At 39.5% G+C, this 71,456-nt stretch overlaps 4 protein-coding genes across 12 annotated transcripts; all 4 read right to left on the bottom strand.

Moving 5' to 3' along the window:
• Positions 1-9,622: 9,622 nt before the first annotated feature.
• LOC137024028 (guanylate-binding protein 4-like) lies at positions 9,623-14,734 on the bottom strand. Its single transcript, XM_067391185.1, has 9 exons — positions 14,548-14,734; positions 14,313-14,440; positions 13,974-14,083; positions 13,534-13,724; positions 12,260-12,502; positions 11,880-12,160; positions 11,384-11,596; positions 11,188-11,290; positions 9,623-10,254 (listed from the first exon to the last, which is right to left on the bottom strand). Exons 1-9 carry the CDS (start codon positions 14,720-14,722, stop codon positions 9,812-9,814), a joined length of 1,887 nt encoding a protein of 628 aa, XP_067247286.1. The 5' UTR covers positions 14,723-14,734; the 3' UTR covers positions 9,623-9,811.
• Positions 14,735-22,330: 7,596 nt separating this feature from the next.
• On the bottom strand, positions 22,331-33,795 carry LOC137024824 (guanylate-binding protein 4-like). Of its 4 annotated transcripts, none has more exons than XM_067392715.1 (10): positions 33,644-33,795; positions 32,763-32,955; positions 32,262-32,389; positions 31,371-31,480; positions 27,695-27,882; positions 27,172-27,414; positions 26,405-26,685; positions 25,790-26,002; positions 25,229-25,331; positions 22,331-24,742 (listed from the first exon to the last, which is right to left on the bottom strand). In XM_067392715.1, the coding sequence occupies exons 2-10, from the start codon at positions 32,935-32,937 to the stop codon at positions 24,243-24,245; spliced, it is 1,941 nt and encodes a 646-aa protein (XP_067248816.1). In that variant the 5' UTR covers positions 32,938-32,955; positions 33,644-33,795; the 3' UTR covers positions 22,331-24,242. The 4 variants fall into 4 exon arrangements, with proteins under 4 accessions (XP_067248816.1, XP_067248817.1, XP_067248814.1 ...); XM_067392716.1 differs by lacking the exon at positions 33,644-33,795 and adding an exon at positions 33,076-33,635; XM_067392713.1 differs by lacking the exon at positions 33,644-33,795 and having other exon boundaries at positions 32,763-33,635.
• Positions 33,796-37,054: 3,259 nt separating this feature from the next.
• Positions 37,055-51,323, bottom strand: LOC137024823 (guanylate-binding protein 4-like). Of its 3 annotated transcripts, none has more exons than XM_067392711.1 (10): positions 51,204-51,323; positions 50,345-50,537; positions 50,112-50,239; positions 43,654-43,763; positions 41,014-41,204; positions 40,573-40,815; positions 40,190-40,470; positions 38,684-38,896; positions 38,479-38,581; positions 37,055-37,836 (listed from the first exon to the last, which is right to left on the bottom strand). In XM_067392711.1, exons 2-10 carry the CDS (start codon positions 50,517-50,519, stop codon positions 37,394-37,396), a joined length of 1,887 nt encoding a protein of 628 aa, XP_067248812.1. In that variant the 5' UTR covers positions 50,520-50,537; positions 51,204-51,323; the 3' UTR covers positions 37,055-37,393. The 3 variants fall into 3 exon arrangements, with proteins under 3 accessions (XP_067248812.1, XP_067248813.1, XP_067248811.1); XM_067392712.1 differs by having other exon boundaries at positions 50,345-50,576; positions 51,204-51,268; XM_067392710.1 differs by lacking the exon at positions 51,204-51,323 and adding an exon at positions 50,658-51,197.
• A 595-nt stretch (positions 51,324-51,918) lies between these two features.
• Positions 51,919-59,862, bottom strand: LOC137024027 (guanylate-binding protein 4-like). Of its 4 annotated transcripts, none has more exons than XM_067391181.1 (10): positions 59,733-59,862; positions 58,707-58,899; positions 58,447-58,574; positions 58,151-58,260; positions 55,848-56,035; positions 55,048-55,290; positions 54,533-54,813; positions 53,499-53,711; positions 53,292-53,394; positions 51,919-53,140 (listed from the first exon to the last, which is right to left on the bottom strand). In XM_067391181.1, the coding sequence occupies exons 2-10, from the start codon at positions 58,879-58,881 to the stop codon at positions 52,695-52,697; spliced, it is 1,887 nt and encodes a 628-aa protein (XP_067247282.1). In that variant the 5' UTR covers positions 58,882-58,899; positions 59,733-59,862; the 3' UTR covers positions 51,919-52,694. The 4 variants fall into 4 exon arrangements, with proteins under 4 accessions (XP_067247282.1, XP_067247284.1, XP_067247283.1 ...); XM_067391183.1 differs by having other exon boundaries at positions 58,707-58,938; positions 59,733-59,786; XM_067391182.1 differs by lacking the exon at positions 59,733-59,862 and having other exon boundaries at positions 58,707-59,649.
• Between the last annotated feature and the right edge of the window lie 11,594 nt (positions 59,863-71,456).

The following is a 71,456-nucleotide window of genomic DNA, read 5'->3' as shown; positions in this document are numbered from 1 at the left end:
AGGTGACGTCACGGACCAGGAAACTATAAAGCATGCCCGGATGCAGAGAACACTAGCTTCTGCTATCTTCAGCAAGCGCTCCATGTTATCCCGTGTGTCTTATTTAGTGTTTTTCTGTCTCATTATCATCCCTGATTTCACTCTTTGTCTGAGGACAAGAGTTTCAGCAACACTTGTGTATATTGTTACAGCTGTCTGTGCGTCTTATTTAGTGTTTGTCGTCTCTTTGTCTGAGGACAAGAGTTCCACAACACTATATATATACACAATAAAAAAGACACGATATATATATATATATATATATATATATATATATATATATATATATATATATATATATATATATACATATATATATATATATATTTATAATGGCGGAAGGCAAACGGTTCAGGAAGTGTGCGTCTCCCTGCACTCGGTTCATTCCTGACGGGAACACACACGATATGTGTGTAGTTTTCCTGGGGGTTGAGCATGCGCAGGCAGCTCTCGAGGGAGCTGTCTGCGTGCACTGTGAAAAGCTCACCCTTAGAGTGTTGAGATCTCGCCGGGCACTCTTTGACAAGAAAGAGGGTGCCTCGGTCGGTGTTCCCCGCGGATCGGGTCCCATTCGTGGGGTTCACAGATGGATCTGGCAGCGGGGGTTGAGACGGGCTCCGCCCTATCTCTCCCTTTAGCTGCCAGACCCAATGTCTCTCCTGCCGCGGTGGAAGCACGCCCAGCGGTTTCTTCCCCTCGGGGAGAGACATCGGCGCTTCATCTATCTTTATCTGAGGATGTTGATGTGATGAGCGTCGACGCAGGGGAAGAGGGGCCGCCATCCTCTTCCCCCGCATATGAGGAGCTCTTAGGGGTAGTGACCAGAGCTGTAGCCAAATTAAATATCAGTTGGCCTGAAACAGAGCGGGGAGACTTAAAACAGAAAAGCAAGCTTGATGAACGCTTTGTCCCCGCGCATTCATTACCCCAACGTCGGTGCTTACCGTTCTTCCCGGATCTACACACCGAGGTGTCTAGATCCTGGAATAGACCAGTACAACATCGAGTGTTCAGCCCCCAGACTTCAGTAACATCGTGGGGCTGAAACAGCATGGTTACGCGGCGATGCCCCGGGTTGAAGAGACGCTCGCGGGCTATCTCTCGCCTGAGCCGGCATCGTCCCTGAAAGCACCGACGCTGCCCACCAAGCCCCTTAAAACTACATCTAACTTGGTGGGCAAAGCTTATGCGGCGGCAGGTCAGGCAGCAGCGTGTCTCCATACTATGGCGCTGTTGCAGGCTTACCAAGCCGACCTGCTGGGGGAAATTGATACCAGCAGGGAGGCCACATTTGAGTGCATCCAGGAACTGCGCATGGCGACAGACCTGGCTCTCCGTGCCACTAAGGAGACGGCCAAAGACGTGGGCCGTTCTATGGCAGCCCTGGTGGCCACGGAGAGGCACTTGTGGCTGAACCTCTCTGACATAAGGGACAGAGACAAAGCTGCCCTTATGGATGCGCCGCTGTCTCCTGCGGGCCTCTTCGGCGACGCAGTTACAACTGTCGTCGAGAGGTTCCAGGAGACCAAGAAACAATCTGCGGCGTTTCAGAGGTTCTTCCCCCGCCGGTCTAAAGTCCCCGCCGAGACTGTTGAACGGGAGCAGTCTCGGCCCGCAACGAGCTCCTCAGCGCACCACAGAGCGCAACAGAAAATAAGTGTGGCCGCCCGTGCTCCCCCACGTAGATTCTGGGGACAGGGGCGAGCCGCACAACAGAAGCCTTCCCACGGCAAGACGGACCTGCGGGCCGTCATTGTGGCGTGGAAGGCTTCTAAAAAGCGGTCCTGATATCTGTGGGTCAGGACCCAGGAGGGCGGCCCCCGTCTGGAGGAAGCCTGGTGTTAACACATCTGACACCCGCTTCCCTCCAGCGCCCTCCGGGGACCTCGCCATATCTATCATCCAGTGTGCGTCAGGTCCCCACCGACCTTCCGAGGAAGGACGGTTGTCACTTGATTCGGCTGACCTCTGCCGGCGCGCCGTTTCAGAGCGCCGAGCCAAGTGCTCAAAAAACACCAGAGACCAGTCTCGAGAGGCTGGTTCCCTTAGTAGATTTTCTAGAAGAATGGAAAACTCTACCGAATATATCAAATTGGGTGCTGCTCATGATAGAAAAAGGTTACAAAATACAGTTCGGGTCTCGCCCGCCCAGATTCAACGGGGTCCTTCCCACAGTGGTGACCCCCGAACAGTCTCTGGTTATGGAACAAGAAGTCATGAAACTTTTGCAGAAAGGAGCTATAGAAAGGGTTCCTCCTCCCAGCGAGCTGTCAGGCTTTTACAGCCGTTACCTCATAGTTCCAAAGAAGGATGGAGGACTTTGTCCTATCATAGATTTACGGGTGCTAAATCGGTCTGTACAAAAACTAAAATTCAAGATGCTTACACTCAAACAGATCATTCCCCAAATCAGGTCCGAGGACTGGTTTGTGACGATAGACTTGAAAGATGCATACTTTCATGTGTCCATCCATCCTTCTCACTGGAAGTTCCTCAGGTTTGCTTTCGGGGGCGAAGCTTACCAATACAAGGTTCTTCCGTTTGGCCTATCATTATCACCCCGCACATTCACGAAGTGCGTGGATGCAGCCCTGGCTCCCTTGGCACGTCTGACTCCTGCCCGTGTGAGCTCTGTTCTGTCAATCGTAAAAGGGGTGAAGTTAGGCCAGTCTCTCACTGTGAAACAGTTTCAGAAACTGTTGGGTCTAATGGCAGCTGCGTCCAACATAATTCCTTTTGGCCTCCTGCACATAAGACCCCTACAGTGGTGGCTCAGGACCAGGGGCTTTTCCCCGAGGGGGAATCCTTTTCGAATGATCAAAGTCACACGGTGATGCCTTCGTGCTCTAACCGTGTGGAAAGACCCCTGGTTCCTGTCCCAGTGTCCCGCGTTGGGAGCCTCTGGTCGTCGCGCAATGCTTACAACAGACGCTTCCCTCACGGGCTGGGGAGCGATCATGAGCGGTCGCTCAGCTCAAGGTCTTTGGGAAGACCATCATCTCTCCTGGCATATAAATCGGCTGGAGATGACCGATTGCGGTTTTTCTAGCACTAAAACACTTTCTCCCAGACCTGAGGGACCACCATGTGCTGGTCCGCACAGACAATATGTCAAGTGGTCTCTTATATAAATCATCAGGGGGGTCTACGGTCTCGCCAACTAAATTACTTGGCCCGTCGGATCCTCCTGTGGTCTCAGGGGAAGCTGCTTTCGTTGAAGGCAGCTTATATCCCCGGGAGTCAGAATGTGGGGGCAGACGCCCTGTCGAGGCAGGGGCCGAGGCCCGGGGAGTGGAGACTCCATCCAGAAGTGGTGGATCTCATTTGGAAAAACTTCGGTCAGGCACAAGTAGACCTGTTTGCTTCGGGAGAGTCAACCCAGTGTCCGCTCTGGTACTCCCTCACACATCCAGCACCCCTGGGTCTGGATGCCATGGTACAGACGTGGCCGAGGCTACGTCTGTATGCTTTTCCCCCGTTCGCTCTGCTCCCACGAGTCCTGGAGAAAGTATGCCGGGAAGGGGTCAGCCTAACACTGGTGGCCCCGCACTGGCCGACCCGAATATGGTTCTCGGACTTGGTGTCCATGATAGACGGCTCTCCAATGGAGCTTTCCTTAAGGCCAGATCTCCTATCTCAGGCGGGCGGCACGATAATACATCCCCGCCCAGAACTATGGAAACTGTGGGCCTGGCCTCTGAGGGGGCCAGGTTCATAGAGGCTGGTCTCTCAACTGAGGTTGTTGAGACCATACTTAGCTCCAGGGCTCCCTCCACGAGGAAGCTTTATTCCTACAAATAGAATCTATTCTCTACTTGGTGTAGACAACATGAAATAGACCCTGTTCATGCTCCGATAAGCTCTGTGCTATGCTTTCTCCAAGAAAAATTCTTGGAAGGCCTGTCTTACTCAACCTTGAAGGTTTATGTTGCGGCTATATCAGCCTACCATGTTGAGGGGGATTCCTCGATGGGTCGAGACCCCCTCGTGTCACACTTCCTCCGTGGTACACTGAGGTTGAGGCCTCTAGTGCGCACAAGGACCCCGGCTTGGGACTTATCAGTGGTTCTACAAGGGTTAGCCGAGGCTCCCTTTGAACCACTGGAGGAGGTGTCTATAAAGTTTCTAACTTTAAAGACTATATTTTTGCTTGCTATTACTTCTCTGAGAAGAATTGTAGATCTTCAGGCCCATTCAGTGGCCCCCTCGCATGTGGAGTTCGCTCCTGGAATGGTGAGAGCATTTCTTCATGCTAGACCGGGCTATGTGCCAAAGGTCCCCACCAATGTCCCGGGTCCTATCGTGCTTCAAGCCTTCCATCCTCCTCCATTTACATCCTCGGATCAGGAAAAACTGAATCTGCTCTGCCCAGTTAGGGCTTTGGATGCATACGTCCACAGAGCTGCCCTGTGGCGGAAAACAGAGCAACTGTTAGTCTGTTACGGCTCCCCTAATAAAGGCGGACTGGCATCCAAGCAGAGAGTGAGTAAGTGGGTGGTCAAGGCCATCTCACTAGCATACAAAGCGGCCGGACAGGCCTCTCCATTTAATGTCCGTGCTCATTCCACAAGGGGTATGGCGGCGTCAAGAGCTTTGATGTCTGGCGTCCCTATGAGTGACGTTTGTGACGCAGCTGGATGGTCAAGCCAGCATACGTTTATCAGATATTATAACCTTGATGTGAGCTCCACTCCGGGCTCCTCCGTACTTTCGAGCTAACATGAACAAGCACTTGAAGTACGGCACAGTTGGGATTGCGTTCCCAATGCGTTTCACGCAGCGTCGATAGTTCCCACGAAAAGGAACGTCTCGGGTTACAGATGTAACCGTGGTTCCCTGAGTAAGGGAACGAGACGCTACGTCTCTTGCCGTACCCCTGCATGCTTGCGAGTGCTTGCTTCAGATTTACCACAGAAGCTAGTGTTCTCTGCATCCGGGCATGCTTTATAGTTTCCTGGTCCGTGACGTCACCCGTCTCTGACGTCTCGTTACACGATTGGTTGGATACAGGAGTGCTTCAATGACGATATCACGCAGAAGGTTCCCAATGCGTTTCACGCAGCGTCTCGTTCCCTTACTCAGGGAACCAGGGTTACATCTGTAACCCGAGACGTTTTATCGCCATATAAGGACCCATGTTTAATTATGCGCAAATAACCAGAACACTCATGACAATAACAACATCAACAAAGTTTCAATATAATGCAACAAACTTTTAAGAGGACGAGTGACAGACACAGGCTCAGTAACAGAAAGCACGGTTATTTTCAGCCGCGTAAAAGAAACATTGCAGCAATACGCAAGGCCTATTAAGTGACCGTGGAGCTAGCATCAACATCATCATAACACAACGGTTATGGAAATTAGAACGACAGTACATTGAATTAAATTGCAATGAAGTTACAAACGATCCACAACATTAAACAGAATAAGCTCCGGAATAGATAAAATAAATAAAAACGAGGATCAATCTGAAACTTTTCAAGTGCGGCAATAAAATTAGCCTACACACGATCCACAACATAATTAAGTAACAAAGAGCGTAGGCTCAAACATAAATTAAAAGAGGATCCATCTGGAACTTTTCAAGTGCAGTGCAAAAGTCGCTCTGCCTGCAGTGAGAAAGAGAGAGAGAGGGAGGGGGTGAGAGACGGGGAGGAGGATGTGTTAGCATTCTCAGTAAGCCTATATGTGTAACAATAATATCAAATACTTACCCATATTAATGTGACCGGTGGGCTTGCATCTTTGCACAAAGCTCTCCGAAGTTTGGTGCAATGGAAGACAGTTTAAGCCTCAATTCGTTCTCAACATCATCCAGTCTTTGCCGATGTTTAGTTTTAACTGCTGCCATAGCAGAGAAACCAGCCTCACAGAGATAAGTTGTGGCGAAGGGCATCAAAACTCTCAAGGCTTGCTTTGCCAAGAGAGTGTATGATGTCAGTGACTCGGTCAGGACAGCTGTGGGACGGGCAGGGAAACTTCAAATGGATTGCGAATCCAAGCGCGAGAATTGTCCATAGGTGGGAAGTGTTTCCGTAGATGCTCGGCGAGTTGGTTGAGGTGTTCAATTATGAGACTTTTTACATGCTCACCCAGGTCCTCGTCATTTTCCCCCAAGAACTTGTGAAGCGTAGGGAAACACAGGTGTGTGTTCCCACTCACACAACTCGCCCAGAACCGTAGCTTCTTTATCATGGCCTCAATCCTGTCTTGTGTATTGAACACAGTTACACTGACTCCCTGCAGACTTAGATTGAGATCATTCAGAGCTGAGAAGATGTCCACTAGATAGGCAAGCCTTTTCAGAAAATCTTCGTCATGCATACTGGAGGCCAAATGAAATGGTTTCTCCTCAAAAAACTGCTGCAATTCATGCCGGAGTTTAAAGAGCCTTGTCAGCACTTTGCCGCGGGACAGCCAACGCACCTCTGTGTGCAGCAGCAGTGATTTGTGTTCGCTGCCCATCTCATTACATAACAGTGTGAATATTCGTGAATTTAGCGGACGAACTTTAATGAAGTTCACCAGTTTGACTGCGTCGTTCAGCACTGCAAGTAGATCAGCTGGCATGTTTTTGGCTGCGAGGGCCTCTCTGTGAATACTGCAGTGTAACCAGCTGATGGATGGGCAGACTCTCCTAATATGAGCTATAAGCCCCGTGTTTCCCCGTCATTGATTTTGCCCCGTCTGTGCAAATTCCCACACAGCGCTCCCAGTCGATCCCATTGTTCCTCATAAAAACATAAATTAAATTGAAGATTTCCTGTCCTGTTGTTCGGGTAGCAAGGGGCCGACAGAACAAAAAATCTTCTTGTACCGTTCCTTCAAAAAGGTAACGGACATACAGAAGAAAATTGGCCAGATTTACAACATCTGTAGACTCGTCTACTTGCAGAGAGTAAAACTCACTTTTCTTCACACGGCTGATTAGTGTAGCCAGGATGTCTTCAGACATGGCATCAATGCAGCGCGACAGTGTTATTGGACACAGGAATCATGTCCAACTTTTTTGCCTCTTTCTCTCCAATCATACACTCCACCATCTCTTTGGCCGCTGGCAAACACACGTCTTCGGCAATTGTGTGCGGCAGCCCCTTTCTCCCTATTCTGTAACTGAGCAGATATGAAGCCCGTAATGCGTCTTTCGTAGACCCAACGCATGAATGAAACTGCATTTTTTTTTTGGCTTTTCTGCAACTCCTCCAACTTTGCTTTAAAAAATGTAAGGGGCTTTTGACTTAAATTGCCATGTTTCGTGTGCAGGTGACGACGGAGATAAGACGGCTTCAGACAGCTGTTTGCTAGAACTTCACTGCACAACACGCACTGAGGCTTTGGGTAATCTGTTTCGCTGATCCAAGTGAAGCGCAGACCCAGATAATTGACATCGTATTTCCTTCTTTTTTTTCCCGTCTGTTGTTCACCCGCATCACCTCTTTTTTGCCATCTCCTTCCCTCTTCTTCGGTATCCTCCGGCGCATCTTCTGACTCCCGCTCATTTTCTTTCTCTATTCTCTCCGTCTCTGTTGCCTCCAAATCCTCACTCTCTCTTGGTCCCTCTCCTCCTTCGTGACTAACAACTTTATCATAAGACGTCCCACTTGACAGTTTCCCTGATTTCAGCCAGTTAAGCATAGTTATATTATATATATGGAATGAATGAAATGAGCCTGCAGTGCATACAAGAAGAGCAGTGCGTAGAAGAAGACAGCAGCTGTCTTCTTCTACGTTTTTATCAAAAACTAATTAATTATAGTTTTTTATTGAAAATAAAAGCGATTACAAAGGAAATGTTTACTGTTCATGTTTTTTTATTGTATGGAAAAATTCCACTTAAAAAAACAGACCGCCATTACATTTTTCCTCTCACGCACCCCCTGGTGGCAGCTCGCGTACCCCTGAGGGTGCGCGCACTACACTTTGGGAATCCCTGCCCTATAGGAACACCCACCCCAAAACAAAAAGTTCAGAAGGCTGGTGGAGAGAAGGTGATCCAAGGGGAGGGATGGAGGCCCAGGTCTGTGAAGGGGAGCAGAGGTAGGCCTGGACTGTGGAGCAGTGATGAGCCTGGATCATGGGGTGAAGGACCACACCATGATGGTTGAGGTGGGGCTAGTGAAGATGGAAAACACCAAGGTGGTGCTAGTGGAACTGAAGACCACTACAGCAGATCAGACAATGCTGATAAACACCAGGATGGAGTTGATAGAGCAGAAGACAACCACGTTGGAGCAGGTGGAGGTGATGACTACCTCCTCAGTGAATTCATGGGCGTCCTCAGTGGATCAGGAGGCCCTGGAGGAGAAAGAACTTTGTGGCCATGGCATGGAGCACAGTGAGTTCATGAGCAGCCTGCGTGGCCGTGGCATGGGGCACAGTAAGTTCATGGGTGGCCACCATGGCATGAAGCACACTGAATTCATGGGTGGCCTCAGTGGATCAGGAGGCCCTGGAAGAGAAAGAACTTTGTGGCCATGGCATGGAGTGAGCTTATAAGCAGCCTGCGTGGCCGTGGCATAGAGCACAGTAAGTTCATGGGTGGTCTCTGTGGCATAGGGCACAGTATGTTCACAGGTGGCCTCCATTACACCCTCACTTAAAAAAATCTTCAGGGGAAACTTGAATGGCCATGATGTGAGGGGGCTCTGGTGTGGCGGCTGTGCTGGCTGGAGGCTGACATGAACAAAACCCAAACAACATGACAGACACACATATTGAGTATACAGGAAAAAAAACTGGTGATAGGTCTGAACCACTTCTATGGAGGTTAAAGCATGATGGTGCTCATTCCAGAAACCAAGAATGAAGAAAAACAGCTTGATTTTTTTTCTTTTGCATTCATTTCCTTGAACGCATGTCAACATGTTTGCATTTTGGTTCTCTACATGACAGAAGTTGTGCAGCAACATTCATGAGAAAGTTCATGGGGAAAAGAGTTTACTTTCGCTTTGGCCCTGTTTACTCCTGGTATTAAGATGCATTTTGGTCGATCAGATTACAGGTAGACAAGGCACATCATTTAGACATAATGTCTCTTTTATGCACTTTCAACCACTTCTGTCCTGATTTCTTCAAGGGGAGGGTCAATAGGTGGGTAAATGTATGGACTTTAATTTCAGATTTTTCAGATCTAAATTTCAGATATTTCAATCTAATGGACAAAATGAGTTCACACATTTTGCATATGAACACAACCAGAGAAGACGGAAAAACACATGGAGAACAGCAGCTTTTGTTTCTGCTCTGACAGCCGCAATACTATATAGAACACTGTGTGTTTTTGAAATCAGGAATGGTAAGAGAACATTGTACTTGGTACGTTTTTCTTCTTCAACCCAAACAAGTTTAAAACCCATCTGGCTAGTGCGCTAGGTCAGTAGGAGTGGGTGGTCTTTTGTGGCTTTTCATACGAATTTGAACACATGAGCATCTTTTTGTTTTTACAAATACCATCTGTTTATTTGATGCTTACATGGAATGCCAGATAAATTGTTGAGTTACTAATTCATCTTATTTCTCACTGTTTATAATTAATTAGCAATGTCAAATAAACTTAATTATGAGATAATTTACACTGGATACACAAAACATTTGTGAACTGAAACTTACATTTCCTAAACCATTATATATATATAAAAAAAAGTTCATGTGAAGATAGAATGAGATCAATTGTATTGTTTTATTGTAAGATTATACCTCTATATATAATGTGATTGCATTGTGCAATACAATCTTCTGATGAGTTTGATGATCACAGAATTAAAGCATTTCACAAGATACAACATCCACCTGAAGAGCTTTCATTCTTCTCCTGAATGGCCTGCATCTGTTCTCTGTGTTGCTGCATCATTATAGCCATAGATTCCTCATGTCTCCTGTTGGAGTTCTCTAACATCACTGCAAACTCTTTAGCTCTGTTACGCTCAGCTTCAGCATTCTGTCTCTTGAACTCTTCCATCTCCTGGCCCATCCTATCTGCTTTCTCCTTAAAGCCCTTCTCCAACAGAGCAGCCTGCTCCCTCAGTTTACTGTCCATGGCACGCTCAGCCTCCTCTCTCTGGAGCCTCAGCTCCTCATCCATCTTCTCCTTCATCTGTCTCATCCTCTCTTCATTACTCTGTTTCTCTGCTTCCATCTTCTCTTCGAGTTGTCGCTGCTTCTCCTCTTTAGCTTTGATTTCCTGCTGCAGGAGGGCTGCTTTCTCTATTTCCTCTGCTCATTCATTGACAAAAAGAAAAAAGGAAACATGCTTTATAAACACTCAATCTTTGAGATTAACAGTCTGTTTTCCTGTAAATACCGATTTTATAGACGATTCATTGTCCATTAAGGAAATACACTTCTTTTAAGAAGATTACCTTTTAAGAAAAATCTTTCCTCCCATATTTTACTAAAAGACTTTTAATCCAAGTTGTGCTCTTCAAAAACATCAATAACATATTAAATGTTACATTCGCTTATGTAGTTCTGGCCTTATATGTGTTAGAACTGAATTAGAAACACTAAAATAGAGCTAGAAGATTTTAAAATGTTGATCTTGATCACACTGATCTTGATTCATAATGATAATGGCATACATAGCCATCCTGGGCTGCAGTTGTTATTGCTAGGTGTAATTCTTGGACCCTTGAAACAGCTTGTAACAGCTAGTTTGGCTGTTACATCGTCTTGTCAGTTTCTCTGTGTCCTTCAGTGTCTCAGCAGCACTCTCACAAATACCTAAACCTTTGATCACCTCTTAAACACAAGGAACCTGGGAAGAATATACAAACTGGGAAATTGAGATTTAAATGCTTCACGCTGCATTCACACGGGGTGTCAGCATCAACGCTTGATGGAGGGCGAGTCTGAAGCTTGTGTTGACGGGGCCGTTATAGTGAAAACAGCCAATCACATTACTTTCCGGTGTTGCATGAATGCAATTGGCTAGCGACTGCTCTAGGGTGTTTGCATGAAGCAATTTGATTGGCTGACGCCTGCGTTGGTGCTTAAAATTGAGAAATCTACAACTTCTGCCACTTGCAATGCAGGTGAAACGACACGACGGAATCCACAATTCAATTCGGCAACGCTTGATGTCACCCATTCAAACTAAATGAGAAGCGTTAAGGCCGATGCCATGTGTGAATGCAGCATGACTCTCACCCTTAATCTTTTTTTCCTTCTCAGTCAATTTTTTGTCAGCCTGCAGAATTGCTTTAGAATCCACAGACTTCTGCTTCAGAAACTCCTCTAGGACCTCTTCAGCCTATTGACATACAGACATAATTATGATGACAATCATATTTCTGTAATGTGTACTATGTGTAAACAGGTGCATTTAGTGTAATATGGGCAAGACCTTGACTTCTTTATTGGCCTGGCTGTTATAATTCTTCACAATTTCCTCCAGATCCTTGCAGAAGAGATCATAGCCACCAGGTTTGGCATAGAAACCCTGCTTGAGATTTTCCGTCATTGTTGCAGAGAGGGATGACAAGAGATCCTCACATCGTCTCTTTGAAGCTTGCTCGTTTTGGCACAGATATCCATCAAAGAGTTTATTAATGTTTTCCTAAAAACATAATATATAGCCTGTAAGTAACAGTTCTCAGTTTTGTAATGCATTAGAGGAGATTTCAGCTATATACACTCTAACATCTCTTAACACCACTGAACCCCAGAACAGAGCAGCAACATAAATAATCACACTGATTACTGGGTTTTGAATATGTTTTCAGAACCAACAAAGAGCCAGAAGAGAGATTTAATTTTTCACTTGGTTGCCCAGTGTTACTGAGTCATCATTTCAAGGCATCATCCTAAATTAACTAATTCTGTGAAGAGATCCGGCCTACCTCTAGAGATTTCAGGTACTTCCCATCAGTGTCCCTGAAGGAACGCTTCATGAAGGTTTGTGTCGCCATGTTGCTGAGATGTTGGTGTTCTGAGGATACATCTTTCAGTTCCAGAGGGAAGGAGTCCTTCAGCTTCTCCATTCCACTCTGGTAAACCTCAAGCCCCTCCTTCACTGCAGACTCATTCTCAATCATTGCCATAGCAATCACAGCATTCTCCAGACACGGCACAGCCCCACTGGAGATGGTGTCCACGTATGTTTTCGCCAAGTGACCCAGAACTTCAGAGAAGGAAAGAATTCAAACATAATGGTACAGAAAAGGTATTGAAGAACTGTCTGTATGTACATGCAAATTCTTCAGATTTAATTTTGAATCACCTCTGCCAGTGACTGTGATTCCATCTTTCAGCTTCTTCACATGGCTCTTGTTAAAGACAAATGTGCAGAAACGATCTGTGACCTCCAGGAAGTCAGAGGAAAGGTCAGCAGGATCCAAGCTCTCCAAACGAGACACATTCTCTGGAGCAGTTGGGAATGGGAAAGTGAAGCACGTTCTGGAAGGAAAGAATTTTTGGATGCACTCCCTGGGCAAGTTGTACTCCATCACTTTTTTTGCTGTGCCTAAAACAAATGAGCACATGCTGTAGATCCTCTCAATTCAAATATTATATTATTAAACTATATCGTTGCTGCCCGATGAAACTCACGTATGTCCAAAACGGTTACTTTTCAGGAAGTGAAAAAAACACCGTATTTCAAAAGCAGTTGAATGTAGCGTTGTCATACTTGGTACGGCATCTTCACATGTAACCATATTCTTGCCAGTGTAATGATATAATCCACATTTGACCAAAATTGAGTTTAAATGGACATACATGCATATTTTACAATAACGGTGGTCGATACGCGTTCTTCCGATCATTAATTAGAATGGCCAAGTCGCGTTTCATATTGACAGATGAATACGCTCAGTTTATTAAATAGCCTACGTCTTAGTTTATTTAATATTAATTATAAATTTATTAAATGTATTTTGCAAACTATGAAGGGACAATGAATCAATACACTGACATGGTAATGCTAGACAGATACTTTGTTTGCACAGTCCTACCGTAATTTTGTCACTCCTAGACGTACGTCTGGCGTTAGGGGGAAAATGTTTACGTCGATAAAGGAAAGTCATTGTCTCACCAGGCTATGTTTATTTGGCAATGTAACCTCACAGTGTTATTCGGCTATCCAGTGCTGAGCTTCGATGAAAACTTCAGGAGACCGGCGAGATGCTTCCATAGGGTGGGAGATACGCGGTGTGATTGTCAGCTTTGACACCAAATGTATATACGTGAAATTCAGATGACATGATTTCACAACTTTTCATTGGCCATTTAGATATGTGAAGCATACTGTATACGGAAATGAACCTGGACATTCAATCCGTCGAAAAATCTCACAATATTTCAAAAGGGACATACGTGGTTTTCATTGGACAGCGACAATATGTATTACCTCAAAAAACTATGAATTTGAAGAGTAATATAAAAGATGTTGACAAACCTGTTGAGAAAAACTATTCACACAAACTCATTGTGATAGTGATTGTAAGGGCTCTTAAAATAATATATATATATATATATTTACTATTATTAAATTACCATGCTTCAGCTTTAGAGCAAACTCTAGGTACTCATCCTCTGTTGCATCTTTGCCATCAATCTTTCGCTCAAGAGTGAAGTCCCTCACAGCCCAGATGAAACTAGGGAAGAACTTCACAAACTCGCTTGAATCATCATCATCCTCATCAGATGATTTGACCTTAATGCACTCTGTTAGTTCAGTGACATATCTGAGAGTTTGTTCAGGTATGCCAAACATGTCAGGCATGTCAAGTGACTGTCAAACAACAACACATGATGCATTAACAAAACAAATGTGTCATTCCATGAAGTACTAATCCTAGCAATGAATGCACTTCCTCATGATAGACTACCAGCACAAGGCTACCAAGTTGTGATGTATTTGTACTCATTTGTGAAACTCTTTAGATAAAACCATCAGCTAAATGACATAAGTATCTATATTGTCAGAAGGATACTGCAGTTCCTCTACAGCCCTGTTGTCAATCGTCCCTCGACTGTTGTAGACCAGAGTGCTGCTCAGTAACACAGCCAGACAGAAGATGTTGGTGTCATGCTTTGAGTCTCCCTGAGAAAGAGAAAGACAATCATGGAGTTGGAAAAAATGAGATTAAAACTCTTTGAGATTAATCTCAAAGAAAGCTGCTCATTTTTAACAGCATTAAATCAGTGCAAGGTGCATGGTAGTTAGGAAAGTGCACTCACTGCCTTCTATTTACAACAAACTAGCAAGCTGTTAAGCTGTGATGTTTGATGCTATTTTTAGGTGTGTTTCAGTACTTTGGTTTTTATATCACCTTGTCCACATCTCCGAGTCCCTCTGTGTCCAGCAGCACCAGAGTGGTTCCTGCTTTAGTGGGGTGATCCACACACCACATCCAGATGCCCTTCGTCTTGGACTCAATGGTGCTGCCCAATGCAAACCCTGATAAAGCCACACACAAAACACAACACAATGATTATATTCACGTAACTGCATGATGTTTCTCATAAGCTTTTGAATGGTATCAGTGCTGTCTATAGGGGTCTAACCTGTTTGTTTTCCTGCGAGGCGATTCATCAGGTAGGACTTCCCGGTGCGGTAGAGACCCACCACGGCCACCACCACCACTGGCTGCTGGATCTGCTGCAGGATCTGTAGAGCTGACTGCTGCACACACAGCTTCCCATCTGACCCCGTGTCAATCAAGCATACTGGTTTGTCCATGATCACTGGAGAATAAAGCTGTCCAACAGATACACACATTTAAAATCCTTTAACTGCAGCGTAATAGAGGTAAAAAGTTAAGATGGGTTGAGAAATATTCCAGTAATTCTACAGTACACAAAAGAGACATTCACCAGATCAGCAGCTTTTCCTTTTTTGTTTGGGGAAGTTTTTGTAAAAATATTTCTCATATCACATTAGCACACACATACAAACGTGGATAGAGAAACAGAAAAAAGCCACAGATTATACAGATATATGGTGAACGTGATTTCACCAAGTACAACATGTTCCTGGATCAATATCTTTGTTGATCCTGGAACAATATTCCAATCAACCAATCAGATTTGATGGACAAGTATACCATTTTGGCTTACAACCTGGGTTATTTACTTCCACAACAGTGTTATTCAACTATCATTTCCCTCTGATTTTAGGGATAAGTTATGGGTAGGGTTAGTTTTAGGGGTTGGGAAAAGGTTAGGACTAAATTTTCGGATAGGAATGTTGTACCAGGATCAACAAAATATGTTGATCCAGAAACATGTCTTACTTGGCAAAATCACGGTGACCACAGACATATATAAAAATTCCAATAAAACCCACATCTATCAACACATACAGACATCCACACTCACAAAATGTACACATACACATTCACCACACATTACACAAGAACACTGAATGAGACACAAAAAAATCCTGTCAGGTTTGTTTGTGTTCATCTAACATATCAATTCAAACTCCTCTGGGGTAGTATTCACAAAACATTTTATCTTACCACTAAGAATTCTCCTTAATAGCAGTAAAAGTTCTTAGCTAAGAGTTTCCGCTTAAAACCTATAGAGAAATCTTAAACTAAGAGAAAGGGTGGTGTTGACCAGGTTGCCAGGATGATGTCAACACGCTTACTAACTATGGAAACAGTGATTGGCTGATGGGTCTGGATCTCTGTCAGTGATTTAAATCATAGAAATATTGTAGAATGAGGTATCATGTTGCCATATTCAAATAAAGACTTTTAAATGTTGGCTAAGTGTCTAATTAAACGAGTATGTTCAGGTAATTCCCAAATTCATTCAAATTCTCAAGGCAGGAACACACCAAGCTGACGCTGATGTACTAGTGGTGACGAAAGCAGACTGTGGGGTTGGCTCACGTCAGCAGCATCCAGGTCCAAAGTTGGCCTGACACACCAAAACGATGTTCGACAGATGACGGCCAAGTAGCAAGTCCGTTCTGCGCCTACGTAAGATTAAATGCAGACGAGTTCCGACACCAATTCAACATGTCGAATCAGGTGGAAAAAAAGCAGACGAAGACCAACTTCAGCCGATGGTGCGGAACACACTGAGAAAACTTAGTCGGTCGACAAACAAAAACTGCCCGACAGCCGAGTGTCGGCTTGGTGTGTTCCTGCCTTTACATGTTTGCATCTCGGGAGATGGCAGAATTCAAGTGACAAATGATTTTTTATAAACATTTCAGGAAGAGCATGTTCAAATAGTCTATCTAATCAGCACGAGAGGAGGTATATATACACAGCCGACTGCCTTGGATACCTCAACAGTTTTCTGCATCCCTCTGCCACCCCGATTCCTCACTCTTGGTTGGATCCTATTCCCAAGATACGGGGGACTACTCTAAGTTTGGGCTAAATTCCGAGCTCCGAGCCTTTGATCCCTTTTGGACAGCATGCCAAAAATGCTTATTTTAGTCTTACTCTGTTTGATCATTTGTAAGGATGAACTTGTGAAAACTACAATAATAGGACATTATTTTCTTATTTTTTTATTTCTTACTTATTTATTTTTGCCATTTTATTATGATAAGACAGTGAGTAGACAGGAAGTAAAGTGGAAGAGAGAAAGGGGGACAGGATTGGGAAAGGTCCACGAGCTGAAACTCTAAATTGGGTCACCCGAGCTGCCCACAAGTCTATCAGCACAGATGATAGGACATCATTTTTAACTTGACCACAATGTTTTATTAAATGCATATTGCCTGTAAATAAATTAACCTTTATATTATGCAATCACAGATTAAATTAAAAATATTTATTGCATTTATTAAGAAAAGGATCAGCACTCGAGGCTCTGTTTGCCTATTGCTTCAGTGGTGTACAGTGTCTTTGGGCAATTGCCAGCAACATCCATTGTAGGATTGTTTGTGATTTGGTCTTACTGACTTATTGACTACTCCTAATTTTCCACAGATGTAAGAGCTAATTTTAAGAAAAAAATGCTTTAAGAAATACTCTTAGAGTAAAAATATAGGACTCCTAAAATTAGGACTGACACGCCCATTATTATTATGATTTTCTACTAAATCGCCAAGTTAGGAGCTACTTTTAGCCTTAAGATGTTTTGTGAATATGGCCCCTGGTCTATAACCTTACTGGGTTTGTTGATTAACAAGGTCATTTGAAGCTGTAACAAGACATGACCCTAAAATTTATCAAAACATGTAAGAGTGTAGAGATCACACACACACACTCTCCAAATGCATAGTTTTTATGCTGAGCTAATGATATTTTATATCCGTTGTAATACCCATGGATGAAGGAAAGTCACTTACCTCTTTGCTTCACTTAGCCTCAGTAGTTCAGTCTGAGTTGTATACATGTTGTATCTTCCTGTCATTCTATCTGTATATCAGACACACCTTTAGGTCCGCCTTCTTTGGACTAATTAGTCTAGAGTAAGTTAGGGGATGTTCCTGTTCTCCCAGTATCTCTCTGGTTATTCTCTGTGGCTGACTTAAATCCACGTCATTGACTAAGCAAATAGCAATGTGCACTTTAACTCTTGGTTTCACTTTCAAAATCAGCAACTGCAGCAGATAAAAGACACTTGGAGTCTTCTCATAATGTGCATCCACGTTGTCATTGTTAATCTGAGGTGTTGTTTTTGTTGTTGTTGTTTTCCCTGATGAAATTCACTTGAAATTCCCAACAATATCTGACTTTCTCTTGGGTATCAGACACCATGAAAAGATTGTGGAAAATATGTTAACCTCTGACTCAATCAGATGTGAAGTAAAGGTCAATAGTTTAATGTCCAGGAAACTCTTTTGCTCAACTTTCCACCATAGAAATGTGTTCAATAAAACGATTGCATAAAGCCTTGATACAAAAAAAACAATCACTGCAAGATAAACAACAGCACATAACTTTGTGTATTCAACATACAAATTGAAAGGGTTTTGATTCTAAAGTCTCTGAAATAGCAAACTACTGATCAATTCTGAACTTACTTAAGCTGGACAATGACACCATTTTCTTCTAGAGCCAAAATTGTTTTCCTGTTATCATTGTAAAGCTGTATCGGGTAGGATTAAGGGATGTAGAATGTGTTCATGCAAAATAAGGCATTAATATTTGCTTTATATGTACTAATAAACAGCCAATATCCTAGTAATAATAAGCAACTGGCTAATAGTGAGAATTGAACCTACACAGCAAAAAATTATTCCGCATTTTAGTTTGTTCAATGTAATTTTGTAAGTTGATACAACTTGTTGATTGTTTATTGTTAGTTAGTAGGGTCAATGCACATTAATAAACTTTACAGTAAATGTGCCAGAATTAGCCCAAAGGGCTATTTTTCATCTGCAGACCCTTGACAGAATGTTAAAAAGTCACCCTAAAACAAAGATATAACATCATTAAACACATATACATCATAAAAAATAATAATAATAATAATAATATAAAGGAAGGAAGATAAACAAAAGAAAAGGGGGAGAGAGAGAGAGAGAATAAAGGAGAAAAAAAAGGAGAAGAGGAAAAAAAAAAAAAACTAATAAGAAAGATGGCAACAGGAGAAGGTGACATAGCCAAGAGCAATTTATACAAAAAAGTCTATTTTGTCAAAAATACAATACTAATGTTGACAATGCTGATTTGTCAGTAACCATTTTTTAAGATGAAACTGAAAAAAACCAAAAGTATGTAATTTTCTAATAGTTGATGGGATGGAGTTCCATTCCCTTGCAGCTCTAACTGAAAATACAGACTGACTGAATTTGCATCGTTTGAGAGGTATAATACAGTCCCCTCTTTCCCCTCCCCTTGTTGATCGATGTGTGGTTGTTCTAATATTCACAAACTGTTTTAATGGTGAAGTCAAACTGTGTATAGTCTTAAACAGTAAACAAATATGCACATATTTAATCAAGTTATCCCAGCTTAGCAAATTGTATTTTTTTAATATTAAACAATGATGAAAGTGAACTGATTTCTGATCAAGAGTTTTTAGTGTTTGTTTATGCAATGACTCCAGAGGTTTCAAAGTAGTTATACTAGCTTGTGACCAAGTGGTAAGACAATAAGTAATATGCGAAATGATCATAGAATGCACATACATCAGAGCAGACTCAGATGACATATAACAGCGAATAAATCTAAAATTTGATAGACTAAACCTGACCCGGTTGCATACCTTTTTAATTTGAGCCTTAAATGAAAGTTTGGAATCAATCAGAACACCAAGGTACTTATATTCGGATACAACTTGTAATCTTTCTCCTGATACAAAAACATCTGGTACTACTTTTGGTAAAGAACATACTCATTGTTTTAGACATATTTAACTGTAAACAGCATTGTTCTAGCCAAGATGTGACATGAACCAGTGATTCCGTAAGTTCATTTGCAACTTGTGACACACTACTTCCATGTATATAAATTACAGTGTCATCCGCATACATTTGAATATTAATGTTAGGACAGACGGACGGAAGATCATTGATGTACAACGTAAAAAGTAAAGGACCCAGAATAGATCCTTGTGGAACACCCGTGTATAGACTTAAAGGAGCTGACTTATAATTCTGTATACTAACATGCTGTGTTCGACCTGACAGATATGATTCAATCCAACTTGTTGAGAGAAGTTAAAATCTAATAATTTAGACAACAGAATTCTGTGGTTTACCGTGTCAAAGGCCTTCCTGAGGTCAAGAAATACAGCCCCCACAACCCCTCCTTTATCTAATAAAGACTTGACTTTTTCAGTGAAGTAGCAATTTGCCATCTCAGTTGAATAGTTTGCTCTGAAACCAAACTGCATTGGATGTAAAGCACAAGAATTATTCAAATGATTAGTGATTTGTGTAGCCACCAATTTCTCTGCAACCTTTGAAACTATGGGTAAAATACTAATAGGTCTATAATTATTCGCAGAATGAGGATCGACACTTTTGAATAAGGGCACAACAACAGATGACTTCCAAGCACGAGGAAACATCCCCTGAGAAACTGAAAGATTAATGATTTTAGTGATGGGATTAACTAATGACTCACAAAGCTCTTTAAGCATTACCACATCCATACCAAATATATCCTTTGCTCTGGATTGTTTAAGAGATGTAATTGTTCTTCTGACGTCTAATTCAGAGACTGGCCTTAAAGTAAGGGCTTGTTCCACTGTATTAACTGGATAGACTTCTGTATACTTGGGAGAAAAACTTTGTGCAATTGTGACTACCGAGTCAACAAAGTGATAATTTAGTGCTTCGGCTACAGCAGCTGGATTATCAGTCAGCTTCCCATCTACCATTAAATCAATTGATGACCTATCTTTTCTTTTGTTTCCTATTAAATAGTTCAACTGATTCCAGATCGTTTTAGAATTACCTCTTGCCTCTTCAATTATTCTAAGGAAAAAATCAGCCTTTGCTCTTCTCAGGGTCTTTACCACCTTATTCCGTAGCGTGACAAAATGTTGTCTATCATGACTTAACTTTGATCTATTTGCAGTTTTTAAGGCACGATCACGTTTTTTCATTAGTTCTAAAATATCTGAATTCATTCAGGGGACAGTATGTTTTTTATTTTTAGGATTAATTTTACAACTTTGAAATATTTGACTATCATCCTCCTGATCTTTTCCGGTTAATAAATCATCCCATTTAATCTGATGAACCGCCGTTCTAAAATCGTCTAATTTACGTTTTGGAATGCCATAAAAATCATACTTCCGTGAGAATGGATTGAATCTCTTACTAGATAATTTTCTGGCAACCAAAATCAAATTATGGTCAGAAAGGCCTGTTAACATGTTAAAAGTTTTTAAAATTCTCTCTGCTCGATTGCTAAAAATCAAATCAATTTGAGACCTTGTTGAATTAGTTATTCTTGTGGGCCCATTAATCATTTGCTTCAGATCGAAATGATCAGTTATCTGTTTGAGTTTCTTTCTAACCGTTTTATCATCCCAATTAATATTAAAGTCTCCCATAATAATGACTTCTTTGTTAAAATCATGTTTTAGTAATTGTTTCAGGTTTTCATAAAAACTGATTTTTGAAGATGGTGGACGATAAATTACAATTACTACAAAAGACATCTGTGATGATAATATAAGATTCAAACCAATACATTCCAAATATATGCCATTTGCCCAAGCGATTTCATTACACTGGATGCCAGTTTTCACATAAATCATGACTCCACCCCCTTTAGAACCAACTCTATCTTTCCTATATAGTTTAAAACCAGGCACTTCCAATGCCACAGATGGAGAATTCTCATTAAGCCATGTTTCAGATAAACAAATAAAATCTAAATTAGAATCTAATAAAAGATGATGAATTTGATCACTTTTTCATATAATGCTTCGTATATATAAATAACCACCTAAGAGACCCTTTGGCTTGAATTTAGGATCCCAAATTGTTCGTGATTGATTTACTGTTTGAAAGAACCCCCACTTCCTATTTTTTAAAATACCTTGATTTACAGATTTCCTTTTTACATTTTGCATAGACTTTGCAGACACTTGTGAAGTACCTAAATCCGAGTTCACAGAAATGAAACTGGTCGGTGACTTGATCGGCGCAGAAATCCCTTCATTCACCTTGTAGTTTCTTAATTTGTTCGTTCAACTTAATCCCTTCATTCAACTTGTAGTTTCTGAATTTGTTCGTTCAACTTAACATGTTAGGTTTTTACTATCTCAACTAGTCTGTAAGTTCACTGAACTAGAGTATGTGTCGCCTCAATTTAAAAACATATGCTGAACCATTAAGATATAAGTTCTCATTATTCATCGCGAGATCACGTGAAGCGTGAAAAAGGTCTTGTTCGTTCATCGGCATTGCTGGCATAGACTGGCAGCTGGAGAGTTTGTCGGCACGCGGCAGATTTATCTTCCATTTTCATCACCAACTCTGGTAAGTAAATATACGTTCATATTTGTGAATTTATTGAAAATAAAATCGTTTGTATGGAAAAATCTAATTATTTGGTTGAATGTGCTGTTGCAAGTTGAGAAAAAATTTTAGTCAAATGAACATAAATTTTAGTACAGATAACTTGAAAATTTAAGTTATCGTATTTCAACTAATCTTTACAAGTCCAGGTTAGTTGAAATAAGTTGTTGGGCCAACTATTTTAACTGTGTCAACAATTTTTTTTAAGTTGAACATACTTAGTGGATTAAGTCAATAAAACAACTGAGTCAAAGCAAAAAGATAACTAAAAAATATAAGTTGAGTGAACTAATTTTTTTTTACAGTGTAAACTAAAGTGTTTTGTTATAAAGGCTGCAATTCCAATCCAGAAGAGGATTGATTGTGATAGTTAATGACAGTGAGATGTGCATCAAACAGTATATGTTACGTATTTTATTTTACTGTCACTAAAAATTCAGTTGATAACAGCCAGGGCCTGATTCCATGCATAACTTTATTACAGTATAAACAGCATTACAGTATATACAGTGCTATATAAATGTGACATTACTTGCTTTATAGCTGAAACGTACTTTTAATAATTAGTGAACTTTTGCAACATTAACACTATTTAATTGCAGTGAAGCTGCTTTGAAGCAAACTGTATTGTTTTATATGACTTACTATTTAAATAAATGTGATTTGGCAGTGATCGCTTGCGGCAAATCATCCACACACCGAGACTCATGTCCTCTCCTCATACTCGTATTATTATTATACCCCCTTTTCAACATTACCAATGATCTGGGCCTCTGATTATTAGAAACATCATATTGCCTTACTTTGGTCAGTCTAATCCAATGTTTACAGAACATGAGGATCTAGGCAACATTCACTCATCTGCTGTCATTCACTGATCCAGGAACTGCAGTTGGCTGCAGCTTGCCAAGGCTTCAGAGACATTCAGCCTATGAAGTTTTCACTGCTAAATCAAATGTAGTTTAAATCAAATATTATACATATTTTTCAAAGATAAAAAAAAAAATAAAAACTGAATGCAATAATTGTGACAGTAATAATTTAGATGAATGGATGATCAGCTACAAAACATTACCATATTGAATTGACAAAATGCAGAACTTGAAAAAACAACAAAAAAAGTTTGTAGCTATGCAGGGGCAGATGGTGGCAATGGATGGCACCGGCCCCAACTGAAATCAGGTTGGCCACTCCCTACAGGATGTCTTGCAATTTACTTGTATTTGTGGCAGTCGGTTTCTAACTGTTTCTGCTGAAATTCACGATTTAAAGAACTTCTGAGAGTGCTCAAACGGTAGCAGTCAAAGCATTTGCTGATAAACTCTACACACTGCTTATAAACATGTTTAATGAATCCTAACAATCTAGCATACTCCCTCAAACTATAAGACAGACCACCATCTCACTAATATTGAAGAAAGGCAAGGATCCGCTTGTCTGTAGTAACTATCGCCCTATTTCTTTGTTATGTGCGGATGTTAAAATATTAGCTAAGAAGCTGGCAAGGCGTCTAGACCCTGATCAAACAGGGTTTGTCAAGGGAAGACACTCTTTCCATAACATCAGGCGTCTATTTGATGGATTGTATTTTCCTTCAACATCTACCACATCTGATTTTGATGGATGCAGAGAAGGCATTTGACTGTTTCGAGTGGCCTTATTTGTTCTTCACTTTAAAAAGATTTGGATTTGGCAGTAAATTTATTCCTGGATTAAACTTTTGTATGCTTCTCCTTTGGCTTGTGTCCGCTCCAACAATGACTATTCTGACTATTTTCCTCTTGGATGTGATACTCAGCAGAGCTGCCCACTCTCCTTTTACTGTTTGCCCTAGCACTTAAGTTCAGTCAGATGATGGGCATCAAAAGGGGAGGTTCTGTGTATAAGCTGTCTTTATATGCTGACGATCTTTTACTTTTTTCTCTGAACCGGACAGATCCATATTCATACCCCAAGTTTTAGTCTTATTAGAGGAATTTGGACATGTTTCAGGTTATAAACTGAACATTCATAAGCATGAACTAATGCTGTTGCCATTTCCTATCCTCTTTCAATACTGCCTTTTAAGACATCATTAGATCATTTTAATTACCTGGGCATCTGCATAACCAAGAACTATTCTAGTCATAGTCCATTTGATCGTTCATCTACTGGCATAACAATGTAATATATACATTTGAAATGTAACATTAGTTTCAAAGGTCACCTACTCATTTTAATTACTGCCTCAACACCAGCGTTTAAATATCCGGACTATAAAATTTTATCCTAACAATAGAAATAGCTAAAATTGCTTTTAACTGCATTAAGAGGGACGTGGACCTGAGAATAAAACACTGCTGAGACCGCCGATTATCAGACGCAAGATTACCATGGAGGAGTCTGACTTAGGCCTCGGCATGCTCATGATTGCTTTCATTTGCTCACTGTGTTGCCTCATCATCAGATTCATAGTCTCAGCATGTCTGTTGTTCATGTTTTCTATCATCTTTTTAAACATCCTGTCACTTTCCTTTTCTGCTTCTTTATTCTTTTTCCTAAAGTCCTCTATTTCTTTAGTCATCCTGTCTGCCTTCTCCTTAAAGCCCTTCTCCAACAGATCAGCCTGCTCCCTCAGTTTACTGTCCATGGCACGCTCAGCCTCCTCTCTCTGGAGCCTCAGCTCCTCATCCATCTTCTCCTTCATCTGTTTCATCCTCTCTTCATTACTCCGTCTCTCTGCTTCCATCTTCTCTTCGAGTTGCTGCTGCTTTTGTTCCTTGGCATTTTTTTCCTGAGCCAGGAGAACAGACTTCTCTCTTTCCTCTGGAAGAAGATGTTGAGGCAAATGAAATAAAGTTTAATGGAAAGTTTAAGAAAGTGTAACATTGTACCTAATTTTGCATTGTATTTCAAATCTTGACTTTTAAATTCCATGAATTGAAGGCATTGAGGCAATTCACTGATCAAATGATAAATGTACCGAGACTAATCAATCTTGAGTTGTTAATGTTAATTTTGTGCATTGTTAATCACAATTGATAACATTGGATGAAATAACAAATTAAATAATACAGTAGGCATTTGAAGTGGATCAAAAAAGGTCAAAGTTGTTCTAAGAACTAAGTCGTCCTAAGAAGAAAGTTGTAGGACAACTTTGATGAAAGGTTTTGATCCACTTCAAATGTTGACTACTATAGGTAGTTTGTTTGTTTCGTAGTTGAACATTGAATCTCTTTCTCTGCAAGTTGGCAACTACCACTAGATGGTGCTATTGTTGCTTCATCCAGGATGCAATGGGTGCACACTCACCCATAATCTTTTTCTCCTTCTCAGTCAGTTTCTTGTCAGCCTGCAGAATGGCGTTAGAATCCACAGACTTCTGCTTCAGGAACTCTTCAAGTGTTTCTTCTGCCTGAGAACAACATATGTAATCTGAAAAACTGCTACTACTACTACTACAACTAATATAATTAATGATGATTGTGAAGATATGAGTGTTGCTCAATTTGGTTTTACATCACAATCGACACATTTTTGTCAAATGCAATGTTTCAGCAGATCATGAAATTCATCAGGTAGTTCTAGACATTTTTGTCCAAAGCCAAAGTCCAGCATTGATGGAGTACAAGTGTCCATGTCCCAGCCACCGGAGACTCAGTGTCTTGAATAAGGATTTTTCAATATTTGGCCAGAAGAAATCAGGATTTAAACCAGGAACCTACTTGTTTCAAGTTGATTTCTCTACCTCTAATCCACTGTTTCCCACATTATATGAACACATATTATAGGAAAACATGACAAACATCTTACATTCTGAAAACATCTGAAACCTGTGATGTTGCAGTGATTGTGTCAAATGTTGATACTCACCTTAACTCCTTTATTGGCTTGGATTTTATATTCCTTTACAATGTCTTCAAGGTCCTGGGAGAAGAGATCATAACCACCAGGTACGGCATAAAATCCTTTCTTGAGTTTTTCTGTCATTGGTGCCGAAAGTGATGACAGGAGATTCTCACATCTTTTTTTTGAAGACTCCTCGTTTTGGCACAGGTATCCATCAAAGAGTTTATTAATGTCTTCCTGCAGCATCACACAAAATATCATAGAAAACGTTAAACACCATTTAGAGGCTTCAACTATTGAAAAAATAAATGTTTTATTATACAATGTTTATTTAAAAAAAAAAATCAGCTTTTGATTCAGATTCAGAGACATTTACTCAGGCCTCATTCACCATCATTTGTAAAAATGTGTTCTTAGAGAACAAATACTATAACATAGCACTATTCTTGTTTAGCAACAAGAAGTTGGTGTGCACTGTTTAGATAGATAGATAGATAGATAGATAGATAGATAGATAGATAGATAGATAGATAGATAGATAGATAGATAGATAGATAGATAGATAGATAGATTGATTGATTGATTGATTGATTGATTGATTGATTGATTGATTGATTGATTGATTTTACTGGGCATCACCTCAAGACATTTCATGAATGTCCCCTCACTGTCCTTAAAGGAACGCTTCATGAAGGTTTGTGTCACCATGTTGCTGAGATGTTGGTGTTCTGAGGACACATCCTTCAGTTCCAGAGGGAAGGAGTCCTTCAGCTTCTCCATTCCACTCTGGTAAACCTCAAGCCCCTCCTTCACTGCAGCCTCATTCTCAATCATTGCCATGGCAATCACAGCATTCTCCAGAAATGGAACTTCACCACTGGAGATTGTGTCCACGTATGTCTTCACCAGCTGACCCAGAACTTCAGAGAAGGAGAAGGGTCAGACACAAGGAAATTAACTTGGAGACTGTTAATTAATAACTTGCAGTCCAGAAAGTGTACTAAAAAATGTCATAGCTGAATTGATAGCTCAATTTATGCTATTTTAGTGGGACTAATTAGCATTTGCCACCTGTTCAGTGTTATTACATCACAAAGATGGAAGGATGTTTCAATTTAGAAATTAGTCTCTAGGTATGGGGCTTAACATCAGCATTATGGTGCAATGAGCACACAACCTAACAAACAGCAGCTTAAGTATTCGAACCAAAACATGGTTCCTCTGTTGACAGCAGTTTACTGCAGGGGAAATACACGTCTAGTTACTACTTCATAATAGCTGACAGCTGTGCCATATTCACTTGTGTAATTGAATATAGTAAATTAATCAAATATTTGCTTGGTGCTATATTAATGTTTATTTTGCGAATGTCACGTCACATCATTTCATATGTTCTATTGACTCACCTCTGCCTGTGACTGTGTGTCCATCCTTCAGCCTTTTCACTTCACTCCTGTCAAAGATGAACTTGCAGAAATGATCTGAGACATCCTGGAAATCTGGGGAAAGGTCAGCAGGATCCAAGCTCTCCAGACGAGACACATTCTCTGGGGTGGTTGGAAACGGGAAAGTAAAACACTTCCGGGATGGGAAATAATTTCGGATACATTCCCGTGGAAGGTTGAACTCTTTAACTGTTCTTGAAGAGCCTTTAAAAGATACGAAACACTACTTTGTCAAAGAGGTTAACAAAATACAGTGTAGCTTGTAAAGTGTAAAGTTGTAAAGTTTTCAGTATTTCTCAGGCTCAGTGATATTTCTAAAATTGTAAACATAGTAAGCAGCCAGCTGGTTATGATGGTGTAATAAAGCCCTCAGTATAATGCAAACTCTGATCTTCCAGTCAGGATTTATTTTGTGATATTGACTGGCTGTACATACTTTTCCCAATGATGGTCGGTTAATTTATAAGCTCAAATTAAATATTACCTGGTTTCAGCTTCAAGGCATATTCTAAGTATTGGTCCTTAGTCACGTATTTTCCATTGATTTTTTGTTCCAAGGTGAAGTCCCTCACAGCCCAGATGAAACTAGGGAAGAACTTCACAAACTCTGAGTCGTCTTCACCCTCATCAGATGATTTGACCTTTATATACTCAGTCAACTCTGTGACATATCTGGAGGGAGTTTAGGTTTGAAATCTTTTTATGTATTCTTTGACTCCTGGAAATCTTTGTGTGGTTGTTTGGTGGCACTGCCTCGCTCTCTGGGGTGGGCAAATTGTATAATAAGTGGCTACTGTACTTAAATTACCCAGATAGGACATACCACAACATATGCTCTGAGATACCCACTCTTACCTAAGTTCCTGTTGTTGAGGTAGGAGTTATGTGCTTCATTGTTTTAAGGGGACATGAGTTGCATTTTTTTTTTTTTAAATGCTCTCTGATGTCACCTTAAAATGTTAGTAGGAATTTTACATCAAAACAGTCATAATTTTTAAATAAAAATCAATTTTCTACACCATCTTTAACTCTCCAATGTAAACACACTGTTTAAAGGAACTCTTTACAGAACTCTGGGTCTCAGTCAGCAGCTTTCAGAAGATACATCCCTCTCTGGTACATGAGGTTTGAAGCAAAATAGAGGAAATACATTTCTCTCTCATTTTCTTTCTCCCCCACCTCACCCAACTTACACTGGGAATGGGGTCTGCCTTCATGGACCTGCATGATAGGCACAAAGTATGAACTAATGTTAGGGGCGGAATCACCCAAAACAAACAAATAATAATAAAAAAAACAGGTCTTAGGTAGAGTGTGAGCTGCTCTCCCTCAATTATATTGGGTTCTTTAAGTAGGGCCTAATCTCAACTGTGGCTCCCTTGGGTTTTAGAGTCTGGGTGATGAGCGTTACTGGGCACACTGCATCACACCCTGCTCTCTTTTTCCTCCCTTTTCTGAGTACGAGTTGGGATGTAGGCTCCCCCTTGAAGGAGCGGCAACACTGAAAGTTGTAGCCTGAAGGGCTGATTACTGAGGTTTTAACACCAAAGAACCTGACAAGTAAAGGTAGTTTGCCTAGTAGCATTCCTCCTTGTTATGTTGCACTCTATAACTTAGATGAGTGAATGGAATCTTTTATGGACCCTGGAGAAGTACCTTTGCTCAATCAGGGCGTGAGCGCTCTCCCCTAGTTGCTCTAGGGTATTTAAGCAGAGCTGAGGCCCCCCTTCAGTTTCCCTAAAGGTTGAGTTGAGTTTTGATGGCAAGAGTCTTCGGCAATTATATTATACCACTCTCATATTTGCATCCCTTCTGATGAAGTTGAGGATTGCATTCTTCCCCTGGAAGTAGTGGTAATATTGAAGGTCATTGTACTAGCTTTGTACCCAGCAACGTAAATATTATGCTCTGCTCTTGGGGCCTTATGAGGATGATGCCTGTCATGCAAGGGAGGGAGGAAGGTTGGAGAAAGGCCAGGACTTCCCTTGCTATAGAGTATAGATGCTTGGGTATATTCTCCAACTATTGAAGGATATTGTCTTAGGGAGTGGCACCACTATACAGTCTGTATCACATCACTTTGGATGTTCCCTTGGAGTTGACATGCTCTTACTCTGGCCAAGTAATTTGAGTCAATTTATGCTATGCCTATTATGTTTGTTCATATTCACAGCATCGAAGCAGCATCGAAGCAGTTCCACTTCGAAAGGGAACGTCTAGGTTGCAGCCCATTTTTTGTGTCCATGTGGGCGGTTCACGCACAACAGTGCATGTGTGAATGACTTGAGTGCTTGAAAACAAAGTCCACTAGATAGTGTGCATGCGCCAACGCGTCTTTCCGCACTCATGGCCAGAGGAGTATACTTTGAAAGGCTTGCGGAACCAACTATGCGTGAGACAGAGCAGAGCACGGAAAATGAAGTATACACGGGCATCTTGTTGCCATGCTTAGGGCTTGCCTGCACATCTCCTTTAGACAAAAAGAGTTGATGATGTGTATTACAGGCACCCTTTTATACTTACGGACACTCTGTGTGTGACATCACTGACTGCCATCTGCCAATGATTGATTGGCATGTGTTTACATGTGCTTTAAACACCAGTCACACTGATGGCGCCCCTCATAGTGTCAATATCAGACACAGTGTCTTGTTCCCCTTCTCAGGGAACCACTTCTCATACATAACCTAGACTTTTTCATGCTACTAAGAGAAGTGATAAAAGCTGTTTTTGGACTAATTTGGAAGTTGAGTTTTGAAACTTACATTATGTTTTTATAGTACAATGAACTTTTCAAGGAAATATCAAGGAACATTTTAAGATGAATCGCTTGTTTTACTCTTCCAGGGTTCCCGCGGGGTCTTAAAAAGTCTAAAATTCTGAACTTTAAATTTAAGGCCTTAAAATGTCTTAAAAACGGCCAGATTTTCATCCGTGGTCTTAAATTTCATTTAGTCAGGTCTAAAAAAAAATCCAACCTATTTCCAGAAACGCTACCTGCTGAAAGTTATTACAAAGTAGCAATAGCGAGTCATAGTTCTTTCTGGGGTATATTGGTGTTGGTATACGCGTTGATAAAACTACAAATCCCATGATAAATGCAATAACTTACCTGCTCGCGAGATACGTCTGCGTCTCCTCAGAGCTTGTTAAAGTTTGGCTACGTGTGGAAAATGGGAAAGGGTACTTTCAACGAGACATGGCTAGATCACAACGATTTCTGCTGTTGGTTACAAGCGGTGTGTAGTGTAGGCCTATGCGACCGTTATTTTATGGTTTCCATGGTGACGCGTCATTGCTTGTCACGTGACACACCGCAGCAGCAACAGCACTGAATGAATGATGATCTGCTTTTATGTCATTTTTCCTTTTTTATTCAGAATATTCACAAATGTGTTAGCTATGGCATGAAATATCTTATATTCCGTTTGTCAAATACATGCAAGTGTAAGTGTATTGTTGTTTAAACACCTTTATAACGATCGCGTTAGTTGAGCTGTATGCGCGATATAATTTTATGACACAAAATTTTGAAATGTAGGCTTAAATCAAACACATTTTAATTCAGATTCTGTATATATAATTAATTAATGCTTTTTCAATGACTGAATTCATTGAAATAAAATGATTTTTTCAGAATTTCTTTGATTTGAATATTTTTTGGTAATGCGTCGTGTAGGTCTTAAATTTCAATCTTTATGGTCTTAAAATGTCTTAAAAAGGTCTTAAATTTTACTTACTGAAACCTGCATGAACCCTGTCTTCATTTGTAAGTTACTTTGGCAAAAATGCAGCTAAAGGAATAACTTGCCGGGGCTTCTTTAGTCTTTAGATCCTGGCTCAAATTCATTGAATGTATATAAATAGTGGTTAAATTATCAAAGAATTAGCAGTAACAATAATGGAATTTTGACTTTCATGTTTTTTTCTTCCCAAAAATAATGCTATTTTGGACATTTTCAGGGAAAACAAATTCTGTTGTACTAATCCATGAAATATTCTATACTATGGATAAAAACCTTTCATCAAAGTTGTCCTAAAACCAAAAAGCAATACCCATTCTTGTCTTAGGAGAACTTTTTTTGATGCACTTCAAATGCTGACTACTATAATAACTCCAATAATAACAGTAAGTGTATAATGTGTGAATGAAAGGATACTGCAGTTCCTCTATGGCCCTGTTGTCGATCGTCCCGCGGCTGTTCAGCACTAGAGTGCTACTCAGAAGGACGGCCAAAGAGAAGATCTTTGTATCATGCTTTGGGTCCCCCTGAGACAGATTGGATACAATCATTTGACAAAGAATGACATTGCAAGATTGTTATCATACATAACCCCCTGACAGCATAGTGGATCTGTGCACACCCTGGTGGTAAAAATGTGTCATAAACTTGTTAGTGATGTCTGGTTTGTGAGCAAATTGTTCTTTTGAACTGGCTGAACCTAAATCATACTGAATCGTTTGAAACATTTTGTGTCCTGAATCAGCACTGATACACAAGCCACTCAATCAATGAACTGGTTTCTCAAATGTGTCCAGCACCCCAACTTAAAATGAGCAATATTGTTGATGTGAAGAACTAGCAGCAATGAAACTGACTGTGTTGTCTGCGTTGTCAACTAGCATGTGTGGACATGCACCTACGTCCAAGGAAATAACTGTCTATGAGCAATAGTCTATATTTGTCATTCAAAAAGGGAACCAAAACTAGGACTGCAGATATAAAAACAGTAAACAAATGGAGGTTGGCCGCTTGCCATTTTGAATATCAATCATGCTAATCTTTTTCTTCATGGGGCACAGCGACTCATGTTATGAAAATATTCATGCACTGGAATGTTCTGCTAAGAAGGTGTAAAATTAGAAAAGCCTTTCTTTTTTTTTGAATTTCCATTTTGTTTATCAAATAGTGCTTATTTTTTTAAATGATGTAATTTTTAAATGAATTTGAAAAAAATAATATGCACACATCCAGAAACACTGGGCAGATGCTCAATCAGATAAAGCATGTATGCTTTCTCATACTATATCATATAGGCTGTTACGTCACCTTGTCCACGTCTCCGAGTCCCTCAGTGTCCAGCAGCACCAGAGTGGTTCCTGCTTTAGTGGGGTGATCCACACACCACATCCAGATGCCCTTCGTCTTGGACTCAACAGTGCTGCCCAATGCAAACCCTAAAAGAGAGAAAGAGCTAAGAAACATGGAACACCGATCAACAAAATATTTTGTTTACCTCCTTGTCAAATTGAATAGTGCCTTATTTAGTTTGTGTTGACTTGTGTGCTTCATTTCATATTGAATAACGGAATGAGAGAAAGTCACAAACATCTGTGAAATGGTTTGAGAGTTACAGTTTTCTGACAAATTTCCACCAGGATCTGGAGTTGTTAGATTTTGACAACAACAGTGTCTTCTGACAGACTGACAACACAGATGTCATGATAACATGTTTATTAAGATCTACCACATGGTTCCACATTCAAAACAGCAATAACTGTCATTCGGTTGCTCTTTGGATGCTATCAGTGCTGTCTATGGGGGTCTAACCTGTTTGTTTTCCTGCGAGGCGATTCATCAGGTAGGACTTCCCGGTGCGGTAGAGACCCACAACGGCCACCACCACCACTGGCTGCTGGATCTGCTGCAGGATCTGTAGAGCTGACTGCTGCACACACAGCTTCCCATCTGACCCCGTGTCAATCAAGCACACTGGTTTGTCCATGATCACTGGAGAATACAGCTGTCCAACAGATACACACATTTAAAATCCTTTAAGTTACTGCAGTGTACTCGGGGTAAAAAGTTAAGATGGGTTAGGAAATATTCCAGTAATTCTACAGTAATCAATAGAGTCATTCACCAGATGAGCAGTGTTTCCTTTTTTTGTTTGGGGAAGTTTCAGTAAAAGAGTTTCTTATGTCACAACACACATAAACACGTGGATAGAGAAACAGAAAAAGCCACAGACTTATAAACACACATAAACTTTCCAATATAAACCCACATCTTTCAACACATACAGACATCCACACTCACATAATGCACACATACACACATTCACCACACATTACACAAGAAAACACTGAATGAGACACAAAAATCCTGTCAGGTTTGTTTGTGCGCAGCTACTATACCAGCCTCAATTCATAGTCCACCTTACTGGATTTAGTTGATGAACAAAGCAAGACATGGACCTAAAGTTTATCAAAACGTGACAGGGTGTAGAGATCTCACACACACACACACACACACACACACACACACACACACACACACACACACACACACACACACACACATTATTAAATGGCTTATGGTGACTCTGCATGTGTATTAGCTTTTACTGAGCCAATAATATTTTCTATCCACTAATCCTAACCCCGCCCATAAACATCCTCATAAACCATGAATGAAGGAATGTCACTTACCTTTTTGCTTTACTTAACTTCAGTAGCTCAGTCTGAGTTTTATACAAGTTTTAGCTTCCTGTCATTCTATCTGTATATCTTAGACACTCCTTTAGGTCCACCCTCTTTAGGCTAAATGGTCTAGAGTAAGTTAGGGAATATCCCTGGTCTCTCAGTAACTCTGGATATTCCCTGTGGCTGACTTACATCCCCTTTTATTGACTGAGCAAATAGCAATGTGCAGTTTGACTCTTGGATTCACTTTCAAAATAAGCACCTGCAGGGTGTGTTAGCAGATACAAGACACTCTGAGTCATTGTTAATCTGTGTTGGGTTTTTGTTCGTGATTACATTTACAGGAGAAAGTCAGACATTGTTGGGAATTTCCAGAGTATCAGACATCATGAAAAGACTGGGGAAAATATTTACAGTTTACCTGTAACTCAGACTGTGTCTGCTTGTTTCTTGTCTTTGGAATTGTACATGAGACTTGATTGCTAATGATTAATAAGACGTTGTGTATTATCATGTATTATTTTCTTTTTTAACAACCTCCTCATTTATCATTTCTTATCAAAACTGCTTGTTCATTTTTACACATATATTCCTTTGGTGAGAACAATCTCTCTTTTACCTACTGTTTACTCATATTCAGGTTTTTGGGATATGCATGTATACATTGTGATAGAAATTTTCTTGATAAAGATTAAATGCTTTTTTAGAGTGTGCAAAAGTGGAAGAGTGTTTTAGAGAAGATGGGAATTTTGTGATTTACTCAGTTCCTGTTTTTGAAAGCAAGTGTTATGTTGCAATGAGAGATGCAATGTCTGTAAAGATCAAAAGGGTGTTTTAAAATAACAGCCTTGAAATGTGCAGACATGGATCTTCAGATCAAAGACCGTGTTCCTTTTCACTACTATCTATATGCATAACATGCAGACTATGTTTTCATGTTATCAGTCTAGACTTACAAAAATGCTTTGCACAGTAGAACTAACAGCCATATGATTAGCTTAGATCATCACAAACCAATCAACAGATCAGTTTAACCAATCACAGTAAAAAATTTTGTTTGTTTTTTAAACTCAACAGCAATATGAATATGTGTGTATTTTTCTTTCAGGAAGGATATTACCCTGAAGTATTTTGTGATTGTATTTGGGAAGGGATTTGCCCTGAAGTATTGTATTGACAACTGGAAGGTGTCAGAATTGTCTGTAGTGGAAAAGTCAGATTAAGTAGGTTGTATTGGTATTGAGAATAGCCATGACTTCTGCTGTAGATAAACTTATATGTTCACCCTTTTCTTACTGACACTGTAACAAAACAAACTATGAAGTTGAAACTAAACAATGGCCTGGCACATTGAAAACAGAAGCATGGAAACAATATAACAGCAACTTACTTCAATACACAACAAAGTAACATGGTAAACAAAAGGACTTAAATACAAGACTATAGGGATCACATAGAAAAAACAACCAATGAAAACATGACACACGAAACAAGGGAAGCATATGATCAGATCACATGAGGGGCAAGGGAATCACATGACAAACAAGGAACTAAGACTGTGAGCATGAATACAAAATAAACACATGAACAAAACCCAAACAACGTTACATATTCCCCCTCTAAAGGGCGGCTACTGGACTGTTAAACAAGGGCAGGCCTGGACTGTGGAGCAGTGGCTGAGACCGTGAGACATGGAGTAGTGTCGGGCCTGGACCATGGAGCAGTGGCTGAGACCGTGAGATGTGGAGCATTGGCTGAGACCATGAGACATGGAGCAGTGGTGGGCCTGGATCATGGGGTGAAGGACCGCAATAGGATGGATCAGGTGGTTGTAAACCACCAAGACGACTCTGGTGGAACTTGAGACTACCACTACCATGGCCTCCGTGTCATGGGGCACAGCGAGTTCATGGGTGGCCTAGCCATCACCATAGCCATTACCGATGCCTCTGGAAGAAGCTGTAGCGGTCGCGTCGCCTTGGGGAAAGATGGTGAAGATGACACCAGATGGTGCCTGTGGCTTAACATTAACTGCCATTAAACATAGTCTCAGAGACTACACCCCCCCCCCCCCCCCACACCCCCATAAAAAAGGGGAAAACTTGAACGGCCATGATGTAAGGGGACTTTGGGTTGGCAGCCATGACGGCAATGATGGTTGGAAGCTCTGGCAAGGCGGCCATGACGGCTGGAGACTCTGGCGTCCAAACCAAACTTGGGTCTTCAGCCAACAAAGTTTAAATCCCATCTGTCTAGAGCGCTCTTCACAGACATCCCAAGTCTCCCGGAAGTTCCGGTACTCTCCCGCATATTGATAGCGGCTCCCTGATGCCCGCAAATTAGTTAAAATCTCCCGGAATCTAGAGCGAGCAAGCAAGAGCGCGCATGCGAGACAGAGACTGTGTTTCAAACCGTGTAGCGCGCACGGCAGAGAGGGAGAGGGAGCGAGAGACCTTGCGTGTGTGTGCTAGTGTGCGTGTGTGCGAAGCGCATGTAAGACAGAGAGCATCCTGATTGGCCTGTTTCGGCAAATCAACCAATCAATTGTCAGTGTGGGCGGGCTTTTATCTCTTCTCCCGAACCAAATTAATCAGTTATGTCTATCTAGAAACAGGAGCACCATGGCAGAGGGAGAGTGCCACAAAAAAAAGTATAAGACACATTTTACGGCAGACTACACGAAAGTGTACCCCTGTCTTATAAGAGTCAAACATAATGTCAGTCTTGCTCGCTGCACTATTTGTAACAGCAACGGGATACCTCCCTGAAATTACTTTTTGCAGGTTGGGATGTCTGTTTTCACATAATGTTTACGCGTTATGTCAGTAGGTGGAGAGCAGGTGGTCTTTTGTGTCTGTTTAAACACATTCGACCACATAAGCGTCTTACACTATGAAAGAAATCTGGTAAAATGTGTTTTCGAATACCTCTGGAAGTGGTTTAAAGTGGACAAGCTAAACGTGTTTAAGACCACTTTACAGCTGTTTTTGGTCTACTTTGCCGTCTACTTGTGATCCAATCAGTCAAAATGCATCTTAATACCAGGTGTAAACAGGGATTTATTTACACCCACCAATGCAGTCACACAATTCTAGATTCTCTTTTCATTTAAGTCTCTCTCATTAATCTTCTCTTTAAATATCTTGAGCCTGAAGGGCTTATAGAGTTTGACACTAGCAAGCCTTACATTGCATATTGTAAAAATCTCCTTTAATGTCATCATTTTTATCATTTAGTAGAGCAAACAGATGGCACAATTTCATTAAAGAAAAATGGTGAAAACCCTAAATGTGTAATTACCTCATTTTTTGTCTCAGTTTCTTGCCTGAATATTGATAGTACTCAAATTATTAACCACCCCTCTGCCACACACACACACACACACACACACACACACACACACACACACACACACACACACACACAGGTTTTGTTTTTACTAATACCATCTGTTTATTTGATGATTACATGGAATGACATAGAAATAGTTGAATCACTAATCAACCTTATTTGTCACTTTTTAAAATGAAATACTAATGTCAAATAAACGTAATTATGATACATCATAGATCATTTAAACTAGACACACAAAATATGCTTGGGAAGTGAAATTTAAATTTCCTAATCCATCATATCAAATATCACTGAAGTTGAAGTGAAGTGAAGATAGAATGAGATCAAATGTATTGTTTTATTGTAAAGTTATACCTCTATATATTCCTCTGATGAGTTTGATGATCACAGAATTAAAGCATTTCACAAAATACAACATCCGCCTGAAGAGCGTGCATTCATCCGCTGAATGGCCTGCATCTGTTCTTTGTGTTGCTGCATCATCATAGCCATAGAGTCCTCATGTCTCTTGTTTGAGTTCTCTAACATCTCTGCAAACTCTCTAGCTCTGTTACTCTCGGCTTCAGCATTCTGTCTCTTGAACTCTTCCATCTCCTGGGTCATCCTATCTGCCTTATCCTTAAAGCCCTTCTCCAACAGAGCAGCCTGCTCCCTCAGTTTACTGTCCATGGCACGCTCAGCCTCCTCTCTCTGGAGCCTCAGCTCCTCATCCATCTTCTCCTTCATCTGTCTCATCCTCTCTTCATTACTCTGTTTCTCTGCTTCCATCTTCTCTTCGAGTTGTCGCTGCTTCTCCTCTTTAGCTTTGATTTCCTGCTGCAGGAGGGCTGCTTTCTCTATTTCCTCTGATCATTCATTGACAAAAATAGAAAGAAGAAAACTGATTTTACATGTCATTCATTGTCCTTTAAGGCAATATACTTCTGTGAATGCTTATAAATATACTTATACACCTTTTAAGAAGAACACTTCCTTCCATTTTCAACTTCCAATATTTTACTGAGAGTTTATTTTCATCTAAGTTGCATTTTTTCAAAAACATCAATAGCATTTTGATTTTTTCATCAAAAACATTGACATTTGTGTTCCAGAGGTGAACTGATAATGTCTTGATCAAGTCTTATGGGTTTGTAACGTCCTGAGTAATTAATGACAGAATTTTCATTTTTTGGTGAACTAACCCTTTAAAAAACCCTTTAAAATGGAGCCAGAAGAGTTCAAAGTACTGATCTTGATCACATTGATCTTGATTCATAATGATAATGGCATACACAGCCACCCTGGACTATAATTGTTATTGCAGGGTGCAATTCTTGGAACCTTGAAACAGCTTGTACTAAAATAATTTGGCTGTTACATCTTCTTTTCCATTCAGTGTCTCAGCAGTACTCTCACAAGTACCTAAACCTTTGAGCACCTCTTACACAAGGAACCTGGTAAGAATATACAAACAAGGAAATTGGGATTTAAATGCTTAAGGCTCTCACCCTTAATCTTCTTTTCCTTCTCAGTCAGTTTTTTGTCAGCCTGCAGAATTGCTTTAGAATCCACAGACTTCTGCTTCAGAAACTCCTCTAGGACCTCTTCAGCCTATTGACATACGGAAAAAAAACTGATAACTGTGATGTTGATCAGATTTCTGTAGTGTGCAGTGTGTATAAAGATGTGTAATAAGTATAATATGAGCAAGACCTTGACTTCTTTATTGGCCTGGCTGTTGTAATTCTTCACAATGTCCTCCAGATCCTTGCAGAAGAGATCATAGCCACCAGGTTTAGCATAGGAACCCTGCTTGAGATTTTCCATCATTGGTGCAGAGAGGGATGACAAGAGATCCTCACATCGTCTCTTTGAAGCTTGCTCGTTTTGGCACAGATATCCATCAAAGAGTTTATTAATGTTTTCCTAAAAACACAACATGTAGCATGCAAGTAACAGTTAGTGTATAATGCATCAGAGGACATTTCATCTATGTACACTCTGACATCTCTTCTCACCACAGAAGCAGCAAAATAATAACACTGATTAGCTTGCAATATGTTTTTGGTCCTGAAAACATTGCAATTTAATTTAAATTTTGAGATAATCTGCCCAGTATAAGTGAGTAAAGTGTTCCCTTTCGAGGGAACTCATGCTGTGTCTGAGAATTTGAGGCTATGGGAATGTCTCTGCATGATTGTGTCGTGAAGCACATGCAAGAGAGACCCATTGGTAACCTGTTTTCTTTGTGGTGCTTTGGGGATGATGCCTGAACTTCTCACGAGGGCGCCGGTTTGGGACTTGACCATGGTATTGGAAGACTATCCTTGGCTCCCTTTGAGCCTATTGAGGAGGTCCCAGTTAAGTTTGTGACTCTAAAACCTTTCTTTTTTTCCTCGCTATTACGTCTCTCAAAAGAATAGAAAACTTGCGAGCCCTGTCAGTTTCCTCGTCATGTTTGAAATTTGCACCAGGCCTGATGAAAGCTTTTTCATACCCTAGTTATGTTCCTATGGTCACCCACTAATGTGGCAAGATCTATTGTACTGCAGGCATTTTGTCCTCCCCCTTTTCAAACTTCAGACCAGGAGAAAATGAATCTACTTTGCTCAGTTAGAGCAATAGACGCTTATGTCCACAGAGTCCACAGTAAATCTGATTAGCTGTTTGTGTGTTTTAGGTCACCTTGGAAGGGGTCCCCAGGATCTAAACAGAGGAGAGCAAGTGGATATTTGAGACTATCTCTCTTGCATATCAGCTTTCACATATGGTTGTCCGGGTCCACTTGACTAGGAGTATGGCTGCTTCAAAAGCTGTTTTATTGGGAGTTTCCCTTCCAAGATGTATGTGATGTGGAGGGCTAGTGCTCTCAGCACACATTTGTTAGATTTTATTAACCTAGATTTGGGCTCTATGGAAACATACCCATGCCGCCGTACTAACAAGGGCCTGTCTTGTGTATATGTTTGGATGTCTGTGATTGACTTGTTTCAGCCTATTAGAAGCCAACTCTGTTTGGTCTTGGTATGCTTTATAGTTTCCTGGTCATGACATCACCCGCCTATGTCATGCCATTGGACTGATTTCACACGTTCTTCCCACATCTTCCAATTCTCAGGCGCAGCATCTCATTCCCTTGTCAGGGAAGCATGGTTACAGTTGTAATCTGAGTCATTCACCGCATCATCCTACATGAACTGAAACTGAGATCCAACCTACCTCTAGAGATTTCAGGTACTTCCCATCAGTGTCCCTGAAGGAACGCTTCATGAAGGTTTGTGTCGCCATGTTGCTGAGATGTTGGTGTTCTGAGGATACATCTTTCAGTTCCAGAGGGAAGGAGTCCTTCAGCTTCTCCATTCCACTCTGGTAAACCTCAAGCCCCTCTTTTACTGCAGACTCATTCTCAATCATTGCCATAGCAATCACAGCATTCTCCAGACACGGCACAGCCCCACTGGAGATGGTGTCCACGTATGTTTTCGCCAAGTGACCCAGAACTTCAGAGAAGGAAAGAAGTCAAACATAATGGTACAGAAAAGGTATTGAACAACAGTCATATGTATGTACATGCAAACTCTTCAGATTGAATTTTGAATCACCTCTGCCAGTGACTGTGATTCCATCTTTCAGCTTCTTCACATGGCTCTTGTTAGAGACAAACTTGCAGAATCGATCTGTGACCTCCAGGAAGTCAGAGGAAAGGTCAGCAGGATCCAAACTCTCCAAACGAGACACATTCTCTGGAGCGGTTGGGAATGGGAAAGTGAAGCACGTTCTGGAAGGGAAGAATTTTTGGATGCACTCCCTGGGCAAGTTGTACTCCATCACTTTTTTTGATGTGCCTAAAACAAATGAGGGCATGCTGTAGATTCTCTCAATTCAAATATTATTGAACCATAAGTATTATCTCAATAAATTATGAATTTTAAAAGAGACAAACCTGTTGACAAAAACTAGTCACAAAAAAGTGATAGCGATTGTAAGGGCTCCTAAAATAATAATTTTACTAAAATAATGTTTTTTTACTATTATAAAATTACCAGGTTTCAGCTTCAGAGCAAACTCTAGGTACTCATCCTCTGTTGCATCTTTGCCATCAATCTTTCGCTCAAGAGTGAAGTCCCTCACAGCCCAGATGAAACTAGGGAAGAACTTCACAAATTCGCTTGAATCGTCGGCATCCTCATCTGATGATTTGACCTTAATGCACTCTGTTAGTTCAGTGACATATCTGAGAGTTTGTTCAGGTATGCCAAACATGTCAGGCTTGTCAAGTGACTGTCAAACAACAGCACATGATGCATTGTCTAACAAAACAAAACTGTCATTCCATGAAGTACTAAGCAAATTATCAACACCAGTGCTAAATTCTTTTCAGTATCACCAAGCCAAGCAATAAAGGAAGCAGATAGCTGTAGATAAGTGGGTGTAGATGTAGGCAAGTAGATGTACTTTCCTTTTTGTGCCTTTCTCAATAAATAAATAAATAAATTTGCTCTTCTTACACTTTCTCATAATACACTGTACCCACACATGGCATTAAAGGGGACTTTTCTTTTTGAAGAAAATGCTCCCTCAACTCTACCAAAATTCGTTTATGTCTGCGTGAATCATTTCACACCGGACTTTGTGAATGAATGTCAATACAAAGGGAACAATACAAAACAGAGATTGTGCTAAAAATGTGTTACTCAAGGATAGATCAGTACAAACTGTTTGTGATCCAGCTTACAGTCTCCAGAGTGATACTGGATATGGCAGTAATGAAGGTGAGAGCACTTTATTACAGTTCATCTGAGTTAATTTACAGATATAAAGTTTACCAGTTTATTAAGATTAAGATTCTTACTCTAGTTTTTAAGGCTCGTCATGGTTTAGCACCTTCCTATCTCTGTGAAATGATTATCCCCTATCACGGGGCGAACTGGCCATCTGGCATACCGGGCACTTTCCCGGTGGGCCGACGTGCTTTTTGGGGCCGACGGTCGCCGACCGCAAAAAAAAAAAACTTCTCTCGGCCCATGAAAGTGGTAGGCCTAGATCGGCGGCCCAATGCTTTTTCAATTGACACTGGGCTGCTGGCCAAAAACACTTTAGTCAAAAATATCACATAGGCTAGTTTTTTTTTTCCTTCTGACAGACTCGGCTCATGAAACATATAGCTCAGCGGCCCATTGGTTGTTTTCTTGATTGACACTGGACTGGCCCAATCATATCTTTGAACAGCACCATCTATAGGATTTCTGCCTGCACGCAGTTTCAGTGTGATCATGGAGAAGAAACACAAAGGAGGTGCAGAGAAGCTGCATGAGAGAAAAAAACGCTGCCAAATGTGTCAAATTGACACAAATGTTTTCGGCAGTAGCAGCAGGGGTGTAAACCGTGGGGGGGACAAGGGGGTCAGGAATAAAAAATATAATTAATAACCACGCAATACAAACGCAAACGGGCGTTTTAAGTTTAGAAACATTTTGAGTCACCCCTCCCTTGCCTCACAGTGGTTTGGTCCACCGCGCACGTCACACTCGCTTGTGTGTAGATTCTGTAGAAGTCCGGCGGCGCCGGCGGGAGAGAATAGTTCTACAGACAGATGAGTTCCAGTAAGTCGGCTGTCAAGGCTATTTTATTCAAAAACATCGGATGAAGTGATTATTTTCTCTTTAATGCTGACGGTGCTGAGTAATTAGTCATAACAACAACAACAACAAAAAAAGATGATAACTGATAATTTTTTCCCGTGAGTCCACTATTTTAGCGATTATAATGTTACCTACCTAGCTTGTTTACATAGCTTGTTGGATATATGTCACCCACACCAACAACAATTAACATTGTGATAAGAATATGTAAACTGTAATAAGGCTAATAGATTTACTGTTGTGTGTTGGGTTATGCTCAGTGTGTATTCATCGTATTTTGGTGACTTGGTTGTAAACAACTTACAAAAAAATAAATAAAATAAATAAATAAAATAAATTTTATATATATATATATATATATATATATATATATATATATATATATATATATATATATATATATATATATATGTATATATATATAAGCAGAAGGACGGGTGGTATTTGTGATTTTATGTGGTGGTGGGCCGGTCTGGGCCAAAATGCCAGGGCCGATTTTTGGTCCCAGTCCATCCCTATCCCCTATGTCCCTGCCCGTATTCTGAGATCGAGCACTGAAAACTTGCTTGCAGTACCCAAGTTCCGTCTATCTAGTGTGGGTGGTAGGGCTTTCAGCATATCAGCTTCTAAGCTCTGGAACAAGCTACCACAAGACCTTTGTGATATCTCTTCTCTTCAGACCTTTAAAACTGTCCTCAAAACACACTTATTCACCTTATGTTTTGTTAATTGATTGTCTGTCTCAACTTTCCAGCACTATGCTTGTTCTTTGTAAGTTTAATGTAGATTAACCTTCTTTGTCTGTTCTATCTGGTTGATTACATGTTGTATACTGACTGTATACTTATATGTATTCATATTATATAGCAACTTACTGTAAAGCATCCTTGGGTTCCTGAAAGGCGCTAAATAAATAAAACATATTATTATTATTATTATTATTGAAATGATCTCTGGGGTATTTTGAGCTAAAACTTCACATTTTGGATACAAACCATCAGCTAAATGACAAGATAGGTATCTAGATTGTCAGAAGGATACTGCAGTTCCTCTACAGCTCTGTTGTCAATCGTCCCTCGACTGTTGTAGACCAGAGTGCTGCTCAGTAACACAGCCAGACAGAAGATGTTGGTGTCATGCTTTGAGTCTCCCTGAGAAAGAGAAAGACAATCAAGGAGTTAGAAAAATTGGAGATTAACCTCAAAGAAAGCTGCTCTATATTAACAAAATTAAATCTGTGCAAATTGGTCTTTAAGTAAATGTGTTGCGTCAATCTATTTTTTGAGAATGTGCCTCCTATTTACAACAAACTAGCAAGCTATTAATTGAATACATGTGTTCATTCTCGGTCCGTGTACGTTTTGATAGTTTGTTTTCCAATTTGAAATTAAATACGCAGAAACGAGAAAACGGTCGTTTCCCGTTTTTTCGTTTGTTAAAAAAAACGGGAAAACGATATTTTGAATCGATTTTCGTTTTTTCGGGTCACGGAGAGAAAACGGAAACACGACTTCAAAACTCGTTTTCCACATGTGGGCGGTCATTACACGCCCCTTTCAGCCGATTGGTCAATCAAATCTGAGCCATTGACGTCATCTTCAGTTCGTTCAACAAAATAACAGTCCTCTGCCGCTATATCAGTAGATGACATAAATCGGCTTTCTTCTGTGCAACCTAACGCGTATTTCACAGAAATATGTTTGCACAGATAAAAAAAGTTTAAAAAACCTACAGTAAATTTAATTAAGTCTGTTTTTAAGCTGGCATTGTGTTTTTAAAATGTAAAATGTAAATGCCTCTACATCTGTTACCAAGCGCATGACATCCTTTGGGCTACTACCACCGATCAATAGGCTATACATAATGATAGACTATTCTCTATTATAGATCAGTGGCTACCGCACTCATTTTTTTTTCTTATTTTAATGTTTTGTTTACATTTTATACATTTAAATTCAATCATTTAGCAGACGCATTCCTTGCAGTAGACTATGCAGTCATATTAGAAAATAGGCTATCCACTAGGTGGCAACACCTAATAACGTTATCACCATCGGGGGGCTTTTTAGTTTTCCTTAGCTTATAAATGGCCATACAGATTTTATCTCTTAAATTAAACACTTTTATGAACACAGTGAACATTATTATATGTCACAGTTTACTTGCTATCCTCACTTTTTCTGTATTTCCTTCGCTTTTGAATGAATTATAGCTATAAATGGCCCTGAACATTTTACTTTCAATTTCGATTTAACGGCTATTGGCGATTCTGCGTCAATTGCTTTAGTGGACAACAGCAAAACAAAAACTCTCGTATATTAAACATTTTTTTTAACTTTTATTATCTATGTAATTATTTTATTATCTTTTATCATCTTTGTAATTATTTTATTTTGTAAATATTCGTGGCTTAAACAGCGGGAAAATTTACTGTATGCAGTTCTGGATGTTTTGAAAAACTTAAACTAAACGAAAATTATTGTTGCCTTGTCAATATAATTTCTGTTTTCCCCCTGACTTTCAACTGGTGAGATCATCGTTTCATTAACCGACAAGATTATATTAAATTGTAATTAAACGAAAATAGAATTGATAAATGTCTGTGAATCATTAAACAAATTCCAGGGGTTTAGTTTTAGCCTACATGAACAAATAGCAGAATAAACAACAGAACATGAGGATTCATCATCATCACGCACCTGCAGCGCTTCTGTGAACGGAGAACAAAGGATTCAATTATATAAAAGGAATAAATAGCCTATGTCTATGCGCGAAATTTATTTCACTTAAGTAATTAACATATTACCAAAATGAAAGGGGAAAAAATGCGACAATATGAGTGTCGGTTCATTTTTGAGAAGTTCACAGAAAGGAAACAGAAACGGCAGAACATTTCTTTGTTTATTTTACGAGCAATGTTTTGTTTTTATTGTGAGCGTACAAAATAATAGGCCTATTTAACCCTTCACAGATTCTAATGGTGTTACATATATTTGACCATAAATGTCTGAGTATTTTAAGTTGTTTCCGCTTTTATAAGAAAATTCAAGTGAACGCGTCGGCGCCTCGCGCTCACACAACATCAGTTTTAGTAACTTGACATCACAGCCTGTTAACTGTCAAAATAACATACATTCAACCAAACATATAAAAAGTTATACTTCTCATTTTAAGTAGTCTGTGTAGGCTACAATAAAAGCGTTTAAATAATAAATATAGTTTAGCCTCCAAATCGTGAATGTTGAAACATTTGGATTTGTGTCAAATTAGAGAGGTAGTTATAACGCCGGTTTCTGTTTCAGTTCAGCTTTAAATTAATTCGTTTTGGCTTAACATTTATATATTATTTTTGTCATAGCTAAAATAGCTATGTAGCTGTAATTTTGATCTTTAATGTTTGATCTTTACAGGCTATTCCCTCAATCTTTTAACCAAAGGGTTATTAACATTAGCCTATATTCAGCAGGCAATATTAGGCTATATAAAATAAATAAAGAAAGAAAGATGAGCTATTGTTCGTTTTTCAAAATTGCTTACACTACTTATTTATTGTGATTTATTCTATTTATTCAAAATAGAATAAAATAAAAACTGTAGTTTTTTTAATCTGTGCTTTTCATCCGCTCCTCTGTGTGGGTAGCGCAGTTTCACCATGCATATTAAACTACAAACAGCATTACAACAGTCTGTGTGCTGATGAACATTTCTGAAATAAATATTTCTGTGAAATACGCGTTAGGTTGCACAGAAGAAAGCCGATTTATATCATCTACTGATATAGCGGCAGAGGACTGTTATTTTGTTGAACGAACTGAAGATGACGTCAATGGCTCAGATTTGATTGACCAATCGGCTGAAAGGGGCGTGTAATGACCGCCCACATGTGGAAAACGAGTTTTGAAGTCGTGTTTCTGTTTTCTATCCGTGACCCGAAAAAAACGAAAATCGAGTCAAAATCTCGTTTTCCCGGTTTTTTTAACAAACGAAAAAACGGGAAACGACCGTTTTCTCGTTTCTGCGTATTTCATTTCAAATTGGAAAACAAACTATCAAAACGTACACGGACCATTCTCAATGATATTCTATCTGAATAAGGATATCTGCTCTAAAAGTGAGAGTATTCTTGGACCCTTAAAACTGCTTGTGACATTTGATATTAGTTCTGGTAATAGAGATTGGCATGCTAATGGATATGGCAACGTTAATGTATTTGGTCTTGGCGGAACAGATCTGCTATGCTGCTGCAGAGCTAGTACCAAGACTTGCTACTGCCAATACATTCAGAGACATTGCTGTGAGCATGTAAGACATGCTGCTGCTGCACTAGTGATGTGTCGTTCTTGAACGATTCGTTCATTTTGAACGAATCTTTAATGTGACTCGGGAAGAACGATTGTGTCGGGGGGTGATTCGTTCAGTCGCGCATGTGCAATATTCTACAGGTTCTGTGCTAGTAGTAGTTCACCTGATGATTCAATTGATTAGTTCATTTTATGAGTCTTTCAGGTTTTTGAGTCGTTCCTTAATCACGTGACAGACCCATACGCTATGCTGTGTGACCCAAGCACATTATATTTATTAGTAAATAATGTTAACTCTCCAGTTTTGTTTGAGTTTGTGTTACAACTGTTAAAGCTGAAGTTATCATAACCTTGATGTCTTTAACATTAATAATTCAAATTCAAAATGTTATTTGCTTTTAATTTATGTCATTATGTCCTTTTTGAGCAATCTTCTTATACATATATTAGACTAATATGTCAAGTCTGCCTAGGAAAAGCAATTATTATAACAGCAAACTCAAAATTGGAGTAAAAATGAACAAACTAGGCTATAAATACTTTGTATTGTAGGCTTGGATTATTATATTATTATATAGCCTAGTGTTTATTTACAGATAGACAGTCAAAAAGATAAATTAATCAATACTTTATTTATAACAGGGCTTTATTTATTTATAATAACACACCACAGATCCTCAAGAAACAGTAACAAAAACAGTGACAGAAATGTCAGAAATAGCGTATGGGTCTGTCACGTGTTTAAGGAACGACTCAAAACCCGAAAGACTCATGAAATGAACTAATCAATTCTCTTTCCGGCTCAGAATACATTGGTTTAGTGTATGGGTCTGTTACGTGATTAAGGAACGACTCAAAAACCCGAAAGACTCATAAAAAGAACTAATCAATTCTCTTACCGGCTCAGACTGCATTGGTTTAGCATGGGACTGCCTGTCACGTCATTAAGGAATGACTTAAACCCGAAGACTTGTCAGACAAGAGGTGAGGTGAGCTTAATCAGCTTGTCATAAACTGAAGACCCAGGTAATGAATTAATCATTTCTGAATCTTATAGCATTGTAGTTTTGTATTGTTTGTAGTGGGATCAACGTTTGCATAAGTAGTAGATGTGTTGGGGAAGTAGCACGTAACATTTTAATTACATTTTGCTAAAATGAACGAAATGACTCGAAAAAAGATTCGTTCATTTTGTTGAACTAGACTCAAAAGTCCGAGTCGGTAAAATGATCCGAACTTCCCATCACTATGCTGCACATGTAACATGCATGAATTAACCCTCCAACAAAGCAGGAACCTTTTCTCTTGTTCCTGCCTTGTTCAACACTAAACAGATCATTTTTTGGTTGAAAGAGCTGAAAGAAGACTATTGTTATACATTTGTAAAGCAACTTTTCACCCTACACAGTTGCACAGGGTAATGAGAGAACTAGACAGTTCAAGTACTATAACTGTGATGTTGAGTGAGAAAACAAACTGCTGTATCGGCAGAAATGCATATCTGCACAATGATTACAGAAGACAGGAAGAGATAGGAAAAACACCCCCTACCTTACCACCTGAGCAAGTATCATCAATAAGTTATTTCATAATGATTGCATAACCCTTATACTATTATTTGATAAAAAGCCATTAGGAGTAATAATGAATGACATAGCTTGATTGGACGCTGCAATAACATGTTAGTGTCATTATTTTTCTATGCAGCTAAACAACATGTAATCTCATTGAATGTGAATGCTTATTTACTTTAAAGGAACACTTCACTTTTTTTTGAAAATAGGCTCATTTTCCAACTCCCCTAGAGTTAAACAGTTGAGTTTTACCGTTTTCAAATCCATTCAGCCGATCTCCGGGTCTGGCGGTACCACTTTAAGCATAGCTTAGCATAGTTCATTGAATCTGATTAGACCGTTAGCATCTCGCTCAAAAATGACCGAAGAGTTTTGATATTTTTCCTATTTAAAACTTGACTCTTCTGTAGTTACTTCATGTACCGTGGGTGCAGCAGGAACAATGATATTACGCACCATCTCTCACAAACGTCTCCATGGTTGCAAGGCACGTTCCCTGTGCAAGCAGGGGGTCACAGGCGCTGTGTAATATCAATGCTCCTGCTGCACCCACGGTACGGCAGCAAAGTTCCTTTATTATTACGCCAGAATGAGAGTATAGTTCCTAGCCATATCGGCCTAGAAAATCACAACTTTCCATTTTGTTTATCATAGTACACGATGTAACTACAGAAGAGTCAAGTTTTAAATAGGAAAAATATCAAAACTCTTTGGTCATTTTTTAACGAGATGCTAATGGTCTAATCAGATTCAATGAACTATGCTAAGCTATGCTAAATGTGGTACCGCCAGACCCGGAGATCGGCTGAATGGATTCGAAAACGGTAAAACTCAACTGTTTAACTCTAGGGGAGTTGCAAAATGAGCCTATTTTTTTAAAAAGTGGAGTGTTACTTTAACCTTCTCATCCATTGCTTAGACAGTGTATACTCAAAGAGATATTAACAATACGCAATTTTTATGCTTCATAGACATAAATGCATAACACTCCAGCTTATGTTTAGTAATCACTCCACAAGACTATGAACAAAGCAATTTTATTTGTGCCTTCTTGCTTGAAACTATGCTCTGTTGTTTGTCAATGTGTGCACACAAAATGCAGCAAAATTTCCCACATGATGTTAATTGTGTGATTAATGTGTGTACATGTCTATAATGCACTTCGATAATGTGACTAAAATAGGTATACTCCACATCTTAATTTAATTTGTGTTTACTTCGAGTATTACTTTAGCCGGATTAAAGTAATCAGAAATGGCTGTTTACATGGTAGTTTCTTAATCAGAGTACTGTCTTAATTGGGTTATTATCAGAATATTGTTGTCTATGTATACATACTGAGTGATTTACAGGTGCAGCTGTTGAAATGTTGACTTGACATTTCTAACATAAAACTTGTTTAAAACTTGTAAAGATTGCTCCATTTAGGAATAAACAGATCACACAATATGTGTAATAAAACATCAATCACTTAGACATTGATTCCAGATATGTTCTGCAACAACAGCAATGTAGATAATGACGTGATCACTACCAAATGAGTTAAAGACCTATCAGCTTGCGCCGTTTAGAGTTTCATGCCAGAACTAGGTGATTGTTTTTCAGTACTTGGTTTTTACATCACCTTGTCCACATCTCCGAGTCCCTCAGTGTCCAGCAGCACCAGAGTGGTTCCTGCTTTAGTGGGGTGATCCACACACCACATCCAGATGCCCTTCGTCTTGGACTCAATGGTCCTGCCCAATGCAAACCCTGATAAAGCCACACAATGACACACAAAAAATGACTTATATGCATGTAACTGCATGTTTCTCATAAGCTTTTGGATGGTATCAGCGCTGCATGTGCGGGTCTAACCTGTTTGTTGTCCTGCGAGGCGATTCATCAGGTAGGACTTCCCGGTGCGGTAGAGACCCACCACGGCCACCACCACCACTGGCTGCTGGATCTGCTGCAGGATCTGTAGAGCTGACTGCTGCACACACAGCTTCCCATCTGACCCCGTGTCAATCAAGCACACTGGTTTGTCCATGATCACTGGAGAATAAAGCTGTCCAACAGATACGCACCTTTAAAATCCTTTAAGTAACTGCAGCGTAATGGAGGTAAAAAGTTAAAATGGGTTGAGAAATATTCCAGTAATTCTACAGTAATCAATAGAGACATTCACCAGATCAGCAGTGTTTCCTTTTTATGTTTGGGGAAGTTTCAGTAAAAGTGTTTCTTATGTCACAACACACACAAACACGTGGATAGAGAAACAGAAAAAGCCACAGACTTATAAACATACATAAAAAATCCAATAAATCTATCAACACATACAGACATCCACACTCACATAATGCACACATACACACATTCACCACACATTACACAAGAACAATGAATGAGACGGAAAAATCCTGTCAGGTTTGTTTGTGTCCTCAATTCAAACTTCTCTGGTCTATAAACTTACTGGATTTAGTTGATGAACAAAGTAAGACATGGACCTAAAGTTTACCAAAACGTGACAGGGTGTAGATCTCTCTCACACACACACACACACACACACACAAACATTATTAAATGGCTTATGGTGACTCTGCATGTGTATTAGCTTTTACTGAGCCAATAATATTTTCTATCCACTAATCCTAACCTCACCCATAAACATCCTCATAAACCGTGATTAAGTTTTAATACACATATAAACCATGAATGAAGGAATGTCACTTACCTTTTTGCTTTACTTAACTTCAGTAGCTCAGTCTGAGTTTTATACAAGATGAAGCTTCCTGACATTCAGTCTGTATATCATAGACACTCCTTTAGCTCCGCCCTCTTTAGGCTAAATGGTCTAGAGTAAGTTAGGGGATGTCCCTGTTCTCTCAGTAACTCTGGATATTCCCTGTGGCTGACTTACATCCCCTTTTATTGACTGAGCAAATAGCAATGTGCAGTTTAACTCTTGGTTTCACTTTCAAAATAAGCACCTGCAGGGCGTGTTAGCAGATACAAGACACTCTGAGTCATTGTTAATCTGTGTTGTTTTTTTTTCCCTGATTAAAGTCACAGGAAATTCCCAACAATGTCTGACTTTCACATGGGTTTCAGACATCATGAAAAGACTGGGGAAAATCTGTGACTCAATCAGTAGTGTGATGCTAACAATGCAAAGGTCAAGAATTCAATGTCCAGGAACTTTCAACCATAAAAATGTGTTGAACTGCATAAAGCCTTTACACAAATAACAAAGCTTGTAAGATAAACAACACAACAATGAAAGTTTCTGGTTTAGTTTAGTTTTGTTAGTGTGTGCTCCTCCTATGGGCAGTGGGGGAAGTTTTGTTATAAAGGCTGCAATTCCAATCCAGAAGAGGATTGATTGTGATCGTAAATGACTGTGAGATGTTCATCAGGCACTATCAGCACCACTGTAAAGTAGATCATCTTCAGAATATGTATTTTATTTTACTATCACAAAAAAATTCAGTTGATAACATCCAGGGCTTTTGGGATACCATACAGTATTACAATATATACAGCGCCATATAAATACACATGACTTTACTTGCTTTTAGCTGAACTTTTTTTTCATAATTGCTGAACTTTTGCTACATTGACATTTTATTACTGTGAAGCTGCTTTGAAACAAACTGTATTGTGTAAAGCACTAAATCAATGTGATTTGGCAGTGATCACTTATAAACATCATGTTGCCTTACATTGGTTAGTCTAATCCAGTGTTTACAGAACATGAAGATCTAGGAAACATTCACTCGTCTGTTTTCTTTCACCGATCCAGGAAGCAGATTTGTTACAGCTGGTTTCACATGCTCATTTCAATGAGGATCTGAGACATTCAGCCTATGAAATTTTCACGGCTAAATAAAATCTAGATTAAATCAAATCTTATACTGTACATCTGATATTTATTAAAGCTAAAAAAAAAAGAAAGAAATAATTTAGACAGTTGTTGCAATGTTATTTCTGTCAGATATGTTCCTGTCAGATTATAAATTCTAAAATCAGCCCATGTAATTTAGATAAATGGGTGATCAAACATTACTGAATTGACAAAATGACTAGAAACAACTGTGATATAACATGAAAAATATATGTAGCTATGATTTCAAAACAACAAAAAGTCACGTCAAATGCAGTGAGATTACAGTAATTATTAATCCAGAAATCTGTAAATGCAGTGAACTACATCTTTCAACACATTTCACTGTATAGAACAGCCGGATCGAGATCGAGGTGCGGGTCTGCTATTGATTGCTTGCATCTGCTGTATGTGTTGCTGCCTCAGCACTTCCATGTTCTGTTCATTTCTCCGCTGCTGATCTGCTATCATTTGTCCATACTTTCTTGACATTGTCTCCTCTACATCTGCATTCTTTCTCTTCAACTCGTCTATCTCCCAGGCCATCCTGTCAGCTTTCTCCTGAAAGCCCTTCTCCATCAGGGCAGCCTGCTCCCTCATCTTACTCTCCATTGCACGCTTTGTCTCCTGTTGTTGGCGGGACATCTCCTCTTCCATCACTTCTATGACCTGTCTCACCCTCTCTTCATTATTCTGTTGTTCAGTCTCCATCTTCTCCTCCAGTTGACGCTGCCTCTCTTCCTGAGCTATAATTTCCTGTTCCAGAAGGACTGCCCTCTCTCTCTCCTCTGGTAAGCCATAAAAGAAGTGGTTGAAGAAAACAGTTGAATAAAAGATGCAAAAGAGACAAGAGTCCAATCAAGGAGACAAATCTAAGATAGACTCTACAGTGTCATCCCATGTGTTTAAAAATGAATACACTGAAAACAAAGGTTTTACCACAAATCCTCCTTTCATTTTCAGTTAGTTTATCATCAGCCTGCAGAATGGCTGTGGTCACTGCAACCTTCTCCTGTAGAAACTTCTCCAACACCTCAGCAATCTATGAGGAAATGCAAGTAAAGGGTCAACATGATGTTAAAAGTTGAATATATGATTGTCATAATTAGTATTGTTCTATATAATGTAATGTATATAATTTATGACCTTGACTTCTTTGCAGGCCAGTGTATTGTACTGAATCACAATGTCCTCCAGGTCCTGGCAGAAGAGATCGTAACCACCAGCTCTGGCATAAAATCCTCCATTGATTCTTTCTGTCATTGGGTCAGAGAGAACTGACATAAGACTTTCACATTTTGCCTCAGAAGCCTTCTCATTGTCCCAGAGATACGCATCAAACTGACGACTGATGGCTTCCTAAAACAGCACACAGAAAATCAGGAAGGATGCTTAATGCTCATTGTTTGAGTTCTTTTGCACTTTATCTTTCATCTTATCATTTAGCGTTTATCCAAGTCTTATTTACCTACCAGTGGTGGCGGCTACCATGCAAGGTGTCCTATCCTAACCACTGGGAACAAGTAGGGGTTCAGTGTCTTGCCTAAGGTTACTTGACATATATAGCCAGGATGCACTAGGGCTTGAACTGGGAAACTTTTGATTTTTAATTTCACTACCCCCTGAGCCAGTTTTCCAGGTTAAAAACCTGGAACCTTGCTTCCAGTTAATTACATGTTGTCACATTACTGTCGAGTCCAGGCACTGCACAATATTTTGTAATCCTCAACAGCATGTTTATTGCTTGGTAGCTTGATCTGGTTTAGCACCACATAGGCCTATGTTACTTAGGCTAACTATCCTATTGCATGTCATACACGAATAGGTGAGCGGGGCTCAACAGGCAGTTATGAAGTAGGCTTTGATCTTCTTCTGCAGAGGCAGTGCTTGCTGCCCTTTGACGCACTTTGTAAATCCTGTTGTTTGCTGGGTGTGGTGTCAATTAAAGTTTTTATTTGACTAACAAGGAAGTTTTTAGCTCTAAAACTTACAGGATATTCTTATAATATGATGACCTCTTATATGTAAAATGCTCAAGGAAAATTTGATTTCTCAGTTCATCACTCCTTTAAACTGACTTTGAACTACCTGTGCATTTAACGGTTTTATTGCACACCTTCCAGCCAATCAGAATAGAGTATTCAGACCATGGTATAATTTGATAGGCAACTCCCACCTACCTCTAAAGATGTCAGGTACTTCCCATCATGATCCCTAAAGGAGCGTTTCATGAAGGTTTGTGTTGCCATGAGGGTGAAACACTGGTGTTCAGAGGTGATTTCATTTAGTTCCAGGGGAAAGGAGTTCTTGAGCTTCTCCATTCCACTCTGGTAAACCTCAAGCCCCTCCTGCAATGCAGCTTCATTCTCAATCATTGACATGGCGATCACAGCATTCTCCAGACACGGCACAGCCCCACTGGAGATGGTGTCCACATATGTTTTTGCAAGATGACCCAAAACTTTATGAAGGCACAGGGTTAAAATACAAGGAAGGTGAGAAAAAAAGGTAAGAATAAATGGATGCTAGCTGCTTACAGAGTAGCAAATGGCAGGTGATATGTTTAACAAAGAGGATTCATTTCTAAATCTGTTTTTGATTTTTCAAGCACCATGTCATGAAGATGTCATGAAGACCCCACTGCCCACTTAAAAAAAACTGACAGTCCAAAACATTAAGAGACTTAACGTTTTACCTCTGCCAGTGACAGTATATCCATCTTTCAGATTTTTCACTTGGCTCTGGTCAAAGATAAACTGGCAGAAACGATCAGTGACCTCCAAAAATTGTTTTGAAATCTCAGCTGGGTCCAGTGTCTCCAGATAAGAGACATTGTCTGGATGGGTTGGGAATGGGAAGGTGAAACATTTCCGTGATGGGAAATATTTACGAATGCACTCTCTTGGAAGGTTGTAATTATTAACTTGACTCGAGGTACCTTCAAGAGAACAACACAAAGATTTAACAAACATGTTATTGATAAATGGCCTTGGATATCACTGTAGGTAAACACAGAAAGCTAAAATCAGTTATTGGAAGTGGGAAGGTTTTGTTTGCTCACAGAAAGACTAATCACATATCCATAAACTAGCTGCACAGTCTAATAAAGCAGGTTTATACTAGGTGGCCTTACATCAAATAATAAGTACAATGTACTTATAGTGATCATATTGTATTGCAAAACACATTTGCTGCTATTGAGGTGGGATACGTGTTAGAGAGATTAGATTAGAGAGGTTTGGTGGTATAGGTAGGTTTAAGGGTGTGTTAAGATGTAAGGGATGGATCAACAGTGTAATTACAAATGTAATTACAGAACTAATTGCATGCAGGTATTTTTAAATATAAGTTCAATGTAAAAACATGAATGTACTTCATACGTGCATTGTATTGAATGATAAATTTAGATGCAAGTATATAGTAGTAGCTACGGCCATCTAATATAAAGTGGGACCAAGCAGTTAATTAAATAAAAGTTCAAGCTTTGAATATTACCTAGTTTTAGTTTCAGAGCAAATTCTAGATATTCATCCTCTGTTGCATCTTGGCCATTGATATTTAGCTGCAGAGTGAAGTCCCTCACAGCCCAGATGAAACTGGGGAAGAACTTCACAAACTCTGAATCATCTACAACTTCATCAGGTGATTTGATCTTGATGTACTCTGTTAACTCAGTGACATATCTGTTTAGTGTGAGTTAAAGAACATAGATTATAGATTCACTATGAGCCAGGGACCATATTTAAAATAGTAATCTCAATTTAAAAGAGTTGTTATATACCAAATGTAACTAATGGCCACAATGGAAAAAAAAAAATACATCTATAACATGAATGCCATAATTACATTGAATCATTGTAATTTAAATGCATGAAAAATTTCACAGTGTAACGAGTCCACTGTAGGCAAGTTGTGATGAACCAAACACAGTTTATTGACAAAAAATGTAGCAAGTTTTAACTGTAACCACAGTTCCCTGAGAAGGGAATGAGACGCTGTGTCATTGACGCTTTGAGAACACCTCTGCGTGATTACATCTGAAACATGTGTCAACTAGTCCAATGGTGAGACGGAACGTGGTGACTGTCAACAAGGAACATGGTAGCCGTACATCTTTAGTGTCAAAGGGAATAATTCTGCAAAAAAAAAGCGATCCTGCAGTAACTCCAGCACTGTACCAACTGGGCAGAGATCCATCGAGATCTGTCGAGATCCGCACCATGAAGTTAAAACCCTATGAGTCTATGAGTTTGGGCCCCCTCAGAGGCCAAACCCACAGGTTTTATATCTCCAGGCAGTGGTGAAGGACCGTGCCTCCCTCCTGACAGGAATCTCCAGGGGAAAGGAGTCAAAGAGGGACACTAGGTCCGAGAACAATATTCAGCTCTGCCAGTATGGCGCTACTAGGAGTAGACTTATTTCATACCGGTGGATTTTCTCCATAACTCCTAGGATTGCAGAGCAATCGGGGGAAATGCATACAGACATAACCTCGGCCATGTCTGTACCATAGCATCCAGCCTCAGGGGGGCTGGGTATGTTAGGAAGAACCAAAGTGGACAGCCACTTCCACATGGCTGTAAAATCTCCCATATACGCTTCCCCACCCAGGGGTGAAGTCTCCATTCCCCAGGTCTTAGCCCCTGTTTCGACAGAATGTCTGATCCTACATTCTGGTGCCCTGGGATGTATACTGCTCTCAGAGACCACAGGAGGATCTAGTGTGCCAGTTTGCATAGTGTATGAGATCACAGATCTTGATCTTGATCATATAAAGTTGGTTGCCCCTTGGGGAAAACCCCTTGGTCTTGAGCCACCAATGCAAGGGACTCATGTACAGCAGGCCAAAAGGTATCATGTTGGACAGATGTGCAGGGTGATAGAGCTAGACTGAAGACTCAAACTGACTTCTGATGTTCTTGTCCTAAACATAAAATTGAAAATGAATTGGCAGTAAACAAACTTGGACAAGACTAAGGTCCTGTCCTAAATGACACACTTCTATGCACTTTCGGTCTTGTGGACAATGGCTGCTGTGTGCACGTGTCTTTTAAGTCCACGAGACAGTAGAGTGTTCCATTTGTCAATTTTAGGCTTCAGAAGGGTGCTTATGAATGCCCCCTTTGTGGCCATTATGCGCCCTTGCTGTGCACTTTTGCTGAGCCCGCTCTGGTGTAAGCTCCTTCCCAACAGTCAAAGCGTCGTTACGTCATGAAAGTGTGGACTAGTAGTAAGGCCGTGAGTGTTTAGGGTGGACATAAGATTCCCCAAACAGTAGTTACATGGACAATACTAGGCAAAGGAATGAGGACTATATACACACAAAGACTACTAAACAAGGAACACCTGTAATGAATCACACAAAGAACCAAGGAGAACAAGATACGATAGGCTTGTTTGAGATGCATTAGGCGCTGCGCAGACCAATCGGTGTATGACATCAAAGTAGTGCGAGAGTGTTTGGAGAGCATACGACTCCTTATGCTTTTGAATTGCTCTCACTGTACTTTGATGTCATACGCCGATCGGTCTGCGCAGCGCCAATGCATCTCGAACAATCCTATAGACAAGAAAACCAATCAGCACATGACATCGGCTGCCTGCTGTCCCGTGTCTGTTTCTGCATCCACACAACGTAACACAACACAGACCAAGTTTTAATACCCAGTGTCGCTGGCCACGCTGGGCATAAGCGAACTGCATGGGTTACATAAGGAATATTTCTATTGTGGCAGTCAATCACAACAATATATTTTTAAGTCCTGCTTTAGAAATTGAAATTATGATCAGAAGGATACTGCAGTTCCTCTATGGCCTTGTTGTCAATAGTTCCTCGGCTGTTCAGCACTAGAGTGCTACTCAGAAGGACAGCCAGAGAGAAGATCTTGGTGTCATGCTTTGAGTCCCCCTGAGACAGATAGAGTACGTTGATTTGACATGAGACCACAACCCATAATAGAAGACACACAATGTCTGATCTGTGATTGTGAGATTGGTGTACAATATGCATTCACACAGAAGAAGCTTCAGCAATTTATGGAATCAAAGTTCTGTGTGAATGTTGCAACAGATAGTTAGATAGTTTGGCAGTCACCTTGTCCACGTCTCCGAGTCCCTCAGTGTCCAGCAGCACCAGAGTGGTTCCTGCTTTAGTGGGGTGATCCACACACCACATCCAGATGCCCTTCGTCTTGGACTCAATGGTGCTGCCCAATGCAAACCCTGATAAAGCCACACAAACACACACAACAAAAAAACAACAACACACACACACACACACACACACACAGATTGACTTGCATGTTACTGCATAATGTTTTTGGATGCTATCAGTGCTGTCTATGGGGGTCTAACCTGTTTGTTGTCCTGCGAGGCGATTCATCAGGTAGGACTTCCCGGTGCGGTAGAGACCCACAACGGCCACCACCACCACTGGCTGCTGGATCTGCTGCAGGATCTGTAGAGCTGACTGCTGCACACACAGCTTCCCATCTGACTCCGTGTCAATCAAGCATACTGGTTTGTCCATGATCACTGGAGAATAAAGCTGTCCAACAGATACGCACCTTTAAAATCCTTTAAGTAACTGCAGTGTAATGGAGGTAAAAAGTTAAGATGGGTTGAAAAATATTCCAGTAATTCTACAGTACACAATAGAGTCATTCACCGGATGAGCAAGCTTTAACTTTTTCAGTTTGGGGAAGTTTGTGAAAAAAAAAAAAAAAAATGTTTCTTATGTCATCGTAGCACACGCATACACATGTGGATAGAGGAACAGCAAAAAACCACAGAATATTCAGGCTTATACACAAAAAAAACCCACATCTTTCAACACATACAGACATCCACACTCACATAATGCACACATATACACATTCACCACAAATTACACAAGAACACTGATTCAGATACAAAGAAATCCTGTCAGGTTTGTGTCCAGCTACCATATATCTATATATGGTATATATGCTACATATCTATAAACTTACTTGGTTTAGCTGATAAACAACGTCACAAGAAAATGTAACCAATAGGGTAGTGTAATGAGAACTGGTTCCAGTTTAGAACCGGTTCCAAAAAGAAAAAATTTTTTTTGACAAATATACACAAAAAAATAACTCAAAATATGGACCTAAACTTTATCAGCTTTATAATGGCCCTAAACTTTATCAAGACATGTCAGGGTGTAGATATCACTCATATCCTCATACACACACACAATTATATATGGTTTATGATGACTCTGCATGTGTATTAGCTTTTATACTGAGCCAATGATATTTTCTATCTGCTAATCCCAACTCCACCCATAAACATAAACATCCTTAAAAACTGTGTTGTAATACCCATGTAACCCATGGATGAAGGAAAGTCACTTACCTTTTTGCTTTACTTAACTTCAGTAGCTCAATCTGAGCTGTATACAAGTTGTAGCTTCCTGACATTCTATCTTTATATCTTGGGTCCAGCCTTTTAAGGCTTATTGGTCTAGAGTAAGTTAGGGGATGTCCTATTTATCGACTAAGTAAAGAGCAATGAGAAGTATAACTCTTGGTTTCACTTTCAAAATAAGCAATTGACTTTGTCCTGGATATCATGTATCATGAAAAGACTGGGGAAAATACGTTAACATGTGACTCAACCAGTAGTGTGTGACACTAACAATGCAAAGGTCAAGAGTTCAATGTCCAGAAACCTCTTTTACTAAAAAAACTTTCTACCAGAGAAATGTGTTTAAAAAGTTGTTTGGATAAAAACATATATATGAGTAAATGACTATTAGATTACTGCATGAAAAACAATAAACGTTACAAGATTACATCATTACAACAACACATACACGTGGAAAGGGTTTAGATTCTGAAGTCTCTGAAATAGTCAAGTCAAGTCAAGTCACCTTTATTTATATAGCGCTTTTTACAATGCAGATTGTGTCAACTGTGCTACTGGCTGTCGTGTCGATGAGGTCTTCACAATGGATAATCTAGTCGACTTGATCTCTGCTGATACTTCAGGGCTGCGTTGTGGTCGTAAAACTGCTGACATGGACTGAAATGCTAAGAGATTCTTAAATCCATGGTCAATAAACCCTGACTGTAGCAACTCATGATAACAAAACTTTTTAATGTTTAATGGTCAAAAGAAGGCTTTTCCTCTAGAACAAGGTATAAGTGAAATTTCTGTGCTTTTAACAATGTTGTCATATTAAAAAAAATCACACGCTGCTGTTTATGATGTTTGTTCATTGTCCTGAAAATTCCATTCAGTGAAGGTGGCAGAACTAACAACCTCTCCTGTCCTTTTGTTGTTGTTCATGAAGACTAATGTAAGTGATTTTGGGGAGCAGTCCAGCTGAGTGTGTGGATGTTAGCACAAATGGTAACTAATATCACTTTGTAGAAGCAATATATAAACTTTGTGTTTCTTTAACTAATTATATAAGTTTCTTGTTTAGTTTAGTTTTGTTAGTGTGTGCTCCTCCTTCAGGCAGTAGAGGATGTTTTGTTATAAAGGCTGTCCAGAAGAGGATTTCCTACACATGGCCCCAGGGAGGTTATAATTATTGTTATTTTTAGATGTTATTTATGTTTTATATGTATATCCCCTGGGTTCACAGACAAGGTTTAAGCCTAGTCCCAGACTAAAATATATGTTTGAGCTGTTTTAACTGAAAGCAACTTGCACTGACATATCTTAAAATATGCCATTGTTTTGTTTCAAGAAGAACACCAGTTGTTATGTCTGCATTAATTCTTCAAAATCTTCATTTATTACTTGGCATTGTCCATCCCAAACATGCAGCCTGGAGCGCCCTCCAGTGGCAACAGGTAAGAATTAATTAACCCAAAAACATCACAGTTTCTCCCCTCTTAATCAAATTCCCATGTACCCCAACTTCTAGAAACACATGGAATTTAATGTATGGAAATGACTTGATCTCTTACCTAACACTATTAGTTGGTGTCACTCCAAATGAATGCAAACTATGAGGTATACAACACAGATACAACACAGGAATTTGAATCGCTTGACAGCCCATTAATCAAAATTTGAATCGCTTGACAGCCCTAATATATATATGTATATTTATATTAAGGCTGTCAAGCGATTAAAATTTTTAATCCAATTAATTACATAATGTGGCAATTAATTCCTAAAGGTAATTTAGGGAGGAGCAAGCCCATCTAATCTTCCAATCAAACGCCAGAGAATATAAGCAGCTGCTTACCTCTCTTCAGTCTCAGCTGTTACAGTTCCATAAAGAAGAATGTCCGACACCCCAGAAATCCAGCTTTTCCCATCAGACGATGAACTCTCCTTTCTTCCCGAGACACATCTTGCGTAAGAATGGATCTTACAAATCCAAACACAGAGTGCTCTAGTTGCAAAATCCAGTGCTCATACCAACCGTGCTTCAGAAGACCACTCTATCCTCCACCCTCAAGATCACCAGTTTTAACTGCGTCTGGTCTGTCTTCTTCACAGACTTCATCTTTACATTCTACTGCTGCTAATCCACTGATTCCACCAATGACAAAATGGTCCGTCAACAGCCTATGTCAAGCCCTCTTCAGCTCTGGAATCCATTTCTCCCGCAGATCATCAAAAGCTCAACTCTACGACCTCTTCACTAACAACAGTTCCAGCATTCCAACAAACACTTCAACATCTCATAAAAGCAAGCCCTCATCAACTTCTGTTTCCCTTGCATATGTTTCCCAGTATGCCTTTGTAGACAGTTATCCAACCTACTCAGAGAACAGATCCTAGCGTGAGGCTGCCTTCGCTAGGAGTCAAAACCAATCCAGATCCCCCAACCCATCTAGTAATAGCCCAAGCTCCAAAATCTACTTCATACGTCCCTCACTCAAGCAGTCACCATAACCAGATTTTCACTTTAATTTCAGGAATTGGCCTCACTGTTCCAATACTTTTGGAGGGGAGCGTATTTGATTTTATAAACTTGTGTTATATGAAAAGAAAAAAGGAGGAATAACCACTGGCTAAACAAGAAATTTTATTTTATGAATATACAGGGGAAGACCCTTTAAAATTAAAATAATTAACAGACTATAATATGTCTGAACACTAGAGGCTGACATTTTATTGGGAATCCCCCAAGATGGCAAACAAAATCACTATTAATCACATGATTGGGATGGGACAGGAAAAAATGTCAGCAGGAGTGAGCAGAACTGGGAATCGTTATAACACCATTATTCCCAGCTTTATACACAAATATACTGTTTATAAAAATAAAATATATATTTTAATTTTGAACTAAACTCTTGTTCCCTTTCTCTTCATGCTCTCGTTTGCTTTGGTGTGGCTGGTTAAGTGAATGACGTGCTCCACATCCGTAACAGTTGGTGGCGGTAATGCACCAAGTTGGTATGCCAATGCCAAACCGTTTGCTATTGTTGATATCTGGGACACGGTTCCACACACTTCTTAAAACGTTTGCTTTTCTCAGCCATGATTTACCCTTTTAGTGTGATCGCGCTTCAAACAGACAGTCCCTGAAGATGAAAAGAGAATAGAATTTTTTTCATAAACATACAAAGTTTTACTTTACTGGCTCAGGGGTCCCGTGGTCATTAAAAAGGATTTACTGAGAGAGAATACTTGGCAAAAACATTGCAAAATGTACATATACATAGCATGAAGAAGAGCAAAATTGAGTCTGGCGTGAAAGAGCGAGTGAGAGTGAGCAAGTATTCTGAACTGGCAGTGGAATGCCAAGGTTTACCCCGTGGAGGTTGGATGCCGGGGCTGTAGGGGGTGGCAGGGAGACATCCCTGATATGCCACTGCCCCCCGATGGGAGATGTACTGGTATAGGGCGAAACATCGGTGAATGTCGGCTACCAGCTGACATAATGGCATCAAAAGATGTACATCAGGTGGAAATGCCATGCAGGTATAACATCTCACCTGTGTTATAAATTATGCAAGCCAGCATTGTTTTTGGGACTTTGTTACACACCTCACATGGGATGTTATTTTATTTTGTTTTTTGCCTTTGTTGTCATTCGTACTGGGAATAAACGGAGAAGAAAACCTTCACATTCTAATGAACTTGTTTTAAGTTCTTCTTACGAATTCCCACAAGGCTTTCCACTGGATTTGATTAAAAGTTTTTATAGAAGGTCTTGGTCTCTATGACAGATTTGTTGTTTTTTGTGTGTGGCCCTTACAATTCTACATCTGAATTAATAAAGTAGGTCACATAGTTTTCCATCATTGGATATCATTAAGACCATTCATGTTACTTAGAAAATAGTTTTTTGTGTGTGTGTTTTGTTTATGGCACCTTTCACTTTGGACTGCTGGTCGTCTGTGCTTTACCTGTAAGATTGTCAGATGGACTAACACTTGTACAGTTTTATTTTAAAGAGGTACTCTGAATGCAGTTTCAATCAGAGGTGTTTACGAAGCTGCTCAACAGTGCTGAAAGTGTCACATTTTTTTACATTTCAGTATTGACTTAGTAATGTGGTTAGTACTTTTGACAAAACTAGTGGGAACATTTTTGCAAAACGAAAATACGTATCGGCATGTGTGAAATGTCCACTGAGTGGTGCTAAAAGTGTGTTCAGTTTTTTTCCTAAACAGATAAACGTAAATATGGTACGTTTTATATTATGTTGGTTTTGTATGCATCACTGCAGTTATGATTTGAAATGTGAGTGGCACTAAAAATCTAACGCTCCATTATGTTTTAAAATAACACACCGTCTACACTATACCTAAACCTCCCCGATAGTGTTAAAAAAAGCAAATATGACATAAAAACGCAATTGTAAGTATGCTTGTTTTTGATCTCTCATCTTCAATCGTGAGTCATGTTTCACAAGATTCATACCCTAGCCTTCCGCATCCTAAGTACAATTCAGTACCAGTTGAGCTACTGAGCAAGCTTATTACAACAGAAAAGCGAAACATATGGAGCTGGTTAAGCGATACAAAGTCCAAAATGTATTTGTTTACAAATCATGCACTTTAGTAAAAAAGTGTAAGTGTTTGAGATCATAACAATATTGTGCAAGGATGTATGAAAACAAGTCTTTATGCATCCATAATCTGACCCTGTTATCATAACAGTGTATGACAATGATTAAAGGTGCTTGCTGTTTTACTGCCTCTAGTGTTCATTTCTGTTGGAAACTGCAGTGATATGTACATATTGGTACATATTTTGCATTTTGCAAAAATGAAGATGTGTGTGGAGCAAGTGGTGGCTTGTCATTGTCTTACTAATTGCGTCATCAGTTATGCGCTCCTGTTGGCGTTTGGTGACAAGGGAGTGGATCAAGCCTCTCCCGTCCCACTTCAAAAAAAAAAAAAAAAAAACTCATCCCATCCCAATCCCAAGAAAAAACTGTCCTGTCCTGTGCATTTCAGTCAGTCAAATAAGTATTTGATCCCCAAGCAAAACGTGGTGGAGAAACTCTTGTTGGCAAGCACAGATGTAAGACGTTTCTTGTAGTTGGTCACCAGGTTTGCACACATCTCAGGAGGGATTTTGGTCCACTCCTCTGTACAGATCCTTCAAGCGACAGCCAAGAAACCTCAAAGTTTTTTGCTTTGCTTCAGTCACTTCAGTCTCCGAGCTGTAATGCATACATGATATAGAGTCTTATCCGTACATCTTAGCCTATTGGTCTAAAGTGAGTCAGGGGATCTTACTGATCTCTCATCATTCCTTCTGGTGGACTTGCACCCAGATATACACACACACTCACTCACACACACACACACACACACACACACACACACACACACACACACACACACACACACACACACACACACACACACACAGTACTGTGCAAAAGTCTTAGGCCTGTCAGTATTTTCATCCCCCAAAAAAGGTTTTAAGCCAGTTATTTATATCTTTTGCTGTAGTGTGTCAGTAGGAAATATCAGTTCACATTTCCAAACATTCATTTTGCCATTTTTATAATAATCCAGTGAGATTTTTGAATACACAAGGAGTCTGACAATAGTCGGTGCTCCACACAGAGATCAGGGGTCTCATTTATAAAGCGTGTGTACGCACAAAACGGGGCTGGAAACGTGCGTACGCCAGTTCCTGCGCAAAGGTTGTGATCTATAAAAAACAAACTTGACGGGAGAATGTGCGGACCTTTAAGCAAATTTTGAGCCGTGCGTACGAACATTTTGGAGACAGAGCAGTTTGGCGACACCGATGGTGAGCTGAGGGACTCATGGCAGATGAAGGAAAACCACTTTAAATCCTCGTTATGAGTCCTAATTATAAATACAGTGCATGTTCACAATAACAGTTTAAATAATAATAATAATATTAAAAAGATTTAAACTCGCGTGGAAACGTTTTCATTTATACACATTTACATTATTATTACACGTTCACTAATGGCGATAAGCACTGAAATTACACGCAGTCATTACGGAGAAGTTAAACAAATGTGATATGAATTGAGATAGTAGATGTGCTACTTTTCGATCACTTTTCCTGTGACACGCTGCTTTAATGACAGCAAGGAGTGATAGGCGCACAATCTTTAAACTAAACTGCAGATGTTATGACAAAATATTTTAGCGAGAACGATGATCAGTGATGCACACTTAACTTGGATATTATGGAAGACACTGCTGGATTCGGTGGTAAAACGGTCCGTTGTCCAGTTTGAATAGGTCCAATGATAATAGCTTACTGTATAACTGCAGCTGCAGGAGGTGTTGATGTCGTGTGAAGGATTTTCAAACAATTACCACTGTATTTGAAGGATATCATTTGAGGAAAACTGTAAGATTTGCACGTTTTCTTTTTAAAATACTTGTCAGTGACGCACAGAGTCAGACAATTGTATTTACACTGCAATAAATAAGTAGGCCGATCTGTTAAAATAGCCTATAATCATCCTAAAAGATATGTTCACCTTATCAGCAAAACTGCATAAATTTGATTCGAATTGTTTAAAACAATTAAAATACTATTTGGCCAGTGGAAATGAATGAATCAACTCTATTCTAAAACCTTTATCTCAAGTATTTTATACAATTTTGTTTTTATGTATTTTTTGATATATTCATGCTAAAACATAAAGAGGATATTGGATGATTTATAGTCCATATCTAATATTTTCCAATGTCTTGTACCTTTGACGGTGTTAACCATGGTGTCACGTGGATGGGAACGTGTATGGAAATGATATGCAGATGAGGTTATGAATAGTAAAACTAGGCGTTGTAAGCTCCATATATGGTGATTTCGGGGAGGAGAGAGGGTGGAGATGCACGTACGCACAATCTCCCGCTGACTGGGATTTATAAAGGGATTTGTGTGAAGGTTCTGGCGTCACATGCTTTTATAAATCTAATTTGTTTTCATGCGTACGCAGAATCTAGCTTTTGTGTGTACGTACACTTTTAGGATGAAACAGTGCCGGATTGGGACTCATTTTCAGCCCTGGAGTTTCATGCCTTAGACCGGCCCACTTTAATTCGCGACTGACTATATTATAATAATGTAATTAAAACCTCAGTATATAAGTCTGCAATAGTGCACTGTTCTCTACAGCCTTGTAATTAATTGTATTTTTCAAAAATATCTTCAAATACCCATGATAGTACAAATGATAGTACAAAAAATGCTAAAATTTGATATAGAGTCATTTTTATTGTATAATAATGATTTTATAATGTGAACCATTGATTAATTCTCTAGCCATCTAGTGGCTGTAGTTAAAAATTTGTAATTTTAATTTTAATTTAATTAAGTGTTTGCTTTCCAGTAGATGGCAGTAATCGTCCACTAAACCCAGGCACATTTTTCATGTCTATCACTATGAATGAAATTTAGAAATGTAGATCTTTATTAATGTGGATTTAACATAAAATTTTGCTATTTTATATAAATGTATATACTTAAATTATTACAAATTGAGGCAAATAAATAACACAAAATACCATAATCCTACAAAATTGCACAACTTTACAGTAAAATATTAAAGTAGGCTATTACGTTTGTTTAACCCTCTGGGTTAAATGCAAAAGCCACACACTGTGTCTCTCTTGAACACATATAAACACATACACACACACACAGAGAGAGAGAGAGATCTGAGACTGGTAAGACTGTAACAGAGAACATTGAGAACTGTGTCTGTGAGTGTTCAGTTCTCAATGTTCTCTGTTACAGTCTTACCAGTCTCACATCTCTCTCTCTCTGTGTGTGTGTGTGTGTGTGTGTGTGTGTGTGTGTGTGTGTGTGTGTGAGTGTTCATTGTACACTCACTCACACACACACACACACACACACACACACACACACACACACACACACACACACACACACACACACACACACACACACACAGAGTAAGATCAAAGGATGGAATTCTTCCCTAGTAACAACCTCCAGGCCTATTGCAGCACCTGTTTATAAAAACAAAACACCAATCACAGCATCTGTTTATAACACTTATTTTATTTTTTTTATTTTTCTATTTTCCATTTACTGTTTTATAATTATTATACTTTTGCTGTTATTTTAGTTTTTTTGTTCATAATTGCTGTTGCCTTTTGAAGATGAGTTACTGTTCATTGAATAGTACAAAAAACAGATTTAATGAAAATGTTTATTATAAAAGGTTTATAAAAAATGTTTTGATGAATGAATTGCATTTTTATTAAATTAGAATTAAAACAATGGGTAACAAAATGCTTTCCATTTGTTCTATTTCTAACGTAATGCTCAGGTTTGACTGTATTATAAAGTAAAACTGGCACTTAAAATTACCATTTAAACCAAACAAACAAACAAAAAACTTGACAAAAGTGGTCTTTGAGAATCTCTAAATATATGTTCAAATCAACAACCTAAAAGAAAGGAGAAAATATGTGCAAAAACAACTAGGGAAATCACAAGCCTTTCTATAGGGATCTGTATATAAATCTAGTGGTTAACTATGGTATTGCATGAAATTATTGCTCACTACTCCCACCAGGTGGCACCAATCTGACTTAAAAAAAAAAAAAAGGATTTTAAAGGCCTAGTCTCTATTTTAACCTGAAATACAGCATTAATTGAAAAATAATAAAAATTATATTAAAAAAAAAAAGTGGGGAAAAATATGGGGAAAAATAGATCATAATAAATGCATAAATATTAATTATTACTATAAAATATTCATGTCAAATTATGATCTTTTAAAGTGTTAGTTCACCCAAAAATGAAAATTCTGTTATTAATTACTCCCCCTTATGTCGTTTCACTCCCGTAAGACCTTTGTTCATCTTTGGAACACAAATTAAGATATTTTTGATGAAATCCGATGGCTTAGTGAGGCCTCTATTGCGAGCAAGATAATTTACACTTTCAGATGCCCAGAAAGGTATTAAAAACATAATAAAAACAGTTAAACCTTAATATTATAAAGCGACGAAAATACTTTTTGTGCGCCAAAAGTGTTAATTATCTTGCTCTCAATAGAGGCCTCACTGAGCCATCGGATTTCATCAAAAGTATCTTAACTTGTGTTTTGAAGATGAACGGAGGTCTTAGGGGTGTAGAACGACACGAGAGTGAGTGATAAATTATATAATCTTAATATTTGGGTGAACTAATCCTTTAAAGGTCCCATGACATGAAAATTTCACTTTATTAACATTAATATGACTTCCCCTCACCTGCATATGGTCCCCCAGTGGCTAGAAAAGGCGATGGGTGTAAACCGAGACCTGGGTAAATTGAGAAAATGAAAGCTCGGACGGCCCAATCTGGAATCTTCCCTATATGTCGTCATAAGGGGAAAGATTACCTCCTCTTTCTCTGCTTTGCCCGCCCATGAGAAAATGAGCTACTACAGTGAGATTCCAGCACAATATTTTTTTTTTTCCCTCGAGAGACATCGTGGCTTGTAAACGAGCGAAGCATGGCAGTTGCTCAGTGTTTGGATATACAAATGAACACCTTAGTATTTTTTTAGTTCCTTCATCCGAGCCTATGAAGAAACAGTGGGTTAATTTTATTTTCTCTGGTAATGCGCCGATACAACTTCCCATAGTTTTGTATGTCTGCGCCACACATTTCACCGACGACTGTTTCCTCAACGTGGACCAATACAGCCCAGTTACTGTCGCTAATGTAAAGGTAGACAGCATCAAGTGTGTGTGTGAATACACACACTGTAACACGAGTGTTGTACATTTCTTTGTTGTTTGAAACCGTTCTGCTGTTGACACATGCGATATCCACATTTCCAGATTGCAGAGCTTGATGTAATTGTAAAAAGATTGTAAAAACTTTTAAGATTTATAAAATATAAAATATGTAAACAAATAAATGATGTTGGCATGTAGCACATTTTCCACAATGGTGTTACGGATCAACTGGGGATCATGTTAACTGGGGGCGCGCGCGAACACGCAGATAGTTTTACCTGGATTTCCAGCAGATGTTAGACGGCAACAGATTCGTCACATGCGATATTCCACGGATCATAGATTTAAAAACGTATGTTTCACCAGTTGTATACATTGCGATGCGTAATAAAGCGCCTCGATTTCGCGGTGTTCATTCCTGCATTTTTGGAACAGTTTTAAAGGTGCCCTAGAATTAAAATTGAATTTATATTGGCACAGTTGAATAACAAGAGTTCAGTACATGGAAATGACATACAAACATCATTGTTTCCTCCTTCTTATATAAATCTCATTTGTTTAAAAGACCTCTGAAGAACAGGCGAATCTCAACATAACACCGACTGTTACGTAACAGTCGGGATCATTAATATGTACGCCCCCAATATTTGCATATGCCAGCTCATGTTCAAGGCATTAGACAAGGGCAGAACGTCTGGATCTGTGCACAGCTGAATCATCAGACTAGGTAAGCAAGCAAGAACAATAGTGAAAAATGGCAGATGGAGCAATAATAACTGACATGATCCATGATATCATGATATTTTTAGTGATATTTGTAAATTGTCTTTCTAAATGTTTCATTAGCATGTTGCTAATGTACTGTTAAATGTGGTTAAAGTTACCATCGTTTCTTACTGTATTCACGGAGACAAGAGTCGTTGCTATTTTCATTATTAAACACTTGCAGTCTGTATAATTCATAAACACAACTTCATTCTTTATAAATCTCTCCAACAGTGTAGCATTAGCCGTTAGCCACGCATAGCCTCAAACTCATTCATAAACAAATGTAAACATCCAAATAAATATAATACTCACATGATCCAATGCATGCATGCAGCATGCATGACGAACACTTTGTAAAGATCCATTTTGAGGGTTATATTAGCTGTGTGAACTTTGTTTATGCTGTTCAAGGCAAGCGCGAGCTCCGGGGGCAGGGGAGCACGAGAATTAAAGGGTCCGCAACCTATATATCGGTGCATAGTTAATGATGCCCCAAAATAGGCAGATAAAAAAATGAATTAAAAAAAATCTATGGGGTATTTTGAGCTGAAACTTCACAGACACATTCAGGGGACACCTTAGACTTATATTACATCTTGTAAAAAAACATTCGATGGCACCTTTAAGGAAGTTTATCATGCTCTCACGTCACGCTCACAAACCATGCCCACGTTAACATGGGACACTAGTTTAAATGAATGTCAAACTTGTCAATGAAATTAAGTATTTATTTTCAACATTAGTGTATCATATTGTGTCTGCAGTGTGCTGCCATGTTTTCTAAACACAAATTACAACAGACAGATTGTTTAAATTAGCAGTAGGCTACCTAAAGCAAACATGAATTGCAAAGTCCTTAATGTTTTTATTAACAAGTCTTGTTTATCGATATGTTTACTATTGTTCATAATCAAATTATTTATTTTATGAGCGATTACCTGTATTAAGGGAAAAGACACTTTGGCTTGTGTTTGTTCTAGGTGATTTTACTGATTTTGTTGATTTTATTTTATGAGATCTCTAGCTTAGGTTTCAAGTACAACCTCTGTATCCTAAAACAGCTATGTGTCATTTTGGATTCATGACTGATTTAAACTCAACATTTGCTTTGGCTTAGGAATTATAATAATACATTGTTTAAAAATGTGTTTTATTTTTTTCTAAACGACTCAAATAGCAGAAC

The sequence above is a fragment of the Chanodichthys erythropterus genome, chromosome 8, assembly GCF_024489055.1.
Source record: "Chanodichthys erythropterus isolate Z2021 chromosome 8, ASM2448905v1, whole genome shotgun sequence".
NCBI classification, from domain to species: domain Eukaryota; kingdom Metazoa; phylum Chordata; class Actinopteri; order Cypriniformes; family Xenocyprididae; genus Chanodichthys; species Chanodichthys erythropterus.
The sequence above is the reverse complement of the archived record's forward strand: the minus strand, read 5'-3'. Positions and strand labels throughout refer to the sequence as shown.

What these genes read in the sequence shown, in the direction of transcription:
- LOC137024028 (XM_067391185.1), bottom strand. Translation starts at nt 14,722, where the DNA reads ATGGACAAACCAGTATGCTTGATTGACACGGGGTCAGATGGGAAGCTG. An exon ending in CCTCGCAGGAAAACAAACAG is followed by an intron (nt 14,441 to 14,547) that starts GTTAGACCCCTA and finishes TGGCTTTATCAG; the next exon opens with GGTTTGCATTGGGCAGCACC. An exon ending in AGGGCTGTAGAGGAACTGCA is followed by an intron (nt 13,725 to 13,973) that starts GTATCCTTCTGA and finishes ACAAACTCTCAG; the next exon opens with ATATGTCACTGAACTAACAG.
- LOC137024824 (XM_067392713.1), bottom strand. Translation starts at nt 32,976, where the DNA reads ATGTGTGTATCTGTTGGACAGCTGTATTCTCCAGTGATCATGGACAAA. An exon ending in AAGCCAATAAAGGAGTTAAG is followed by an intron (nt 25,332 to 25,789) that starts GTGAGTATCAAC and finishes TGTTGTTCTCAG; the next exon opens with GCAGAAGAAACACTTGAAGA. An exon ending in GAAGGAGAAAAAGATTATGG is followed by an intron (nt 24,743 to 25,228) that starts GTGAGTGTGCAC and finishes ATCTTCTTCCAG; the next exon opens with AGGAAAGAGAGAAGTCTGTT.
- LOC137024823 (XM_067392711.1), bottom strand. Translation starts at nt 50,519, where the DNA reads ATGGACAAACCAGTGTGCTTGATTGACACGGGGTCAGATGGGAAGCTG. An exon ending in CCTCGCAGGACAACAAACAG is followed by an intron (nt 50,240 to 50,344) that starts GTTAGACCCGCA and finishes TGGCTTTATCAG; the next exon opens with GGTTTGCATTGGGCAGGACC. An exon ending in AGAGCTGTAGAGGAACTGCA is followed by an intron (nt 41,205 to 43,653) that starts GTATCCTTCTGA and finishes ACAAACTCTCAG; the next exon opens with ATATGTCACTGAACTAACAG.
- LOC137024027 (XM_067391181.1), bottom strand. Translation starts at nt 58,881, where the DNA reads ATGGACAAACCAGTATGCTTGATTGACACGGAGTCAGATGGGAAGCTG. An exon ending in AGTACCTGACATCTTTAGAG is followed by an intron (nt 53,712 to 54,532) that starts GTAGGTGGGAGT and finishes GTGCTGTTTTAG; the next exon opens with GAAGCCATCAGTCGTCAGTT. An exon ending in TGGCCTGCAAAGAAGTCAAG is followed by an intron (nt 53,395 to 53,498) that starts GTCATAAATTAT and finishes ATTTCCTCATAG; the next exon opens with ATTGCTGAGGTGTTGGAGAA.